Source organism: Hyla sarda, chromosome 2, assembly GCF_029499605.1.
Source record: "Hyla sarda isolate aHylSar1 chromosome 2, aHylSar1.hap1, whole genome shotgun sequence".
In the NCBI taxonomy this organism is placed as follows: Eukaryota; Metazoa; Chordata; class Amphibia; order Anura; family Hylidae; genus Hyla; species Hyla sarda.
In genome coordinates, this window is record NC_079190.1 from 231,378,359 (window position 1) to 231,450,447 (window position 72,089).

Consider the following 72,089-nt stretch of genomic DNA (forward strand, 5'->3'; position numbering starts at 1 on the left):
AGTCTTTAGTGCAGTATATTTATCCTTTCTTCATAGCGTTTTCCTCTTCCGTTGGGTTGTTGGATTTAGTCTTCAGTGCAGTATATTTATCCTTTCTTCATAGCGTTATCCTCTTCCGTTGGGTTGTTGGATTTAGTCTTCAGTGCAGTATATTTATCCTTTCTTCATAGCGTTGAGCCTATTCTTAGGACAATCGCTCAAGGTTATTAGGCACTTTTTAGTGAGGTGGTAGAAAAACTCACACACTGCCAACTACTACACGACTTTGCCTCCACTTTCTTTTCCCTTTTACAGCCCAGTGATCTTTTAACCCAAAATCTGAGTTGGACACAACATTAACTGGAAATAAATGTAAAGAAATGCATTCAGAAAAAGTACAGGGTTGCTTAATGTAATTTATTTACTATAAAATAAAGCAGCTTTTTTTGGATTTCTATGCAGTAAATGTAATGAGAATATTTGTCATCAAACCATTTCTGTCTTAACCTCTAAAAGCAAATCTGGGATTTGTAAAGAAGAAAAAAAAAAAAAAAGTTAATATTTTTTAAATTCACTCGCAAAAGGTTGCCCCCTTCTCCTTACTGCCATAATAAATAAGGAATATATTGCACAAACAAATGACAGGACAGAAGGATGAGTTGATAATTCTAAGAAATACTAACAAGGCAAGAGCCTGTACACTTTAGGTGCTGGTCCCCACTGCATGGCCCACACTGAAGCTGAGAACTAGAGATGAGCGAACTTACAGTAAATTCGATTCGTCACAAACTTCTCGGCTCGGCAGTTGATGACTTATCCTGCGTAAATTAGTTCAGCCTTCAGGTGCTCCGGTGGGCTGGAAAAGGTGGATACAGTCCTAGGAAAGAGTCTCCTAGGAATGTATCCACCTTTTCCAGCCCACCGGAGCGCCTGAAAGCTGAACTAATTTATGCAGGAAAAGTCATCAACTGCCGAGCCAAGAAGTTCGTGACGAACCGAATTTACTGTAAGTTTGCTCATCTCTACTAAGAACTAAGAGATACATTTATAGCACAGTTTAAATCTATTTGGCAGAGATTAATAAACAGATCATATTTTAAAAATTCTACCTTTGAATGAAACTATTTGAGTCAATAGTTATTTGAAATGTTACCATATAAGGAGATCCCAAAATATATACTGGATAAGGTATAAAGCATTGCAGGTGAAAAACCTAGTCTTCTATAAACCAAGTACAGTGATCCCTCAACTTACAATGGCCTCAACATACAAATAGTTTCAACATACCATGGTCTTTTCTGGACCATTATAACTTTAAACCAGACTCAACATACAATACTACGGACAGTCCAGATCTGTGAAACATGTCAATAGCTGGAAGAACCGACCAATCAGAATGGGCATTTCACTGGTAAAACCCCTGTATTACTGAAGTGTATGCACTGACTGGTGTCTGGTAGTGCCCCCTACAGTACAGGGGGTATTACATGTTCTGTACTCTTTACCTGTACCAGGGTTACCTGCTCCTCTGGACACCAGGTAAGGGAGTCTCCATGTTACTTTTTTAGGACACCATGTACTGTAGAGGACCCTGAAGAAGTGCCTGTCCTCTACATAGACCAGTGTTTCCCAAGCAGGGTGCCCCCAGCTGTTGCAAAACTACAACTCCCAGCATGCCCAGACAGCCTTTGGCTGTCCGGGCATGCTGGGAGTTGTAGTTTTGCAACAGCTGGAGGCTCCCTGCTTGGGAAACACTGACTTAGACAGTGATTTACAGCTCCCAGCAGATCTTTCTTACTTTTATATATAAGGATTTGCTTTATCTATATTAGTTATCTACTTATTTTTCTTTAATTCTCACTTTTTCCTATTTTTGGATGACATTTTGGTGCCTTTAGAACCAATTACCAGATTTCCATAGAGTTCTGGTCTCAACATACAATGGTTTCAACATACAATGGTCGTCCTGGAACCAATTAATATTGTAACTTGAGGGACCACTGTATTCTGTATAGTGTTTCCTGTCTCATTCTGCATAAGCAATCTGTACACCCAATTCAATGCAGGTTAAAATGGGCAGGTTGGAATAAAAACTGTACTGTTCAGTGTCATGTTTCCAAATCAGAATGTTAATCTATTGAAGCAGTTTACAACACAAAAAGCAGCTACTAAGCAGTCCTGCCGAGGAACATCACATCCACATGCAATTGCCTCCAGATAGCAATAAATGTCAACAGGACTGAGAATCAGATTTTTAATCAAACAGGAGAAGAAAAGGCTCTGCAGAGAAAGGGCAAACATAAAACAAATATTTAGCTATGCCTGAAGACCCTTCTATGCCAATACACACTAATGCATTTGGTCTCTCCTGTCCAGATGATGTGCCACCCAGTACAGATCAGAGGAGCATGATGGATGTGTGGCAAATGAAGTTGGAGGACAAGGTTTTGAGCTGTATGTAGTGTCCAGGTGAAGTAGCAGTCATCTCTCCACCAGTTATTCCCAGTTTTCCCAGTCTTCATCCTCGAGCTGAAAATATGTACAAGAAAAAAAAAAAATTACCTATTATATGGAACAATCATGCCAATCCAAAATTCAGTGTTAATCAATGAGTGTTGTGCAAGGCGCAAAAAAGGTAATGCTACATCTATTATAGGGATTTGTCATGATCACAGAAAAAAAATGTCTGGAACTTAAAGTGTACCTGTCATAGTGCAAACAAAAGTGATATGTTACTCAGGACCCAATCCTGATCATGTGCATATAATTTTTATGTGTCTCGGACCTATATATCCAGAGATATAAGCATTTATCTGCTGGTGAGTTACTTTTTCATTGTGCAGGCTGGAGGGGGCGTGTCAGTCTGTCTCCCTCACAGGAGCAAGCCTGTGCAGTCAGCCAATCAGTACTCTCTACTCTGTAACCCTTTCCTCTCTGGTTTTATGCTGTGTCATGTGTCAGAGGAAGATACTTGGAGCTTGCCTGCAGTAATCAGAAGACATTATGGTGAATTCATAACAGGATAAAATGTATAAATATAGGAATAGATCTTTATAAAATGAGTGCAAGGATTTTTTAGATAAAAGTACAGCATTTTTATGAATACATGTTCTATATGTTTTATCTTCTCCTAGTAAAGCTGGATGCTAATCAGCATACCTGTCACTATGTGTGTCATTCATCTTTCACAGACTCCTGAATGTCTGATCAACTTCTTTGTCATTCAGGAGTCCGAGAAAGCTTTGACTATTTCAGCATGCTGGGAGTTGTAGTTTAGTAACAACTGAAGCTGCAATGTTTGTAAATAACTGTGTTAGAGCAGTGTTGCCTCCAGCTGTTGTAAAACTACAGCTTACAGCATGTCCACACATCCTTTATCTGTAGTTTTGCATACAATCAATAGAAATCTCCTATACTGGATACCGGTATGCTTTACGGCCGGTATCCGGTATGCTGTAAAATCTAGACTAGTCTGTCAGGCTAAAAGACAGGCGACCCCTAGTGGTGGCTATTTTGAGCTTGAATTTCAGGTGAAAATGTAAACATTTTTTTACAGGTGTAGATTGTGAAATGTCATATTATAATGAGTCCTGCAATATATGAAAAGTTTTTAACAATGACAGTGCTGCTTTAAAGTAGAAGTAGCATATTTTATACTATTTTAAACAACTTAAAACAGATAAAAAGGCAAGTTTTAAAAATAAAAAAATTACTGCAAATGGACACATAAGACTTAAAGGGGTACTCCCATTGAAAACATTATTATTATTATTTTAATCAACTGGTGCCGGAAAGTTAAACAGATTTGTAAATTACTTCTATTAAAAAATCTTAATCCTTCCTGTACTTATCAGCTGTTATATGCTCCATAGGAAGTTCTTTTCTTTTTGAATTTCCTTTCTGTCTGACCACAGTGCTCTCTGCTGACACCTCTGTCCATTTTAGGAACTGTCCGGAGCAGGATAGGTTTCCTAGGGGATTTGCTCCTACTCTGGACAGTTCCTAAAATGGACAGAGGTGTCAGCCGAGAGCACTGTGGTCAGACAGAAAGGAAATTCTAAAAGAAAAGAACTTCCTGTGGAGCATACAACAGCTGATAAGTACAGGAAGGATTAAGATTTTTTAATAGAAGTAATTTACAAATCTGTTTAACCTTCTGGTGCAAGTTAATAAAAAAAAAAGTTTTCCAGGGGAGTACCCCTTTAAGCCCAGCAATTATAACATTTATATAAGCTATTAAAATGTCATATTGGAGTAAAAAAAAATATATATATATATATCTATATATGTAGGGTTTAAACTAAAAATCTTTAATCCAGTTTGTTTAAAAAAAAATTTTTTTGCATACATATATTTGACAGGGAAAAGGTGAGTGATTACATTTTTTATTAGGGGAGGGGCTTTAATATTATTAAAAACAATTTTTTTTTGTTTTACACTTGGGGGACCATTATAAGCAATCATTGAATTCCTTATGCTGATCAATGCTATTGCACAGCATTAATCAGTTAGGTGGACACTCTATTGATACAGCCTGTCATAGGCCTAGTACAGTCCCTCAAGCTGCCATGACAACAGATCAGCTTCTCGTGATCGCATCATGGTAGCTGCCACACACTTATCCCCGTTCATTCTCCTGATTACTGGGAGTCTCAACACCAAGACCCCCTACCCATGAAAACTTTTGACATGTCTCTGTGACCTGTCAAAGGTTTTTTGAAATGATATGGACAATGTAAAGCAAACTATTTTGGCCTTTAGGATATATTTTTTAGTGGTACCATCTTTAGGAAACCTATAACTCGCCACTTTCCAACAGCTGCAACTTTTTATTTTTACAATGCTGTAGCTATGGGTACAAATTTTTTTTTGTGCTACTTTTGCACCATACAGGAATTTTTAAAGAGACTTACCACTGAACCCCCCCCCCCCCCAAACCACATCAGTCGGTAAGTAGCTGAATCGGGTATTCTGAGTTACCAAGGGGTATTTAGAGTTACAACACTTATCCTCTATGCAAAGATCCCTTTATGCACACAATCTCCAGAATGGGGCCCTGAGTCTTTGTTTTGGACGGGTGGCGAGTCACGCCTGCACATTGCTGCTCTATTGATTATGGAGCTGCTGGAGATAGCCAAGTGCTGTATTCCATAGACAATTAATGGAATGGGGGTATGCATGCACCTCACTGCTCCATTCTAAAACAAGATGTTGTTCTTGACACTGACATGACTGTGCAAGTTAAATACTCTGCAATACCTCTGTATTGTAGTACATTATTGCATCAGTATTTTACTAAAGTAACCAAAGTAAAGTAACCTAGAGTAACCTATATACTCGAGTATAAGCCTACCCGAATATAAGCCGAGGCCCCTAATTTCACCCCAAAAACCCAGGGGGGGTCTGGATGATAACGAAGGCCGCAGTGGTCTTCAACCTGCGGACCTCCAGATGCTTCAAAACTACAACTCCCAGCATGCTCGGACATGTCCGGGCATGGTGGGAGTTGTAGTTTTGAAACATCTGGAGGTCCGCAGGTTGAAGACCACTGAAGGCGGAGAGTTCACTTGAGTATAAGCCAAGGGGGGGGTGTTTTCAGCACGAAAAATCGTGCTGAAAAACTCGGCTTATACTCGAGTATATACGAGTATGTCCTCATAGGCAAATCCACATGGCAGAAATCATGACTAATGCCTCAGTTGCCATGACAACCTACAGGCAAGATGCAATTCATTTAACTAATAAAAGTATCTCTCTGGGTAACCACATTATTTCAGCACATTTAAAAATATTAACAAGTGTAAAACCAGTATTTATCTGAAATCAGCCTAACCTAAAGCACTCACCTCACCAGATACTTCAACCCGGGACAGGGCCAGCTGTACCTCCTCTTCAGTCATATCAAAGTCTTTCTCCCAATCCTCACTGACATCTGTGCTAGAACCTGCAAGTAAAGAAGCCCAACTAAATTAGACTAATTAGAGGTCAGGTGATACAACTGTACAGCCAGACAGACATTATTCAGTTCGGCCATTCCTTTTGCAATGTAAGGTAAGTAAAGTAATTTCTCTTGACAGTGCTGGCACCTAATCATTAAAATAAGCCATTCCAACGGAGCAAGCATGCAGAGGCTGGCTTACTAGTGTCAGTCCTCTCAGCTGTGCAGTGTTTAACAGAAAAAAAAGGAATGCCACAATATATTGGTTTGGTATCATTGATTTGATAATACACAATGGCTAGGTATCATTCAATTGGACAGCCCCTATGAATATAAAAGTGGTGAACCAATACAAAAAAAAAGACCTCAGCATAACTCTCAAATTAATTTATTACTAAATATGTCTGAACTACTGGGAAAAGTTACGTAAAAATAAATAAAATCAGACCTTTCTGTCCATTGTTTGAAGGTGTGGATTTTCCACTGTCACTGTTAAGCTCAAACACCCGAAGATCAGAAGGTGGGTCATCCTTACGCACTGCATTGTGTGCGTTTCCTTTGGCCACTAGTTCTTCAGAGTTCTGAGGGGATTGCTGGTTTGGGTTCTCTTCTTGTAACTCTTCAGTAACTGTAGATGGACTGGCAGAGTCATGGGCTGGAGCTGTGGGACCGTGGTATGCGGGATTGTCAATTTGAGTGATGGGGGAGATGCTTTCACTGCTCTCTGAAGGGCTTGTGACACAGACAGTTTCTTTGCCATGTTGTTCTGGCTCCTCAGAACTGGTTTCCACATTGAGAGTTGGAATGGCAGAAGGTAATATCCTTAAAGTATCTTCATAACTGGAGCCACGATGTGAACCTGTTCCGACAAATTCTTCTAAGGACAAAGAAGACTATATTTAAGCACTGGTGATATTTATAGTCAGAACACTACTGCATTAATGAAGCCCTCCCCTGGGTGTCACATTAATGTAGACATAGCTTAGAATTACTCTGAAAGTGTAACAAGTTTATGTTGAACTCAGATGACAAGGTAAGCGTTTTAGTTATAACACATGTACATTGTATCTTCTCTTCCACTTTCCCTGTCAAAACTTTACTACATGAAGCTGACCTAGACACCTTGAGCTTCGTACATAAAAAAAGAAGAAAACATAACATGATTTAATAAGCAGGCTAATAGAAAGTATCCAACTGTTGCATACATTAAATGTAATATAGATATATTCAATGTGCTCACCCTCTTCTTCCTCCCATCTTGGATCTTCAGAATGTACGCTCTGCTCAGCTCTCTGCTTAAGAGCATCTCTCCGAGCTTCTTCCTGAGAACACAAATGTCATTGTCATTTCTATTAAAAAACAAACCCTGTATTACATACAAGTGATAAATACAAGTGATACAGTAAATAGATGATATCTCCACATTCACAAGAAAGATAATTGGTAATGCTACAAATAGCGAACTGAGTGCCAACTAAATCCAATTGAAAAACTGCAGAGTATGTTTCTGATGTACAATATTAGGGCTGTAGATAGCAACTAAAATAGTTGCAAAAGCAACCAGAATGTCAGCTGTGCTCACCATTTGTAAACACTGTTAGTGCTAGCTAGAAGTTGGTTACTTTTGCATTGACCAGTCAGTGTGAAAACAATGTTGCTGGCTGAACAAATTGACATGGCTCAAGGAAAGAAGAGAGAAGTTTCAGAGATATTACTGTCATGACCTGGCTCTTTATAACCTATAGGTGTTTGGTGGGAGAATGTGGAATCAGCACTAAAGCTTATACACTTTATTTCTCCTGAAATTTTCCATGATGTGGCCCTCACTTCCTGTCATTCCACATTTTAGTGTAAGCAATGTACACTTAATACACACAGGCCTTTATCATTGTAGGTGTAGCGCACTTTTCTACACCTTTTTTTGTGTGCTGGTAATGTGTAGGAGCATTTGATACATTTTGTGCAGATCACATTTTCTGAAATTTCTCTCTTCACATACACTAAAAAGCTAAGCCAAGTCTGGGCTGGTGTCGTTTTCAGTGGCTTTGCGCCTTTTCACAAAAAGGCGCAGTTCATGAAACCCATCCATATCATGCGTATTGCCAAAATCAGCAGAAGTGTGTAAACCAAAAGGTGCAAATAAACCCTGTTTGTGCCTTTTTTGCACCTTTTCTAGACACAACAAAAAACAGTCTAAAGACAATGATAAATGTCGGCCATAGTCTGCTATTAAAGGGGTACTCAGGTGGAGAAAAAAAAAAGAGTTTCAAAACAACTGGTGCCAGAAAGTTAAACAAATGAGTAAATTATTTATATTTAAAAATTGTAATCCTTCCAGTACTTATCAGCTGCTGTATGCTACAGAGGAAGATATGTAGTTCTTTCCAGTCTGACCACATTGCTCTCTATGACACCTCTGTCCATGTCAGGAACTGTCCAGAGCAGGGGAGGTTTGCTTTAGGGATTTGCTTCACTCTGGACAGTTCCTGACATGGACAGAGGTGGCAGCAGAGAGCACTGTGGTCAGACTGGAAAGAAATACACCACTTTGCTTGGAGCTCACAGCAGATAAGTACCAGAAAGATTAAGATTTTTAAATAGAAGTGCTTTACAAATTTGTTCGCCCTGCGCCCGGTCCCGGTATTTAAATCAGGGTCACGCCGTGACCCTGCATTATACCGGGTCGGTCCCGGCTATCACAGATCGTTGTGCCGCTCGGTATTAACCCTTCAGAAGCAGCGTCCAAAACGAAAGTAAAAGCTTCCCGGCAGCTCAGTCGAGCTGATCGGGACTATCGCGATAAAATCGCGATGTCCCGATCAGCTAGGACGCAAGTGGAGGCCCCCTTACCTTGCTCTGTCGCGTCCGATTGCTCCAAGCCTGAGCTACAGGCTTGAGCAATCGAGCCCCTAAAACGCTGAACTATGCAAAGCTATGGCTTTGCAGGAATCAGGGTAAAACATCAGTGTGTGCAGTGTTATAGCCCCCTATGAGAGCTATAACACTGCAAAAAAAAGTGAAAAAAAAAAAAGTTAATAAAAGTCATTTAACCCTTTCCCTAATAAAAGTTTGAATCACCCCCCTTTTCGCATAAAAAAAAAAGTGTAAATAAAAATAAACATATGTGGTATCGCCGCGTGCGTAAATGTCCGAACTATAAAAATATATTGTTAATTAAACCGCACAGTCAATGGTGTACGCGCCCAAAAATTTCCAAACTCCAAAATAGCGTATTTTTGGTCACTTTTTATATCATGAAAAAAAATGAATAAAAAGTGATCAAAAAGTCCGATCAATACAAAAATGGTACCGATAAAAACTTCAGAACACGGCGAAAAAAAGGAGATTTTTGTTTACTTACCGTAAAATCTTTTTCTCGGAGGATCCATTGGGGGACACAGACCGTGGGTGTATGCTGCTGTCTATAGGAAGTGTGACACTATGGTAATAAAAAAAGGTCGGCTCCTCCCAGCAGGATATACCTGCCTTCAGGCCCTGAGCTAATCAGTTTTAGTTCCAGAGCAATGGGAGGAGACCAACAGGTCAAGAAAAAACCCAAACTGTCCGAGAACCAGAAGAAAAAAAAATATATATATATAACCGAACACACCCTCAGACAGAGAACCAAAGGAAACCCCAAAAAAAGCGGGAGCTGTGTCCCCAAATGGATCCTCAGATAAAGAGATTTTAAGCTAAGTAAACAAAAATCTCCTTTTCTCTATCTGCTCCATTGGGGACACAGACCGTGGGACGTACCAAAGCCGTCCCTTGGGTGGGCAGATAAGCAGTCAGGCAGACGGCCGATCCACTGCCGCCTGCAACACTTTACGACCCAGACTAGCATCAGCCGATGCGAAGGTATGAACTCTGTAGAACCTCGAGAAAGTGTGCAAAGACGACCAGGTAGCCACCTTGCAAATCTGCGAGGCCGAGGCTCTATTCTGGAGAGCCCAGGATGCCCCAACAGGACGGGTAGAATGAGCCACAACCCTGAAAGGAGAAATCTTCCCCTTACAGCGATAGGCTTCCGAAATGGCGGACCGAATCCACCGAGAAATGGTGGCCTTGGAAGCAGGTTGTCCCTTACGACGACCTTCCGTAAGGACGAAAAAGGAATCACACTGACAAAACGAAGAAGTGATGGAGAGATAAGACCAAACAGCCTGAACTACATCCAGCTTGTGTAGTAAGCGCTCCTTAGGATGAGAAGGAGAAGGATAAAAAAGACGGGAAGACGATGTCCTCATTGAGATGAAAGCCGAAACCACCTTAGGCAAAAAGGAAGGATCTGGCCAGAAAACAACCTTGTCCTGGTGGATCACCAGAAACGGAGAACGGCAGGAGAGAGCTGCCAATTCAGACACCCTCCGGATGGAGGTGAGAGCAACAAGAAACGCAATTTTCCAAGAAAGGAGGCAGAGAGACACCTCTCTAAGGGGCTCAAAGGGTTCGCCCTGGAGGGCACTCAGAACCAAATTCAAGTCCCAAGGGGGAGAGGGTGACCGATGAGGAGGAACAGCATGCGCCACTCCTTGAAGGAAGGTCCGGACATGAGAATTAGAGGCCAGGGGCCGCTAGAAAAGAATAGCAAGGGCCGAAACCTGACCTTTAAAAGGGAACTGAGAGACAACCCCAGTTCCAAACCCGACTGCATAAAGGAGAGAAGACGGGGAACCGAGAAGTTTACCGGGGATAAGTCCTGAGCTTCACACCAACGAAAATAAGACCGCCAAGCACGGTGGTAAATTCTTGCGGAGGAGGGCTTACGAGCCCTGAGCATGGTGCGAATGACTTGGGAAGAGAACCCACGGGCCCTCAAAACCACGGTCTCAACCGCCACACCGTCAAATGCAGCAACTGTAAATTGAGGTGGTAAAGAGGACCCTGAGAGAGCAGGTCCGGATGGAGCAGAAGGCACAGTGGAGCATCGTCCAGGGGCCTGACTACATCGCCGTACCACGACCTTCGGGGCCAATCTGGAGCTACCAGAATGGCAGGGACGTCCTCTGTTTTGAGCTTCCTCAGCACCCTGGGAAGGAGCGGAAGGGGAGGGAACAGATAGGGTAGGGCAAACCCCGCCCAAGGAATCACTAGGGCGTCCACGGCCAGAGCCTGAAGGTCCCGGGACTTGGACACAAAAGGAAGAATCTTCCGATTGTGCCGGGACGCGAAAAGGTCCACGTCCGGAATGCCCCAGAGGTCGCAGAGTTGCGCGAAGACCTCTGGATGTAGAGATCACTCGCCGGGGTCGGGTGAGGACCGACTGAGGAAGTCCGCTTCCCAGTTGAGCACTCCCGGAATGTGAATCGCTGAAATGGCCGGAACCTTGCTTTCCGCCCAGGTGAGAATCTTGGTCACCTCGGCCATGGCTGCCGAGCTGCAAGTGCCGCCTTGTCGATTTATGTACGCCACGGCCGTGGCGTTGTCCGACTGGACGCGGACAGGACGGGACTGAAGACGGGACTCCCAATGAAGAAGACAAAAGAAGAATCGCCCGTAATTCCAATATGTTTATCGGAAGAAGGGTCTCTCGGGGAGACCAGAGTCCCTGAACCGTCCAATCCCTGAACACGCCGCCCCAGCCCGACAGGCTGGCATCCGTTGTAACTACCTGCCAGTGAAGGGGAAGAAATGACCGCCCTTGGAGAAGAAGGGGGGGAGCAGAGCCAGAGCAGAGACTGACGGACCCTGCGAGGGAGAACAATCTGACGATCGAGGGACAGAGGAGACCTGCCCCATCGAGAGAGAATCGCCAGTTGAAGGGGGCGGTAATGAAACTGGGCAAAGGGTACAGCCTCCATAGTTGCCACCATCCGACCCAGGACTTCCATACAAGTGCGGATGGGGACTGAGACCTGGGTCCGAAGGGAGCGGACCCCCGACAGAAGCGCCAGACATTTGTCCAGCGGGAGGCAAATTCGGGCAGAGGCCGTGTCGAAGCGAAGTCCCAAGAAGGTTAGAGACTGGGTAGGACAGAGGACTGACTTGTCCCGGTTGACCATCCACCCGAAGTGATCCAGAGTGTGGAGAGTGACGTCCACATTCTCCAGAGTCTGGGCTCTGGTTGGAGCCTTGATGAGAAGGTCATCCAGGTAGGGTATCACCGAGACTCCCCTCGACCGTAACAGGCCCATCACTGGCGCAAGGATCTTGGTAAAGACCCGAGGAGCCGTGGCCAGACCAAAGAGGAGGGCTACAAATTGAAAATGCCCCTCCGGAACCGCAAAGCGGAGGTACCGATGATGGCCAGGAAATATTGGAACATGGAGGTAGGCATCCTTGATGTCCACCGATGAAAGAAACTACCCTTGTTCCAGGGACGCCACCACCGAACGGAGAGATTCCATTCGGAAGTGGCGGATAAGAAGATGATGGTTGAGACGCTTGAGGTCTAGGATTGGTCGCACAGAACCGTCCTTCTTGGGAACCACAAAAAGATTGGAATAGAAACCCCGAAACCATTCCCCTGGAGGGAGAGACTGGAGAGCCTCTCGAAATTGCTTCACCAGAGAATGAGACCGGGGGGGCCCGGGATCGAAAAAAGCGATCCCTCGGAAGGGAGGCGAATTCCATTTGGTAACCGTTGGACACCACATCCCTGACCCAAGAGTGCTGAATGTTTGAGGTCCAGATGTGTTGAAAAAGTAAGAGACTACCTCCCACCCGAAAAAAAAACGCGGGTGGGGGTCTCACTTCATGCAGAAGTGGGTTTGCGGTTGCCTGATTTGGGCGCAAAACGGCCGGACCGGTTGGAGTCCGACTTCCAAGAAGGGCGCGCCCGGAACGAGGGAGCCTTCTTGTCCCGCGAAGGCGCCTGCCCGGACCCTTTGCTGGAGCCAAAAGGTCCGAAAGGACCGAAAGGAAAAGGACTTCCTTTGGGAAGTAGGGCGAGCCTTATTTTGAGGCAACAAGGAACTCTTACCTCCCGTTGCCTCAGAGATAATCTCATTAAAGCGCTTGCCAAAAAGACAGCCACCTGTAAAAGGAAGCTCAGTGAGAGACCTTTTGGAAGCGGCATGCGCATTCCAAGCTTTAAGCCACATAGAGCGGCGGAGAGCCGCTAAGTGACCCACAGCAAAGGCAGAACAACGGGCTGACTGCATGGAAGCTGCACACAGGAAGTCCCCAGCTTTAGAGCATTGGAGAGCAAAAGCAGATAGATCCTCTGGGGGGGATTCCGCTAAGATACCCTTATGGCACCACTCCGACAGGGCCTTGGACACCCATGTCAAGGCGAAGATGGGAAGAAGAGAAGAGCCAGCTGCTTCAGAGGCAAACTTCGCTAAGGATTCTACCTTCTTGTCCGTAGAATCCTTGAAGGCAGCGGCATCTGCCAGAGGCAGTGTAGTCGCCTTAGAGATCCGGGAGATTGGTGGATCCACTGAGGGAGGGGAAACCACCTTAGTGACAAAGTCCTTGTCAAATGGATAACGTTCTTGAATCGTCTTGATTCCCGGGAACCTCTTGTCTGGATGTTTCCATGCAGATTCCAGAATGTCGTCAAAGTCAGTGTGAGAGCTGAACCTTTAAGGTGCTGGCTTGGCACGATGAAAGGATACTCCTGGAGTGACATCCGAAGATCCTGGGAAGGTGTCTCTTATGGCTGTCACCAATGAGTTCACCGTTTCAACTGAGTCCGAGCGGTCCTCTGAGTCAGATGTCGGCTCGGAAGCCTCGTTCGCCAGTTCACCAGGAGAATGTGAACGAATAGAGGCAGTCCTGGAGGGGGGCCACCCTGACGAGGCACTCCTAGTACGCTTGTGAGAGCGTGAAGTATGTGGAGACGAGGAGCGGGCCCTCTCAGAGGCCCTGTGCAGGGAAGACCCCTTCAAAGCGGACACCACTTCCCGGGAGGCCTCAGCCACCGAATGGGAGACTTGGGTCAAGTCAGCCATATACTGGGTCAGGGAAGAAACCCAGGCTGGTGGAGCGGCTGAATCCACCGGAACCGAAAGGGCATCAGGGGGAACCAGGGGGTCTGGGGGAGCAGTGGAGCAGGCAGGGCAAGTGGGCTCGGTAGAGCCAGGCATCTTGATATTACAGTGCTTACAGACAAAATAAGTCACTGACGTTCCAGGTTTCTGTTAAGAGGGAGGAACAGCTCTGGGTACGGACATAATGAGAAAAGATCCAGGAACTTTCTCACCCTAGTCTGTGTCCCCTGGCAGCTGCAGTGAGGAGAACTCTGCTCCGTGCAACTAGAGTGTAAGAAACAGGCCAGCCAATAGTAGAGAGTGGCGTGCCTGAAGCAGAGGCACTAACTAATTGGCCCCTTCTATCTGAAAATCGCGTCCACAGCGCTCATTGGAGGCTACTTCGCGCCTCTGAAGAGCTCCGACAGGCCTGTGGGCGGAGCTATATACAGGCCGAGAAGAAGCTGTAATGGTGCCCGCTCCTTGTCCCGAGCGCACATGTCCGCCGCATATGCGCTCGGGGGAACAGAGGGGGAGGCCTATACGCCGGCAGAGACTGCAGGAGAAAGTGAAAGTAAGCCGGCGCAGAGAGCGCCCGGCCCGAACCAGCGCTGCGGCTGTCAGCCGCATATAAGGCGCTGCGGTCGTAGCCACAAGTAACCACACACACACAAACACACAGTGAAGTATACAATGTAAAACATAGAGTACATGCCCCCTAAGATGTCACTGCTCCCCCAGAATAAAAGTCCAGCCCCTGTATAAGCCAGCCCCATAACCTGAAAAGGTGGGCCAAAAACAGGGGGTCTCCAGAGGTTGCAAGTCCGCACCTAAGGAGAAAAAAGGGGGAAAGTACTTACCTCAGTCAGAAGAACTTACCTAATGGGGTCTTCAGTGAAGTCTTCAGTCAGCTTTAGTTACCTGCATCACGCCTGGCTGCTATGTAAGAGCGAGCAGGAAAATAGGGGGACCCGGACCCATGAGGTACCAACCCAGGCGCTGACTGTTGGCGAGGGGGGGGTTTACAGCGCATATACGCAATGTCTGTGCCCCCTTACTCGCAATGGGGAAACAGGGAACCGGAGTCCTGAGTCCCCACCTGAAAACAGGAAAGAAAAAGGAATAAAAAAACTAACACATCCCTATACTAGGAAAACAAAAAATCTGAAGACCTGGTCTGGAGAATTCCAGACCATGTCCACCTCCTTCAGACACTAAGCTTAAACTGATTAGCTCAGGGCCTGAAGGCGGGTATATCCTGCTGGGAGGAGCCGAACTTTTTTAATTACCATAGTGTCACACCTCCTTGAGACAGCAGCATACACCCACGGTCTGTGTCCCCCAATGGAGCCGATAGAGAAAATTAGCCCTCATACCGGCCCGTACGCGGTAAAATTAAAAAGTTATAGGGGTCAGAAGATGACAATTTTAAACGTATACATTTTCGTGCATGTAGTTATGATTTTTTTCAGAAGTACGACAAAATCAAACTTATATAAGTAGGGTATCATTTTAACCGTATGGACCTACAGAATAAAGATAAGGTGTAATTGTTACCATAATATGGAATTTTAGGTGCAAAATTGAAAGCGTTATGATTTTTAGAAGGTGATGAGGAAAAAATGAAAATGCAAAAACACTGAGTCCTTAAGGGGTTTATGTTGTGTTCAGGCAGCCCAAAGTCAGCTGAAATATTCTGTCCATACAAAAGTAAAAAAAAAAAACACATCCTAATACACGTTGCTAAATACCTGTTCCAACTGATATACTTTGTAGAAATATCTTTGCCAGAATTCTGAGTGTGAAACTGCCGCAGGTACCTATAAAATACATATTGAGAGTTAGAGGAAAAAACAGAACCAGTTTTTTATATACCACACAAGATATTTATGGTATATTTATACTGAGTAGTTAAGATGGAATCTGCACCAAATCTGACACATTTTGTGTTATTTCTGCCTTGAATCAGACTCCAATTGACTGTAAAGGGATTTCAGCCACTATGTTCTCACAGCATAATTTCCACACAGAATTTTCTGATCTAAATCTTGCCAGAAGAATTAACATGTCAATTTTTCTGGGGGAATTCGCAAGTAAACTCCCATTAAGTCAATTTTAGCTCCAAATTCTACTTAATTTCCACGCAAAATAAGTGCCATTTCTGCTATATTTCTTCTTTATTTTAGCATGGAGCAGAAAAACGATTTCTGATCCAATATTTCGGCGAGGAAATTTTCCCCAAAATTATAAAACAAAACATAGTCATGGGTAAACTTATTGAATAATGGAGGACTAAGGAATTTTAAAGAACCCTCGCAGTATTTAGACGACTCAGCTTTCCTCAGAAAATGGGAACCGATCCACTTGGAGTATTGTTTAAGTATGCTGACTGCAGTGCTGGAGCGGAATGAGGCAGAATATGCTTTAGTAACAGAAACCCTAGGTAGAGCCAAGGTGGAGCTGTGCACACGTATGGCTGAATCCCAACGGCAGTGGGGACATCTTATCCCCTATATTTTGGATAGGGAATAAGATGTCTAGGAGTGGAGTACCCCTTTAAGTAGAGCTTAAAAAGAGGAATCAGATGTTTATTAGACGATGTAATAAAGGATTCCAAAAATACATTTAATGGATAAACTGGGGAAAATAGGCACAAAGAGGAGAAAGACATAACTTTTATAAAAGAAAGAGAATAGAATAATCAGGGGTGTTTTAAGGCGGAAAGGGGGAACAAGTCAACGTCTACTTCTGATTAAGACTAAGTAGCAAGATAAGAAATCCAAAGTTGCTAGAATGCTTCAAATGATGTAAGGGAATCTTTAAAGGGGTACTCCGCCCCAAGACATCTTATCCCCTATACAAAGGATATGAGATAAGAACTCTGATCATGGGGGTTCCGCTGCTGGGGACCCCAGCGATCTCTGCTGTGGCACCCCACACATCCGGTGCACTGAGCAAACTTCGCTCCGTGCCAGATGAATGGCAATGTGGGGCGCAGGCTCGTGATGTCACGGTCATGCCCCCTCAATGCAGTCCATAGATTTGCATTGAGGGGGCATGGCCGTGAAGTCACAAGCAGGGCGCGGCCATGATGTCACAAGCCTCCATTGCTAAACCAGACAGGGGAGCCCCGCGATCAGGCATCTTATCCCCTATTCTTTGCATAGGGGATTAGATGTCTAGGGGTGAAGTACCCCTTTAAGGATGCTGGATAACCTCTTGTTGGTCATTATTCAATTAACTAAGGGAAGAAACAGGTTTCCAGCTGTGAGCTTGCTTACACCGCAGCTGAGGCCATCTAATAGGTTCCTCAGACTATCAATAAGATAATGTCAATGGGGGAGATTTATCAAAATCTGTCCAGAGGAAAAGTTGCCGAGTTGCCCATAGCAACCAATCAGATGGCTTCTTTCATCTTTGAAAAGGCTTCTGAAAAATAAAAATAAAAGCAATCTGATTGGTTGCTAAGGGCAACTCAGCAACATTTCCTCTGGACACGTATTAATCTTCCCAATGACCCTAGGGGTTTGATCTGTGCCTGCCTGGGATAAAGTATTATAGATATAGTTATTCATCAATGAAATTGCCCATTTGTGCTCACAAAATGTAGTACTTTGGGTAAGTGGGTCTCCCATCAGGACCAGTACTTGAAGAGTTCACCATTGTGATCACTAAAGAAACCTCCTTCCTCAAAAATCTCCTTCTCCACCAGTTCTCGATGCGAAGGAGAAAGGGTAAGAAAATCCGATTTACTCAAAATGGTGGGTAAACCTGATTCACTCTATATAGCCTAAACATCTAAAGATTTTCTCTGCCATAACTGTTAATGTCATGTTGAGTTCAGCACATGCTTTTTCAATCATGCGCCCTAAATCAACATTAGAATGCAACTTATGAGGTAAGCAGAGACGTGTATAATAGTTTAAACTGGGTAGCCCTCTGAGTGAGGTGTTCCTTTTGGGGGTACAGAATGGAATCTTGTAGCCTGCAGAGACTACTATATGTTGCAAGCATTGGAAATATCCTGAAAAGGAGTGGGAATCAGGACTGTCGCAGTTTAAAGAAAAGCTATTTTTGGCGCTTTTGATTTAGCTTTCTTTAAAAAAGACACAAGCTTGAGATTACTAAAATGTATCCCACCTTTTTTTTAGGGGTGTCAGGGCTTTAGAATTTGCTTTGGGGCAGATGGGAGTGCTTGCCGACTGTTGCCTTAGAGATAATCTTGTCTAGGTGGCTGCAAAATAGAAGACAAGCTGAGAAAGGGGAGATTTTTGTAGCGTTTGCACCAGCAGGCTAGCACTAGAGCCAGAGAGTTCTGTGAATGGCTATATAGAAAGGCAAGGAACTGCCAACACAATACTGAGGATGTCCCTTGCTAATACTACTGGAGATGATGCAATGAATTCAGCTTGAGAACAGAGAAAAAAGGGCCTGCCTAAAATGTGGCCTCAGGAATAATAAAAGATGATAAATACTCCCCTAGTTTGCTTAAATCATGTAGGCAAAAAATAAAAAAAAACATTCTTTTTGGCTCCTCTGATTCTTCCTACTTCATCACTGCTTTCCTGGTTGCATAAAGAGAGCAGACATCCTATATTGAGAACAACTTTACACAGGTGGGGGTAGGTCATACAAAGAAACAGGGAAGGGAGTTGGCTGAGCTGCCACGAGGGATGTAATCGGCCATGATGTAATCCTCTAGTTTACCAGAAGTCATCCATACAGAGACTATCTTTATCTACAAACAGGAGCAATCTCTGGACTGGTGGTCACACTGGGGATCCTATGAAACAGTTGCCAATAATGAAAAGGTTTAAAATGTATGCATGAAACTGAACTGGGATGGTAAACCTTTGACAAAACAACAAACCAATAAAATTGAGATTGTCGGCGGTTCCACTCTGATCTCAGCTAACAACCAGGAAGATTATTATTTAGGATGAGAACCTGTACAAGGATCTGCGGACAGTTCTGGGTTTATACATTCTAAATGCTTCCCCTGTATATAGGAAAAATGTATATAGAAATACCATTTTGGTGTACAGTGCACGGATGGAAGGGCTGGAAACCAGTAGTTCTGAGATTTCAGTTTTTCTTTCTTCCGAGTCCCAGGAAGTCAACCATTTGTCAAACTGTGCAAAAGGACCTGTCATTCACAGGACATGTTAAGGTTGTTAGTGGAGGATCAGAGATATAAACACTACAATTAAAGGGGTACTCCGGTGAAAACCTTTTTTCTTTTAAATCAACTGGTGCCATAAAGTTAAACAGATTTGTAAATTACTTCTATTAAAAAATCTTAATCCTTCCTGTACTTATTAGCTGCTGAATACTACAGAGGAGATTCTGATGACATCATGACCACAGTGCTCTTTGCTGACATCTCTGTCCATTTTAGCAAATATATGGTTAGGGCAGCACTGTGGCTCAGTGGTTAGCACTGTTATCTTGCAGCACTGTGGTTTGGGTTCAAATCCCACTAAGGACAACATCTACAAATAGGAGTGAGCGCTATATAAATAAAGAGTTATTATTATTATGTCAGCAGAGAGCACTGTGGTCGTGATGTCAGCAGAGAGCACAGTGTTCCAAAAATAAAAGTATTTCCTCTGTAGTATTCAGCAGCTAATAAGTACAGGAAGGATTAAGATTTTTTAATAGAAGTCATTTACAAATCTGTTTAACTTTATGGCACCAGTTGATTTAAAAGAAAAAAGGTTTTCACTGGAGTACCCCTTTAATGCTTTGTCTGTTAAAGCGACAACCTTAAAGTGTACCAGTCATATGCAAAATAAATGTATATAATGAATATAATAATGTTATATGTATTTTTATAATGAAAGTATCTGATTGGTTGTTATAGGCATCTGCTGCTCTGCAAGTTTGGATACATTTTCCATTAAGTGCCCAAATATTCAAAGGTGGCATATGAGTCCTTCCAAAACTGGAGTTTATGTGTGATGTATATATTGGATTCTAACCACACTAGTCTATAATACATGTGCACATACCCACACTATTCCAAAACTGAAGTAAGCCTTAAAGTGTACCTGTCATTTGCAGAAACGTTTTATATAATGTAAAATATAGCATCAAATGTAAATTTGTATTATACATTTGTTAAAATGGGTATACATTTGGGTGATAAAATGCCTGCAGAGACAAAATACAAGAAGTGAGGGCAGGACAAGCAGGGCTCTGTGCAGGCGCCTGGCTTGTCAATCATTCTGCTATGTGAGCTGGAAGCCTATCACAGAGCCCTGCTTGTCCTCGGTGCACAGAGCCCCGCTTGTCCTCGGTGCACAGAGCCCCGCTTGTCCTCGGTGCACAGAGCCCCGCTTGTCCTCGGTGCACAGAGCCCCGCTTGTCCTCGGTGCACAGAGCCCCGCTTGTCCTCGGTGCACAGAGCCCCGCTTGTCCTCGGTGCACAGAGCCCCGCTTGTCCTCGGTGCACAGAGCCCCGCTTGTCCTCACTGCACAGATCCCATAAACTCCAGTTGTGGAAATGCTCATGCACTTAGGGGAAAATGTTTCCAAACCTACAGAGCAGCAGAGCCTATAACAACCAACCAAATTCTTTCATATTAAAAAGTCCTCCTAAAAATGAAAGCTGGAATCTGACTAGTTGCAATGGGCAACTGCTCCACTGTCCAAGTTTTGATATATCTCTCCCCTCATTTTCCTACATAAATGAACCATCAACACTGATCATCCCATCTGCCTTTTCATGAAAGAATGCTAGGTGATTCTCTTTATATCAACTGATAGCAGTACGTTTTTACCATGAATAATGGTTATATCCCAGCACATAAGAAGTTACCACTTAGTCTTGCTACCCAGCACACTGTGTCACCAGAGCAACTTCACTTTGCCACTGCAATAGAGTGTGGTTGGCCCACATGCTGCAGTTGCAATATAGTCCCAGCCCTGGTAACACAGCCCATCCACTTTAACCAGGGAGAAAAGTACAGTACATCTGTGTCGGCACGCTCCCTGGTAGCTAAGTGCCACGGGGCAAGGGTATGTGATAACCCCTTTAAATCTATCCCCAAGTTACATTTTTGTACTGTACTAAATATTAATTTACCATCAGGTTCATTGCAGTAGGTTGCGGGATCAGATTGCAAACTGTACAAGCGTGCCTGAAAAAAAAAGGATAATACATCTGTAAATAGCAAATCATAAGCCTCCCCATAATAAGGACTGGCATGGTGATAAACTGACTGCTGTGGGTCCAACTTCTCTAAAACTTATGATCAGCTTTCCATGCAGTACATGGCAGCCATTCATATGAATGTATGTCCATTAAATATATAGACACTCAGTGGCAAACCACCCTATATGATGGCTACATGCCCTTATAGAGCATATGAACAAGGGTACAACTGCACAGTAGACTTTTATTGGATAGTTTTTAGTGTTCCCTTAACCACCTCCATCATTGCAGAGCTGCAAAAAAGAGATCTTTTTTTGTACTCACCATAAAATCTCTTTCTCGTAGCCTTCATCGGGGACACCTTACTGATGGGTATATGCTATTGCCATTAGGAGGCGCTAACACTAGAAAAAAAGTCGGCTATTCCCTGGCAGGATATACCCGCCCACTGGAAGTGAGGTAATCAGTTTCATCACAAAGCAGTAGGAGAAGCCAACAAAGACATAAGTACGAAGGACCCTAGAAACGAATCCCGGATAAAAAAAGATACTCTGGACGAAAAAATGAAGAAATGGGTGGGTGCTGTGTCCCCCAATGAAGGCTAAGAGAAAGTGATTTTATGGTGAGTACAAAAAAAATCTCCTTTTCTCGGTCGCTCTTCATTGGGGGACAACTAACTGATGGGACATACCAAAGCAGTCTCCTAGGGTGGGAAGAACAACCACCAGAGAAAGGGAATCAGTCCTGAGACCAAACTCACGTGTCCACAAGGCCTGCGAACGAGCCCCCAGGCCACAGACAAACTAGGCCCAGAAGTTGAGCTTTCGGAAGATCCCTCATCCATGGAGATGGACTAGGATGCCCAGGAAGTGACTGTCCTCTGTAGAGACCCAAGACACCCAGGCCATATAGAGAGACAAGAAAAGGGCGACCAAGAAGCCAGATGGGTCGGAACCATCCCGGAAGCAGATAGGAAACAACTCCAAGGGACACAGCAGGGGCCCGCCATGAGTACCCGGAAGGTGACAGCAGCCGGGCTGGTGCAGTCCGGATGACAAGGATGCTCTCTAACTCGAGAGGACATGAACCCCTGAAGGAAGAAAGGAGCGGAACGCCATGAAAAGGGGGCATGCTGGGTACTGGAGAGACCGACGTGGAAACTGGAGACGACTGAATCACCTGGAAGACGAGCCAGTGAAATCAAACGGACAAGAAACCAGCAGAATACCCCGAAAAGGAGCATCCCAGAACGCCGGAGCGGCCGACATGGAAATTGGAGGTTCCTGAGTCACCTGGATGACTCACACATGAAGAGTAAGGAAAACAGACACCAGCAAAAACTCTTCAGACTACAAACTTCCATGTCGAAACATGAAACAGTGAAAAAGTGCAGTACAGAAAGACCGCACCATCAATGAGATCGTGTGGGAGCCTGGGCCGGATCACTACACATGCCCGATACCTCAACCATCCCCAAGGCCCAAGGACCGGAAGAGTGTCCCGAAAGGAAGGTACGCCACAGTATCCTAGGACAGAGTCCGAGCCAAATCTAACCGGTCTTGAATCCCAGCGAAAAAATGTCCCGCTAGAATGGGAACGGAGGGGGAAAACAAAGGGGAACCCAGCCGGAACTCTCATGTTCTGGGCCCAGGAAGGTTACTCCAGAAGACTATGGTGTCAGTGGAGTACAACTGACACAGACAAAAAGGGAAGGAAGAACACACCCTTCCAGGGAGATTGCTCAGAGGGAGGAGAAGAGCACTGGTAGGACCCGAACAACAGACGGTGGCTAGACCAGCTGTCGCCGGCCATACAAGATTACATAAACTCATTTTTCGGCAGAAAAAAAATCAACAAAATAGTCCCCCTAGTGGAGGGAAAACAAGGGTGGTCGAGATGAAACTCAGGTACTGACCCTGTCAAACACCCAGATCCACGTACCCCCTGTGGAAAGGGGATAGGCAAATTCACCAGGCACTGTAGGAGCAGGGAAATGCTGTCCCATAGCCACGGAACAAAAATTGGGTGGACGTAGCCCCCAGGGCCCCAGCGACAGCCCATCGCTGTATAGAGGAGCTCCCTTGTGTCCCTAGAGGGATCGGAATCTTGTACACTGGAGCTGGGCAAAAATACAAGACGTGTTGAGAGCCATTCCGGACGATGACTAAGGCAACAGAGTAGGTGCCTGAGACGCCCTGGCAGAAAAAAACTGAAAAGTACCTGGAGGCACATGGAGGGGCTAAACTGACTGTGTCGCCCTAACAGGCCCCATGTAACAGGTGCTCAACTGTCGCATAACTGCGGAAACAAAATCACAGGAAGGAAAGGTGGCCTCTACACTACAGAACGGCCTTAACGTATGTAGGGACACAGACATGGGTACCTCACGATTGTAGTGTGGTACCATTTGGACTGCAGCCATGAAAGAAACCGCAGACATCAAAAGGACCAGAAGGAAAGGAGGTATGCCTCTAGCAGACCCACATTGCAACCCTAGAAAGGGGGAACAGAGTGATGCTGAGAAAATCCCTGGGACCTGTAGGAAAAAAAAACACCCCATCTCCTAATGGTTTCACACACCAAGACTGCTGGAGCAGACTCAAGAGATGAGGAATGTATGTGGAACATGAGACATGCAGACACAGTCTGACTATGTGGCATAGGGACCTTGGCAGCACCGGGTCCCTCATACGGAAACATACAGTGGAGTGAGATACCAGCCTTCAGACAGAGTAGCAGGTATGCAGAAAAGGACCTGATAAAGCAGGGAAGCCCACAAACCAGTATGTGGTGCATTGCATTAGGCCCACGGAGCAACATGGGGAGACTCGAAACTACACCTTGGCAGTGGGTTACCTGAACTACCATCCACAGTGGGGAAAGCGTATGGTAGTTGACCCGACATAGTAGCAAGCCATGCAGAAAACCGTCTGGCCGACTGGAATAGGATTTCTGGGCGCACAGGGTCAACTCAATGCAACCTCCCACAGAAGGCGGGGAACTGGTGTGCGGCATATCTAACCAACGAACTGGTGGTGTAGAAGACCTAACAGACGAAAATTGTCTGACTGGCATCAATCCCGTGTACCTGTAGGGACCCTCCTCCAGATCCCTCACCTAGTAGTGAAGTACAGGAAACCTGGCTAAGACCGCGGCAGCCCAAAGTCGGCTCCTGAGATCAGAGACCGAAGGCGACGGAAACCAAGCAGACAACAATCTGGCTGAAAAAGAACACCTCCAGGTGCTGGCGAAAAAGGGGGACAGTAAGATAGGCAATAACTGTGCCCCTTTGCCATAAGTGGGAGGGCGTGGAGGCCTAGGAGATATGGATAAAAACCCCGCCCCCCGGAGATAGGAGCCATGGAATGCATCCCTGTCATCCCGTATAGGGTCCTAGGACATGCTGGGGCAATTCTACATATAACGTCCACAGCAGTGGGGAACCGGAGCCCCAGCCGCAGATAAATCAGCCGGGTGACAGGCGGCAGAGGAAACCATGCAGGCCACTGTCTGGCACACTGGTATGGGTCCGTAGTAGGCAACGAGTCATTCCGTCGGACACCTCACACAGTAGAGAGGTACCGGAACTCCAGCCGCAGATACATCAGCCGTGTGAAAGGAGGTGTAGGAAACCATGCAGAGAACTGTCTGGCTTACTGGTATGGGTCCATAGTAGACAACGAGTGATTCCGTAGGACACCTCACACAGCAGTGAGGGACCGGAACTCCAGCCGCAGATACATCAGCTGTGTGATGAATGACAGGTGGCAGAGGAAACCATGCAGACCAGTGTCTGGCTTACTGGTATGGGTCCATAGTAAATAACGAGTCATTCTGTTGGACACCTCGCACCAGCAGTGGGGTACCGGAGAACCAGCCGTGGACGTGGCAGCTGTGAATGACAGGTGAGACTACTGTCTGGCATAGTGATATCAGGTCCAATCCATGCCCCGCAGGAATATTCCCATGAAGGCCTGCGTTGGATGTGGGGATCCAGAGCACTAGCCGCAGATGCAGTAGCCTGTGGAGAAGAGAATCACATAGCATGACATGCCAAGAACACCCCAAGGATAGGTGGTCGGCAGACCTGACAGATGAGGAAACCTGAGCGTCTGCCAGGAACACAAAAGAGCTTGCACATGACATGGCACTCAGGGGTAGGAGGGAACAGATTGCTAAAATATATCCCCCGGTAGGTTCCAAGGGAACGTGAAACCCTGGCAATAACCCGCCACGGCGGTCTGTATATGCGCTAATATATCCCCTGTGACAGTGAGCAATAATGCAGATATTAAACTGATGAGAACAGTGCAATACAAGTATTGGCCATAAGAGGGTGCCCAACCAAGGAATATATATATATATATATATATATTTTTTTTTTAATCATGTGTTAAAAAATATAAAAAATACAATAATGTGGCCGGAAGGGAGCGTGGGGCGCAGGGAGCAAAGTGCTGCCCGCAGAACCTGTCTCTCTGCAGGCAGATGGAAAAACCCCTGGAGCAGCAACGGCTCATAGCAGCGTGCTATAGAAGCACCTGCCAAGCCGCTGCACAGCTCAGAGGTAGGGGAAATAGCAGGCCGGATAACGAGCTCCCACCTAGCTACAGCCTCAGGAGCAAGAAGAACTTCCTAACGGAGTGCTCACAGCGGGGAAGGAGGGCTTAGCTAGAGGCACATTGAGAAGTGCATACCTCACTGAACCCTGCCCCCTAGCAGCGCGCGAGCCGGAGAGGAGGAGCTGCCTGGCCTCCCGGCCCGTGTGTTGAGTCAGGGGATCAAGGGCGGAGCTATGTGCCGCCATGATCCTCCCCCGAACTCCCGCCGGCTGAAAAGCACTCGTCCGGGAAAAAGTTCCTGGTAACCCCCTACCCAAGTCATTTGGTGTAGCCGAAGCTGCATGAATAAAATAGCAAGGGTTAACCCCCTCACTGCCCGGACCCCCCCAAAAAACAGCCCCAGAAATAGGGGCATAATACCACTGCTCGTTCAGGGAGGGGGTGTTGAATACTCATCTCTGTTGCCCCATACTCACCCAAGATGTCTTCAGCCATCTGCATCATGTCATGCTTGCCTCCTGCTGATACTAGCTAAAACTGATGACCTCACTACAGGTGGGCGGGTATATCCTGCCAGGGAGGAGCAGACTTTTTTTCCTGGTGTCAGCGCCTCCTAGTGGCAAGAGCATATACCCATCAGTTAGGTGTCCCCCAATGAAGAGCGACCGAGGAATGCCAACTTTGTAAACCGTGCAAATTTACTACCATTTAGCTGTTATTCAGAGAAAGATATGCAAGTCAGGTGGACCCATGTTAAGGATAGCAGCAGGGAAGGGTAGAGAGTTACACACCAGCTCAAAGAATGGACAGGGGAGAGCACACAAAAAAAGCACACAGAAGAGCAGTTTGCAGGGAATAATTAAAGAATTATATAGGCTGTGTATAAGAATAGAGAGAAAATACAGCAATATTAAATAAAAAAAATAAAAAGATATGGAGAAAAGGTTATTTTTGCTTTAAATAAAAAGCTATAAAAATAGCTTTTCGTATATCTCTATAATCTTTCTGGAACTAGACACTAAAGTTACCTTGCCACTCTACCAGTCATCTCTGGATACAATACCTTAGTGCTGTCATAAGGTTCCGTAGTCCCAGATGGTGTGGCCATCAATGTAATAACATCACAATCAATTGTCTTGTCAGGCGATGGAGCGAGTGTGTCAGAGATCACTCCGAGAAAATCTGAAAGACTTTTCTTTACTTTTTCTGTGGTCCCTGAGGAACCTTCCACCTGCAAGATGGACAGTGCATACATTTACCTAAATGGTTTTTGCAATAAATGGTTTACAAGTGTTATATTGAGGACTAATATTGGTGAATGCACTTTGTCATTATTACACATATATTTATACACAAGGAGCGTTATACTTCTTTTGTTTATTTTGAAATTGCTCAAGCTTCTACAGCATTTCCACCTTTAGTAGATGAACGCTATTCGTTACATATCCTTTTGTTTACTCCTAAATTCAGACAAAGAAATGCTGGTTGTGTCTGGTAACACACTGTGGTAAACTTCTGCTAAATAAAATGGACTGTTGGTATATTATTTCTGTGTGGAGGAACCCAGAAAACAACGGGTACCACAGCACCCATTTAGAATTCCATTATGAGATACTTTTACAATGCTTGTGACTCACATTTTCTTCTAACTTATTCTTAAAGTAAACCTATTAGCAGTAAAACCTATTAATAACTGCTGACAGTGGGCATTACTACTGGCATTCATATCCTACCTTTATTATTGGAGCCCATGCTTTTAAACTCTTTAAAAACGTATTGATGTCATGCAGAGTATCAAGGAGTGCCACAGGCCAAAGCACTTACCCACTTAACCTGCCCTCTAAATGCTGTGCGGTCTGATTCTGGCACATGTGTGGTGAGCCAGTGAGGCTTTTCACAAGCTGCTGAGAAACTAGGAATTGTTCATGAATTGAAGAAGGGAGCTCCCTAAAAGCATTGGATGTGTTGTACCTGTTAATTTATATTTTGGGCTTTTAACAATTAAATATATCATCACATGAGTGGAATCACGGAGTGTTGCCCAACAGACACATAGAGACACAGAAAAAAGGGAACCCAGAGTAAGAATAGAGTACAGGGATGGTAATGTGAAGAATAAGTGATAAGCATAATAAAAGTATCTCATGAAAGTAATTTGAAGGTGTGCTTTCCCCACATTTTCCACGTTCCTTGTCATTTTAGCAAACCACTGGAATTTTGTATATATGAGAATGAGTTAGTGGTGGATAGTTGTCACTCTCGAAGAGTAAGTAGTCCAATTTTCTTGTGTGCGTACAAATAACCAAATACAATGATGCCCCCAAAAGTACATTATAACTGTTCCCATGCAAGACAGTTAGAAGGTACATTATCGGATTTAGTCAAAATAAGATCTACAAGAAATAGCATCAGAATGAAAGCAGGAGAAGGTCAGCCTGCTGGCATGTAATAGGATCATATTTCAGCTAGAAAATATATAAGCCACGCTGTTAGATTGCCATTGGTTGCTCGTTTTTTGAGGCAATATAATTTTTAAGTTTTTCTTCTGCAGCCTAAGGGTACGTTCACACGAGCGGATCCCCAGCACGTATTGCGCTGCGGATCCGCCACTGAAGGACCTCTGTATTCTGCCTAGAGATGAGCAAACTTACAGTAAATTCGATTCGTCACGAACTTCTCGGCTCGGCAGTTGATGACTTTTCCTGCGTAAATGAGTTCAGCCTTCAGGTGCTCCGGTGGGCTGGAAAAGGTGGATACATTCCTAGGAAAGAGTCTCCTAGGACTGTATCTACCTTTTCCAGCCCATCGGAGCACCTGAAAGATGAACTAATTTATGCAGGAAAAGTCATCAACTGCCGAGCCGAGAAGTTTGTGAAGAATCGAATTTACTGTAAGTTCGCTCATCTCTAATTCTGCCTTTACAGGTGCCTGCTCGGAGCAGCAATACGCCGCTATGAGCAGACACACTGCGATGTGCGATTTGCCTCACGCATGCGCAGTATACAAGCATATTTTCTTATTTTTTCATTTTCTCCCTGCCATTTCTCCTTCCTTATACTTGTCTTCTATCATTATCAGCAGCATACATTACTGAATTATATATACATGTAACTCACCGCCAGCTTCTCCTTGACAACAGAAGCAGTAGCTGCAATAGTGCATGCTGTGTCATGCTGCACAACGCGTGTAAACTCTGTTAGGTCTCTCTTCATAAACTCCAAAGCCTCTGCAGACTGGACAGACAATGAAGAATCGGATTAATGTCATCATTATTGTGGACCAGTATATCAACTAATAAGGGCATCCTGCACTGTGCCATTGATCTGTTAGTCCTCTAGGAAATGTCCAGACAAATGTGAATTTCTTTGTCAGCAGAATGTGTCACTGCAACCAGTGCCGACAGTGTTTGTAACACACCCTGTTCATACTGGAAATGGGAACATCAAGTTTACAATTTATTGAAACGTTTCCAGGAGGAATGACAGAGAATGATAATCATCCCATGTGATTTCAGTAGCTTGGGGCTGTTGCAGCCAGCTATTAACCCTTTAGATCGCAGTAAAAAGATACCAAACCCCAGAATTGAGTTCATCACTGCATATCCCAGAAAAATGAAGTAAAAAGCGATCAAAAAGGCTGATCAAACTTACCCTCATACAGCCCCATATACGGAGAAATAAAAAGTTATAGGGGCAAGAAATACCAAATGAAAAAAATAAAAATAAAGCAGTAAAACATGACGTGACCCCAGCTCTCTCACTGAGGTATGCGTGTTGCCTACCAGTAGACGGCACACGCTCTATTCATTTCTATGGGAGCGCCAATTATGCCCAAGTGCTGTTCTCGCGTCTTTTCAGCACTCCCATAGAAATGTGTGCCAAGTCCATCCCGGAGATTGCAGGGGCCCCAGTGATCAGCAACTTATCCCCTAACTGATAAGATCATTTTTTCCATAGTTCTAAGTTAAGATTTTTGTTCGACTGCAAAGTAAACAAGAACCCCCCCCCCCACACACACACACACACACACAAAAAAAAATAGAAAATTTGCAAAAAAAAAAGCTTTTTTTCAGATTTCACCTCACCAACAAAAAAAAATTAATGAGCCTATGTTATGGAAAAATTTAAAATGGCTCTTAAAGGACTAGGAGGGAAAAACAAAAGTGCAAAAATGAACAATGTCCTTATGGGGTTAAAGGGGTACTCCGGTGGAAAACTTTTTTTTTTTTTTTTCCTGAACTGGTGCCAGAAAGTTAAACAGATTTGTAAATTACTTCTATTAAAAATTATTAATTCTTTCAGTACTTTTTAGCAGCTGTTTGCTACAGAGAACAATCTTTATTTCTTTTTTTTTGTCTTGTCCACAGTGCTCTCTGCTGACACCTGATGCCCGTATCAGGAAATGTCCAGAGCAGGAGAAAATCCCCATAGCAAACTTACACTACTCTGGACAGTTCCTGACACGTACAAGAGGTGTCAGCAGAGACAGAGAGGATTAAGATTTTTTTAATAGAAGTAATTTACAAATTTGTTTACCTTTCTGCCACCAGTTCATTTAAAAGTTTTCCACCGGAGTACCCCTTTAATGGGAATCTGTAGGATGGTTCCACATGAAGGAATGTTTCCCAACCAGGGTCCTTCCAGCTGTTGCAAAAATACAACTCCCAGCCTTTGGCTGTCTGGGCATGCTGGGAGTTGTAGTTTTGCAACAGCTGGAGGCACCCTGGTTGGAAAACACTAACATAGAGTAACTAATTACAGCTCAGTCTCTTCAAAGTCCTACTTTTACATTTCTAAATTTCTCCCTATAAGACGATCTAATTTTTTCATATATGTAAATGAGGAGAGTCCAGAGCCACTGCTCTGGTGGCCTGGATGCACCAAGACTAAAGTAGATATATAAAGTGTATTTTGTTATTTTAGCACCCTAGTAGGCTGTTTGATTATATAGCTCAATCCCACTTTGTTGTGCACATGTGGGTGGTCAGTTCACTGTATATATCTTTGACGACCCCTTTAATAGTTCCCCATGGGAAACCCATCCCACATGAGCACAACATCTAATGAATACAAAGCTCCAATAGGAAACTATGGTAATAGTAAAGGCCAGGGGAAATATTTAACCAGTATGTTATGATTTTTCTAGTGTTCTTGTATTTGGGCTAGATACCTCAGACAAACCCGACACTGCGTAGTCTAGAGAAATATGCCACCCTTCTTCCTCTCACCAACGCATTAAAGAGGTACTCCCTGGTAGAAACTTAATTAAGGATATTACACCGTTCCTATAGAGTACCGACCCTCCTTCACACCAATTATCCTCACATCTCTCCGCTGTGCTTCCGTGGATGCGGCTTTAGGGGAACCTTGTACCACCCTTGCTGGAGCTGCCCCGTGGTGGCTGAGTTGTGGACACGGGTGCTTGACTTGTTGACAGCTATTTTTCCCTGTAGAGTACCACGTACCCCTTCTTACTGCTTGTTTAGTCACAAACCCCTTAGAATGCAATATCGCCCATTTAAACTCTCCCAATATGTCCTGTTAGCCACTCGCATACACATCGCCGCTCGTTGGCGGACATCAGACTTACACTTCAGCATGGTGGTGGAGAGGATCAATACTATTATGCTGAATGACAAATTGTCTGCTATTAGGGAGGATCGGGTGGACCATTTTAATTTACTGTGGGATCCCTGGTTTTCCTCGACATACTGCCCGGAGATCGCCCATCAACTCTTTCTTTACTGTCCCATGGCCATACTTGTGGGGGGGTGGGGTGGGGATGGGGGGTAGTTAGGTACTTCGGAATTTATGTAATGTTGTATCTTTTACGTTAACTACTGACGGTGGTTTGGCATTGTACTTCCTCAACTGGCTGATTGAATGGCACCATACCTTTCTTCTTGCCTAACATGCATATTGTTCTTCTACTGTACTGCTATACTGCCTGTGTACCTGTTTGTAAAGTTATTGGTTAGGTCCTCGGACCTGTATTTCTTTGTACAACTGTGTTACACCTGTGCTATTTTTCATATATTCAATAAAGCTTCATTGTTGGATGATTAAAGAGGTACTCCACCCCTAAACATCTTATCCCCTATCCAAAAGGATAGAGGGAAAAGATGTCTGATTGCTGGGGTTCGGACGCTGGGACCCCCCGCGATCTCCGATGCAGCACCCCAGTCATCCGGTGCACGGAGTAAACCTGGCTCCATGCTGGATAACAGGCGACCACAGCTTCCTTGTTCAGAACGCCATGGTGCCAGCCTGGAGATCGCAGGGGTCCCGGCGGCCAGACCTCCACAATCGGACATCCTGCGGATAGGGGATAAAATGTCTAGGGGCGCAGTACCCCTTTTACCTATTCAGCTGTGCTTCCATACTTATTTATACAGAGATTAATGCCAGCATGGTATACAGAGTGCCTTCTGTGAGACTCTAGAGAAGGGATATGGAAAAAGATTTATCAAAACCTGTGCAGAGAACATGTTGACCAGTTGCCCATAGTAACCAAATTGCTTCTTTGTTTCTTAAAAGGCCTCTGATAAATAAAATAAGTTATCTAATTGGTTTTTATGGGCAACTGCACCACTCTTCCTCTGCACAGATAAATCTCCTCCTCCCAAACTACTAATCTGGCACTCTAAGCTAACAATGTAATGGATCACACAACTGTCTATCCACTGCCAACACTAGCACCTGGGGAACAGGGATGTGAAAAACCTATCGCCCGATGCCCAGGACATGTAGTTCCGGGCACCGGGCAGGTAAATTTTTCATAGCTTTAGCCCTGTATCGGGCAAGCATAGCCGGACCGACTTCCCTCTTTTTATTTTAATTATAATGCCGGTGTGAGGTGCAGGAGCGGGCACAGACTTGCATGGGACGCAAGTTTGCACCTCACACCGACACTCAGGGTGTATAAAGCGGGCTCCTGACTCAAGCCCGCTGCATACTCGCCAACCCCCGGCTGGTTTCAGTAGCCGGGGGCCGGCACTAATAGCCCAGCATGCGGTGAACAACCCCCCCCCCCCCCCCCCCCGCAGCGTGATCGCATCGATGGCGATCCACTGGGGAGGTAGCCGGAGGGCTTACCTCTGCATTCATGGCTGCCCCCATAGATCTGCATTTGATTGAGCCTGCCTTGAGCAGGTTCAACCAAATGAACACAGATCAATGGAGTTCAATAGAACTGCATTGATCTGTATGAGGAATCTAAATGATTCCTCCTAAAAAAGTGTATTTAAAAAAAAGAAAGTTTAACAAAAGTTTAAAACACCCATTAACCCCTTCCATATTAAAATCACCCCCCTTTTCCATATAAAAATATGGAAACATAATTAAAAAAAACATATTTGGTATTGGCGCATGCGTAATTGTCCGAACTATAAAAAATTTACATTTTATATCCCGTGCGGTAAATGGCGTTAACATAAAAAAAAAAAAATTTCAATCACAGAATTGCATTTTTTATGTTTATAACATCATATCCCAGAAAAAATGAAGTAAAAAAGTCTGATCAATACCAAAATCGATACAAACAGCATATTACGGCCCAAAAAATGTAAACATGACGGAAACTACACAAATTTGGTATTGGTGTAATCAGGCCGACCTAAAGTATCAAAATAATATGTAAGTTTGACCACAAGGTAAATGGCGAAAAAAAGAAAACCCCCAAATTTGCATTTTTTTTCAATTTCACCTCACAAATAATTTCCTTTTGTTTCAGAGCATAAGTCATTACAAAGTATACTTGGCCCCACAAAAAACAAGCCTCATATGGGTCTGTAGATGGAAAAATAAGAGTTATGGCTATTATAGGACGAGGAGGAAAAAACGAAAGTGCAGAAACTAATAAGACCCTATTTACAGACTATTTTGGTTGAAATTATTTCATCTACCAGGACAAGTGGATTTTCTAGAGGGACAAGTAGATTGTGTTCCTCTTTAGTCCCTTGGACAAGTAGTTTTTTATTTTTTTTTAATTTCCACACCTCTGGGGAAGGAAATATGCTGACACCAGCCATGTCTTGTTAATGGGTAGTAGCTGGAAAGGACTATGGGCACGTACAGGGGCATGCAGATGTTTACCTGTGCCCAGAGATACCGATCAGGACTAACAATAGTCGCCCCTAATGACCAGTCCAATTATGTGAGTCGTCGTGTTTAGGGCTGCAGCTAACGATTATTTTAATGATCAATTAGTTGTCGATTATTTTATCGGATTAATCGATTAATCGGGAAAAAACATCAAAATGCCAAAATAAGGGGTTCAGCTGATTCTACTTGAAGAATTATGTACAATGGCCATATTAAAAGTATTCTAGCATGTGATGTGACCAAACGGCAGCAATTTTTGACATTTATTTATTTAAGTTTACGCCGGTTGCTATACAGGGTCATTATTAATGATCCTGTACAGAAACCAGTGTAAATTTGATATTGCCGCATGGGGTAACTATCTGAACTATTAAAATAAAATGTTAATGATTTATTAACCCCTTAAGGACCGAGCCCTTTTTCACCTTAAGGACCGGAGCATTTTTTGCAATTCTGACCACTGTCACTTTAAACATTAATAACTCTGGAATGATTTTAGTTATCATTCTGATTCCGAGATTGTTTTTTCGTGACATATTCTACTTTAACTTAGTGGTAAAATTTTATGATAACTTGCATCCTTTCTTGGTGAAAAATCACCAAATTTGATGAAAAAAATGAAAATTTTGCATTTTTCTAACTTTGAAGCTCTCTGCTTGTAAGGAAAATGGATATTCAAAATATATTTTTTTTGGGTTCACATATACAATATGTCTACTTTATGTTTGCATCATAAAATTTATGAGTTTTTACTTTTGGAAGACACCAGAGGGCTTCAAAGTTCAGCAGCAATTTTCAAATTTTTCACAAAATTTTCAAACTCGCTATTTTTCATGGACCAGTTCACGTTTGAAGTGGATTTGAAGGGCCTTCATATTAGAAATACCCCATAAATGACCCCATTATAAAAACTACACCCCCCAAAGTATTCAAAATGACATTCAGTAAGTGTATTAACCCTTTAGGTGTTTCACAGGAATAGCAGCAAAGTGAAGGAGAAAATTCAAAATCTTCATTTTTTACACTCGCATGTTCTTGTAGACCCAATTTTTGAATTTTTGAAAGGGGTAAAAAGGAGAAAATTTTTACTTGTATTTGAAACCCAATTTCTCTCGAGTAAGCACATACCTCATATGTCTATGTTAATTGTTCACCGGGCGCAGTAGAGGGCTCAGAAGGGAAGGAGCGACAAATGGTTTTTGGGGGGCATGTCACCTTTAGGAAGCCCCTATGGTGCCAGGACAGCAAAAAAACACACATGGCATACCATTTTGGAAACTAGACTCCTCAGGGAACGTAACAAGGGGTAAAGTGAACCTTAATACCCCACAGGTGTTTCACGACTTTAGCATATGTAAAAAAAATTATTTTTTTTTTACCTAAAATGCTTGGTTTCCCAAAAATTTAACATTTTTAAAAAGTGTAATAGCAGAAAATACCCCCCAAAATTTGAAACCCAATTTCTCCCGATTCAGAAAACACCCCATATGGGGGTGAAAATTGCTCTGCTGGCGCACTACAGGTCTCAGAAGAGAAGGAGTCACATTTGGCTTTTTGAAAGCAAATTTTGCTCTGGGGGCATGCCGCATTTAGGAAGCCCCTATGGTGCCAGAACAGCAAAAAAAAAACACATGGCATACCATTTTGGAAACTAGACCCCTCGGGGAACGTAACAAGGGGTAATGTGAACCTTAATACCCTACAGGTGTTTCACGACTTTTGCATATGTAAAAAATGTTTTTTATTTTTTACCTAATATGCTTGGTTTCCCAAAATGTTAACATTTTTAAAAAGGGTAATAGCAGGAAATACCCCCCAAAATTTGAAGCCCAATTTCTCCCGATTCAGAAAACACCCCATATGGGGGTGAAAAGTGCTCTGCTGGCGCACTACAGGTCTCAGAAGAGAAGGAGTCACATTTGGCTTTTTGAAAGCAAATTTTGCTCTGGGGGCATGCCGCATTTAGGAAGCCCCTATGGTGCCAGAACAGCAAAAAAAAAAACACATGGCATACCATTTTGGAAACTAGACCCCTCGGGGAACGTAACAAGGGGTAATGTGAACCTTAATACCCTACAGGTGTTTCACGACTTTTGCATATGTGAACATTTTTTATTTTTTTTTTACCTAAAATGCTTGGTTTCCCAAAATTTTTACATTTTTAAAAAGGGTAATAGCAGAAAACACCCCCCAAAATTTGAAGCCCAATTTCTCCCGATTCAGAAAACACCCCATATGGGGGTGAAAAGTGCTCTGCTGGCGCACTACAGGTCTCAGAAGAGAAGGAGTCACGTTTGGCTTTTTGAAAACAAATTTTGCTCTGGGGGCATGCCGCATTTAGGAAGCCCCTATGGTCCCAGGACAGCAAAAAAAAAAACACATGGCATACCATTTTGGAAACTAGACCCCTCGGGGAACGTAACAAGGGGTTAAGTGAACCTTTATACCCCACAGGTGTTTCATGACTTTTGTATATGTAAAAAAAAAAATTTTTTTTACCTAAAATGCTTGTTTTCCCAAAAATTTTACATTTTTAAAAAGGGTAATAGCAAAAAATACCCCACAAAATTTGTAACACAATTTCTCCCGAGTACGGCGATACCCCATATGTGGCCCTAAACTGTTGCCTTGAAATATGACAGGGCTCCAAAGTGAGAGCGCCATGCGCATTTGAGGCCTAATTTAGGGATTGCATAGGGGTGGACATAGGGGTTTTCTACGCCAGTGATTCCCAAACAGGGGGCCTCCAGCTGTTGTAAAACTCCCAGCATGCCTGGACAGTCAGTGGATATCTGGCAATACTGGGAGTAGTTGTTTTGCAACAGCTGGAGGCTCCGTTCTGGAAACAGTGGCGTACCAGACGTTTTTCATTTTTATTGGGGAGGGGGGCTGTGTAGTGGTATGTGTTTATGTAGTGTCTTTTACTTTTTATTTTATTTTGTGGTAGTGTAGTGTTTTTAGGGTACAGTCACACGGGCGGGGGTTCACAGTAGTTTCTCGCTGGCAGTTTGAGCTGCGACAGAAAATTTGCCGCAGCTCAAACTTGCAGCCGGATACTTACTGTAAACCTCCGCCCATGTGAGTGTACCCTGTACGTTCACATTGGGGGGGGGGGGGGAGAAACATCCAGCTGTTGCAAAACTACAACTCCAAGCATGTACGGTCTATCAGTGCATGCTGGGAGTTGTAGTTTTGCAACAGCTGGAGACACACAGGTTGTGAAACACCGAGTTTGGTAACAAACTCAGTGTTTTGCAACCAGTGTGCCTTCAGCTGTTGCAAAAGCTACAACCCCCAGCATGTACGGACAGCGGAAGGGCATGCTGGGTCTTGTAGTTATGCAACAGCCGGAGGCATACTACATTGGCTGGGGATGCTGGGGATTGTAGTTATGCAACAGCTGGAGACACACTGGTTTACTACTTAACTCAGTGTGCCTTCAGCTGTTGCAAAACTACAACTCTCAGCAGTCACCGACAGCCAACGGGCATGCTGGGAGTTGTAATTATGCAACCACCAGATGCACCACTACAACTCCCAGCATGCACTTTAGCTGATTGTGCAAGCTTGGAGTTGTAGTTATACAACAGCTGAAGGTACACTTTTACATAGAAAGAATGTGCCTTCAGCTGTTGCAAAACTACAAGTCCCAGCATGCCCATAAGGGCATGCTGGGAGTTGTGGTGGTCTGCCTCCTGCTGTTGCATAACTACAGCTCCCAGCATGCCCTTGTTGCATGCTGGGAGCTGTTGCTAAGCAACAGCAGGAGGCTGTCACTCACCTCCTGCTGCTGCTCCACGATGCCGCCGCACAGGTCAGTCCCTCGTCGTCTCCGCCGCCGCCGCTGCTCCTGGGGCCCCGATCCCAACAGGGACGCCGGGGATCGGGGTCCCCAGCACCGGGGGTCGTCTTCCCGCACCCGCTCACGTCCTCCGGAAGAGGGGCGGAGCGGGTTGCGGGAGTGACACCCGCAGCAGGTGCCCTGATTGGTCGGCCGGTAATCCGGCCGACGAATCAGGGCGATCGTGAGGTGGCACCAGTGCCATCTCACCCCTGCTGGCAATGGCTGTTCGGGGCCGTCTCTGACGGCCCCGATCAGCCAGTAATTCCGGGTCATCGGGTCACTGGAGACCCGATTGACCCGGAATCTGCCGCAGATCGCTGGACTGAATTGTCCAGCGATCTGCGGCAATCGCCAACATGGGGGGACATAATGAACGATTTCAGCAGGCATCCGGCTCCGGCTCCCCTCCGGCTAGCGGTGGGGGCCGGAAATGCTCAGGGCGTATCCATACGCCCTCGGTCCTTAAGGACTTGGAAACGGGGGCGTATGGATACGCCCTATGTCCTTAAGGGGTTAGCATTTAATTTTAATATTTCAGACAATTAGCCATGCGACAGTATCATATGTAAAAAAAATTTTTTTTTTTTTTTACGATTTTTGTATAGCAATAGGAAAAGGTGGAGCTAATTTTTATTGGGGGCGGTTTATTTACATTTAATTTGTTTTTACTTTACACTTTTTCTATAGCACTCCTATACACATGGGGGTATTTGCAGACTGCAAAGCATTGCACCTGACCCATGTCTGTAGTACAGACACTAGGATGCAATGCTCTGCACCCCCCATGTGTATAGCAATGTATATGTACTACATACACAATGTTTTACCCATGGGGGTATGTGCAGAGCATTGCACCGTTGTGTCTGTACTACAGACACAAGGGTGAAATGCTCTGCACAAACCTCCACGGGTAAAGCGGTGTGCACTGCTTACCGATATACACATAGAGGTATATGCAGAGCATTGCACCCTTGTGTCTGTAGTAAAGACACAAGGGTGCAATGCTCTGCACGTACCCCCATGTGTATAGTAGTGTGTGTACTACATGCACAGTGCTATACATATGGTAGTATGTGCAGAGCATTGCTTCCTAGTGTCTGTACTACAGACACAGGGGTGCAATGCTCTGCACACACTGCTATACACATAGGGGTATATGCAGAGCATCGCACCCCTGTGTCTGTAGTATAGACACAGGGGTGCAATGTCTGCACATACTACCATGTGTATAGCAGTTTGCATGTAGTACACACTTACACTACTATACACATGGGGGTATGTGCAGAGCATTGCATCCTAGTGTCTGGAGTCCTCCACGGTTGGCTGAGGCTCCATAAGTGTAGAGCGTCCACAAGCGGCGGGGGAGTGGAGGAGCTCAGAGAAGCAGCCGCACACGTGATTGGTGAGCAGTGGGTAGCGGAGGGTGGGACAGGGACTAGATTAACTTAATAGAGGCTGCGGCGGTGCAGACTAGCATCTGACGGCGCGCCTGCAGCAGTGTTATCACAGCCGGAACCCGGACAACGAATCGGCCGATTATTTGATAACGGGATTCGTCGGCAACGTATCCCGTTATCGAATTTTATCGATAACGTTGATTAATCGTTGCAGCCCTAATGGTGTTATCTGTAACTTAGAACACTGGAGTACACGGGGCATGAGGGAGAATTTCTACTCAAAATCTAAGTAGAGGAAGAGTGGTGCAGTTGCCCTTAGCAACCAAGATTGCTTCTTTTATTTTTGTAAAGGCATCTGGGGGGGAAAAAAAAAAGCAGCGATCTGCACCACTTTTCCTCTACACAGGTTTTGATAAATCTCCCCACAGTAGTATCTTGCCCTCTTTATATAATATAGCTCTATATACCTACAACATTTCTTTTACCAATAAGAAAAAAAGAACGGCTACATACCTTCTCCCGCACACTACTGTAACTCTGGTGTAACCAGCTTCTCCACCAACCCCCATCCTCCCTGCCAAACAAGAAGACATCAGGATGGTCAATACTCATCACCAACATGCAGGGCAGATGTAGCAGAGCTGAGAGGGTCACTTAGCTGAGTGCAATGTGGTTTTACTACAGGACAGTAATACGGGTTAGGCCCCTTTCATACTACAGGTATCATCCCTGTAAAAAAAAAACTCCGTTATGACTCCCGGCAAAAAGTCCTGAAAACAGCCGTCCAAAAATCCCATTCATGACAATCCTTTTGCATCAGGTACGTCCGTTTTTACATCAGGTATGTCAGTTATTTTTTACGGCAAAAAAGATGGTGCATGCACTAACTTTTTCAACAACAAAAAAAAGCATCCGTTATCAGTTATTGTCAGGTTTTTAACATCCGTTTTTTTGTACTGAGCATGCTCGATACAGCTTTACGAAAAAAAGGGTTAAAAACCTGATTTAAAAAAAACGGATGTAACTGGTAATAACGGATGAACATCAGGTTTTTTTAAGAAAAAAAAAACATTAAAAAAAAGATGATGTTTCTCAGTTATCATCCATTATTACCAGTTATTGCATCTGTTTTTTTTTTCATCTGTAAAATAACGGCAGTAAAAAAGCAGGATGATACCTGTAGTGTGAAAGGGGCCTTATAGTGTTACACTGTATCGTGGTGTTTCCCAACCAGGGTGCCTCCAGCTGTTGCAAAACTACAATTCCCAGCATGCCCGGACAGCCTTTGGCTGTCCGGGCATGGTGGGAGTTGTAGTTTTGCAACAGCTGGAGGCCCCCTGGCTGGGAAACACAGCAGTATCGTAGATCTGTCCAGATGGTAGACTACATGGTGTGTCTGTGGCACAGAAATAGGGCATTTACATGACAGAAACAGGTGGGAAGACAGTATTTCTGTGAGAAAGCGATAGGTCAGATCTCTGCCAGTAAGGACATATGTGAGCTGTGGGCATTGTAAGGGCACAGGGCAGCGGGTATCATGGTGCCACAGTCTATGTATGTAGGTGCCCCCGCATAACATACAGGTGCCCGGGGATGTCGGGAAGCAAAACACCACTCTCACCCTTCCGCCATGTCGGCTGCGTGACATCACCAATATTTACCGACCTCTGACCCGGTAGTTCCGGCGACACCACAGCGGAAGTGCGTCACTGTGAGGAGAGCGCGCTCCTGTAGGTTTAAAGGGCAGTATTGTAGGGCGCCGTGTACACTTGCTGCTAACCGGCATAGGGTATCAGTATATCCTCTTCGTTTAGGGATCCACCATGAGACATGAATATTTTCCTAAGGGATCTCATTGTACACGTGTTGCGAGTTTGTGTTGTACACTGATTTCTTCATGTCCCGCCAGAACTTAAGACATATTCAGCGTTATTGCAATGCGTTTTCTAAGGCACGCGCACATCCATTGCCATTAAACCCTGGTCCAAGACTAGGGCTCCACTGCGCATTTTGTAGTCCGACTTTCTAGTATAAGGACCCATTCACACGAAGCGTTTTCTTCCCCTGTGGAAATTCTGGTACACCAGCCTTCCATTGTTTTCCATGGGAATTGTATTGCACCCTTCACACTACGGATTTTCACAGCGGATGTTCTGCCGTGGAAATTTGGGATCCCAAAAGCTCAAACCTCTTTATTCTTATCTGCTTGGAAATCCATTGCCTTCAATGGAGACTGCGAATTCTGAGTCCTCCAGCTGGCTATGAAGTCTCCGACGGGAATTTCTCTGGGCTGAGATTTAGAGATGAGCGAACTTACAGTAAATTCGATTCGTCACGAACTTCTCGGCTCGGCAGTTGCTGACTTATACTGTATAAATTAGTTCAGCTTTCAGGTGCTCCAATGGGCTGGAAAAGGTGGATACATTCCTAGGAGACTCTTTCCTAAGACTGTATCCACCTTTTCCAGCGCACTGGAAAGCTGAACTAATTTATGCAGGAAAAGTCATCAACTGCCGAGCCGAGAAGTTCGTGACGAATCGAATTTACTGTAAATTCGCTCATCTCTACTGAGATTACATAGTGTGAATGGGTCCTTAAAGGGGAACTCCCCTGGAAAACATTTTTTTATTTTTATCAATCAACTGGTGCCGTAAAGTTATACAGATTTGTAAATTACTTCCTGTGGAAGTTTATAAGTACTGGAAGGATTACGATTTTTAAATAGAAGTAATTTACAAATCTGTTTAACTTTCTGGCACCAGTCGATTTAAAAAATAAAAAAATAAAATGTTTTCCAGTGGAGTACCCCTTTAAGTATGAAGCTACAGCTGTAGTCCACAGGAATACCTAGAGCTGCATGCAGATGAGCCTTAGGCTATGTTCACCTTTGTATGTGTACAGTATGTGCTGGGGAAGCTTTAGATATATAAGATAAACATGTCCGTTGACCATTTGGATAGGGGATAAATTATCTTTCACTACACTACTCCTTTAAGTGACATTTTTTGCAGACACTTTGGATTTAAAGAAAACAAAAAAAAAACTTGTGCCTGGTACATCCAATCATGAAACAAACGGCCAATTTTTTTGCCAACATTTTGGATTTTGTGCATTGTGCATTTTTTGGTAAATATGACCCCTTATATTTATTCTGTAGGTCCATACGGTTAATATGATACCCTACTTATATAGGTTTGATATTGTCGTACTTCTGGAAAAAATCATAACTACATGCAGGAAAATTTATACGTTTAAAATTGTCATCTTCTGACCCCTTTTTTATTTTTCCGTGTACGGGCCCCAACCAGGGTGGTATGAGGGCTATTTTTTGCGCCGTGATCTGAAGTTTGTATCGGTACCATTTTTATATTGATCGGACTTTTTCATCGCTTTTTATTAATTTTTTCATGATATAAAAAGTGACCAAAAATACACTATTTTGGACTTAGAATTTTTTATCACGTACGCCATTGACCATGCGGTTTAATTAACGATATATTTTTACATTTCCGCACGCGGCGATATCACATGTTTATTTTTATTTACACAGTTTTTTTTTTTTTTTATGTGAAAAGGGGGGTGATTCTTACTTTTATTAGGGAAGGGTTTAAATGATCTTTATTAACTTTTTTTTTATGTTTTTTTTTCCAGTGTTATAGCTCCCCCTGGTGGCTATTTCACTGCACATACCGATCTCATACACAGATCACTGCCATGCATTAACATGGCAAAGATCAGTGTAATCGGCGGTCGATTGCTCAAGCGTAGATTTCAGGCTTGGAACAATCAATCGCTCATCGGACACGACGGAGGCAGGTGAGGGGACCTCCACTCGCATTCTAGCTGATCGGGACATTGTGATTTCACCGCGATGGTCCCGATCAGCCCGACAGAGCTGCCGGGAAGCTTTTACTTTCATTTTAGACGGGACGATCAACTTTGAACGCCGCGTCTAAAGGGTTAATAGCGCGTGGGCCCGGCTGTCATTAGCCGCTGGGACCGACCCGATATGACGCGGGGTCAGGGCGTGACCCCGCGTTTTATACTGGGAGCAGGGCGTACAGGTACGCCCTACGTCCTTAAGAGGTTAAAAACAAAACATGGCAATATGTTTGAGGATGAAGGAGCTGAGCACGGGTCATAGCGGGTGGTCCCGGCAGCTATCTACCACCAGTACACGTGGCTAATGCCAGACATCACCAATCACGGTGATGCCCGGCATTAACCCCTTAGACGCCAAGATCAAAGTTGATTGCGGCATCTAAATGCTAAAAAACACTTCCTGGCTGCTCAGCAGTGCTGATTGGGACCACCTCGGTAAAACTGGGAGGGGCATTATCTGCCTCCTCGCCATCCGATTGGTAATCCTAAGCTCCAGTCAGCCATGGCAGGCTGGAGCAATGGAGCATCGATAACACTGATCAGTTTAAATCACCCCCATTTTCCCGTTTGAAAAGAAAAAAAATATATGTAAACAAAAATAAACGTGGTATTGCCATGTACGTAAATGTCCGAACTATAAAAATGTAATGTTACTTTAACCGCACAGTCAATTGCGTATACGTAAAAGAATACCTAAGTCCCGAATTTCGTATTTTTGGTCACTTTTTATACGCTAAAAAATTTATAAAAAGTGATCAAAAACTCTTCATTTAGTTCTATAAGACTTCCCTCTAGTCTTTCGGTTCTTAGGTTAACTGTTAGGCTAGTCCCAAAAGTTACTAAATGACTTTCTTTTTTTTTCAATTTAGCCCCACAAAAAAATTTTTTGGTTTCTCCATAGATTTTGTGGTGAAATAATTGATGTCATTACAAAGTAAAATTGGTGGTGCAAAAAACAAGCCCTATTGACTGTTACCTTGCTGGCATACGCTTCTATGATGTTTGATGTTTCTACTCTCGGTGCCCAGGCCGGCCCAGAAAACGGCCGCCCTTAGGCCCTAAATCCGACCCCCCTCCCCTTTCCCTCCTGCCCCCCCCCCCATCCCATTCTTTCTCCTATCTTGCCTCTCCCCCCCCCCCCTTTTCCCCCTATTCTCTTTCTTCCTTCCTCCCCTATCTCCCTAGTACTACCATTCAAGCCCTCCTAATAAGGAGGTCTTCTTATTTGGATACACGATCAAAGTTCTTTCTAGTTCATATTTGTCTGTTTTTGCCTTTGGGCAGTCACTGTTATGTCATCATATCTTTACTGATGTGTTTCTTTGTAAGTGTCCTTATTCAAAAACCAATAAAAACTTAATTGACAAAAAACAAGCCCTCATATGGACTGTAGGTGGGAAATTTAAAGCGTTATGATTTTTAGAGGAGGAAAAACCAAAAGTGCAAAACTTGGCCTGGTCCTCAAGGGCTCAAATGCTGAAAATACTGTCCAAAACCAGTGTGTAAACATGGCCTCAAGGGTCTTTTACAAAACAACCAGCACTGTGGAAACTTAAGAGATGTGCTTTTGCTTGCAACCTTTTTTTTTTACATATAAGAAATGTTAAACATCTAATTTTACCACAATGAATGTCATTTTGAGCCATTGTATAGCTCTAGTCCTAGGAGGATTTTTTTTTTGACTGTGTTGCCAAATAATCCAGAATTATAGGGGTAGTCCAGCCATGGCAGCACATTGTAATCAGGACATGCCATCAAGTGCTGAAAAGTGGACATCTGACTGCTGGGATCCCCATAGGAAGTTCTTTTCTTTTTGAATTTCTTTTCTGTCTGACCACAGTGATCTCTGCTGACACCTCTGTCCATGTCAGGAACTGTCCAGAGCAGCATGTTTGCTATGGGGTTTTACTCCTGCTCTGGACAGTTCCTGACATGGACAGAGGTGTCAGCAGAGAGCACTGTGGTCACACGGAAAAGAGCAACTTAATTTCCTCTGTAGTATACAGCAGCTGATAAGTACTGGAATGATTAATATTTTTAAATAGAAGGAATTTACAAATCTGTTTAACGTTCTGGTACCAGCAATCTGATTGGTTGCTATGGGCAACTGAACAACTTTTCCTTTGCACAGGTTTTGATGAATCTCCCCCAACATCCCCACATTTCAGCAGGAAGATGTGAAAGTGCAAGACGGCATGGGGAGATGAAAAGTACTAAAAAATAAAAACACTCACTCAAGAAATCTTTGCATTAGAAGCCTTTACCATACATTATATTGTAAACTTAAAAAAAAAAGTTATTGCCTGCACCAATGCATGTTGTATCATGGTGTTATCACACATAGTGACTATGGGTCTTTAATATATGCAGGGCATAGGCAAGAACCCTAAGAGCATGTTCACACAGGGGGAAAAAAGACATGTTTTTTTTTTTGACACTTTTTTATGCATCAAAAACATCATGGTTTTACTTAGTCAACTTCCCATTGATTACAGTGGGGAAGGTTAAAAAAAAAAAAGTGATGTCACTTTTCTGTGAAATTCTGCATTAAAATCAGTACCAAAATCGACATGGAGGTTTTTTTTTCCAGATTGTTTTGTTTTTGCCCATGGAAACATATGCTAAAAAGTTTTTATGCAATGGACAAAAATATACAAATATTTATGCGGTTTTATGAAACTGAAATAGACACTTTATACATTTTTTTCCTCTAGTTTATTTACAAAAATACTAAATTTACAAAAAATATACAGCACAGCAACGTCTGTATAGAAAGACATATTCATATTCAGTAATATGCGCTATGGAAAATAAAAGAACAGCTAACTGAGTAGTCATTTGGATTGTCTTTAGCATATATACAGGATATTGAGGTCCATACCAGACCTGAGCAGACAAGATTTACATACAAATATATCAAAGTATTAGTATTTGCCAGGTCTTGAGACTGGCAAGTTGGAGGCAGTCCTTGACAGCTGGTGTGAGTATTGCTGACACATGGTACAGGGGCATAACAGTCCTGAAATTTGTTGAGGAGCAGGGTTGTGATGGACATCTGGGGTCATTAATCCCATGTAACTGCTGACGTCTGAAGATGGCATAGTGCGTAAGACATGGGGTAGGGGATTTACATGCTGGGGATGCAAAGACCTTGTACAGCCAGGTAGATGGTGGGCACCATATACATCATTCACAAGTTTCTTCATCTCCTCCAGAGAGCTGGATAACATGAGGATATAATTGCGAGCAAGCATCAGGGTTGAAATCTTAGAAAGCTTACGTACTGATGGTCCATGAGAGTATGGCATGACCTCTCGCAGCCCATCCATTGCTTGGTTAAGGTCGTGCATTCGTTGACGTTCACGACTATTCACCTTTAAGCGAAGTTCATGCATGTCTTCTTGACACTCTCTTCTGCCGGCTTTCATTTTGCCTCGAGATGGCATTCTTTGTCCTTGGCACAGTTTCTGGAACATTTGGCCAGGCTTCATGTTGAGGATGTCTTTTCTCTCCAGCTCTGGTGAAGAAGACCTGCTGGACTGACTATCTGAATCCATTAGCAGCAGCAATTAGTCAGTAATGCCGGGGTCAGTGGCTTGAAGGAGGCTAGGTCAGATGCAATATGAATTGCTAATGTCTGTTCTTCAGATAAGCCCCTTAGTCGCTAACCCTCTGGTTGTACTAGGGACCCTGCAGTGCCTGTGTCATTTATACACTACAGTGCACAATGGATACAAAGAATAAGAATAGGAGGTGGAACTCCTTCACAAGAAGGCACTAACTTCAGTGGTTAACATTTAGCTTGGCTTTTATATATTAACCTCGACACTGACATTTCCTTTCAATCTCATTTAATCTTTCATTGGATTTACTATTACAAGGTAATATTTATTGAGTGGATAAAAATATATATCAATTTGAGTAAATACTTAGAAACAATTTTCTTGTGTTCTTTAGCCTACATTCACATTGTACTTGGTTTGTTTGTTTGATGCTGGTTTATGTCAGTTTACAGGCAAAAAAGGTATGTTTGACTTTAATGGGCCAAACATAGTCTACATGTGTTTTCAGGCTATTTCCCATGCATTTTCCTGTGCATATCCTACTACATTTTTGAATCCCGCCCTCCCAAGAAAAGCTTATGTTCTGGAAATAGACCAAATATAGACCATTAAAGTCAATGGGCTTGCTGCAGATAGGCCACAATATATGTCAGCATCTATTTTTGCAGATATCCCATTGTGAACCAGTGATGTACAGACCAAACACTTTATGTTAACCCAGCCATAGGGTACGTTCACAGGAACACGTTACCCATGAGTATCCGCTGCAGCTTTGAGTTTCCCTCTGCGGATTTTCCACTGTGGAATCTCCCTAGCTGAAAATCTGCAGCAGATTACATTGACCTCAATGGGGTCTGCTGCGGATTTTCTTTTGTGGAAATTCCGCCATGGAAAACTTGCGGATAACCAGGACCATGTGAAAATACCTTTATAATGGTTTATGATGTAACAGGGAGTGAACCTCTGGGAAAGGCTCTTACCTTTAGAGGTGCTTCCAAGAATAGAACATTGATATCAATATGTATAACATTAATCCACATTATCATTAGGATAAGCCATGAATCTATAGTCAGTGGGCCTCCCACCCCCAGATTCCACATCATGGAGTGCCCCTTTACTTCAATACCAGCACAGCAATGTCCTGATTGTGGCTTTGCCTGGTACTGCAGCTCAGCCCATGCAAGTGATAGGCCATTATGAGATCATTTTAATATCCTGGAAGATTATAATATATGATCATAACCACAGACCAAGCACAAATGTAACAAGATAACAGTGTACTTTAGTTATTCTTGTAGAATTTTGCACTGGTAATACCCGTGGCCTATGTGGGGATTTATCAAAACTTGCATGTCAGTTTTCAGGCTTACTAAAAGTTACCCATTTTTTAAGCCAGTTTTCTGGTGTAAGGTTTGATGAATTCCTCCTATTACCTTTTTTTACTTCCAGTACTTGCAGATAGAAAGAAATATAGACTTACTCCCTTTATTAGACCAATTCAGTAATACTATAAAGTCCGTCAAACAATAACATTGACACTTTTCACGGCTGATTTCACTAAAAAGGAAAGGTTAAACGTGACTATTCAGAGAAACTACTATTGAGTCTCATCTCATCAAAGTACCATTGAGTCTTCTCCTTATAGTGTCTCCTAGAAAGTGTGTCCGTCAATGAAAGGAGGAAGGCATTTCACGGTTACTTCAGGCAGAAATATTTGTATTCATTCATTCCTGTGGATGCTACTTTACTAGGGAAATATAGTCAGACACTTTTATGGTATGGCTCAAGGGAAGTGTCTAATGATGATTTGATTTACAAGGCTGTAGTACCGCACACAGTAGAGGCATGGCATTCCTTCATCTGAAGTGTATTAAGGGCTTGTACTGTTGTGTCCATGTGCAGCCGAGCAGAAACTTTCTTAATAAGGAAGTAATTCTACTCCCATCGGAAAGAGAGGCATTGTAGCACAGAATAAAGGCAAAAACTGTCTGCCTACTGAAGGTGGCAATCCTGATGACATGGATATCAGCTGAATATGGCCATTTCAGTGGATCAGCCGACCATTTAGAGCTCATTCACACTACAGAATCTCCGGACAGAAACATTTGGAGTGGAAATTCTAGTGCTAGAACCGCTCGGAAATGCACCATCTCCATAGACAGCAATGCATTTGAATGCATTCCACCGAAAGGATGAACATGTTCGGCGGAGTCAGGGGACGAGAATTGTGAATGGTGCAGCAAAATCCCATTGAAAACAATGGGAGGCTGCTGCACCATGTTTTTTACAGCAATACTCCAGAGTGGAATTCTGCCCAGAAAATACATAGTGTGAATGGGACTTAATGTGACTGGTGTGTTTCCCAATGGCAGACATTAAAGGGATGGGCATCTTAAATTAATCATTTTGTTACCACAGGAAATCACCACACCAGCGGTATCTGACAGTGACTAGTTGATAAATTTCCTCTAATATCTTTTTATTACTTCCAGATAGAAATAAATATAGACTAACTCCCTATGCGCTCATACACATTCCGAGTGTGAATGGGATGGGGGTCAGTAAAATAGCTGTTGGTTGATCACTAGATCACTATCTCTAAATAAAATGTAATAAAATTAACAGATTGTTAAATCTTCAAAACCTTTTCTTATATAGTTACATATGTAAAATATTCCCAACCTGAGGTGTAAAGACAAATCCAGAAAAAATCCCATCAGTGTACAGAGTATTCACATCATTATAGTCCCACAATTTCCCATATATAGTCAGGGTGAATTTCTCAAACATGTACTCCAATATTCCCGTTTCAAAACGTCAAAAAGGTTTTTGTGCAAAACAAGGTTTTTACAGTATGGGATTCTGAGGATTCTTAGAAACTGGATAGTATAAGATAAAGTAGTGATCATTGAGGCAGTTTTCTGGACTTTCTTCTACTAATCCCGCTATACATTAAGATATAGTCACATGCAGCAGATTGGGTGCAAACATTTCCCCAACTGTCACCCATTCATCTTAATGGGGCTTTTAGAAAACCAGTTGCTTGCCACCAGCACAACCCAGGGTGAATGGAACCATACAAGGGGTACTCTGGTGAAAAACATTATTTTTTTTATTCAACTGGTGCCAAAAAGTTAAACAGGTTTATAAATTACTTCTATTTAAAAATCTTAACCTTCCAGTACTTATCAGCTGCTGTATGCTCCAAAGGAAGTTGGATAGTTATTTTCTGCCTGACCACAGTGCTCTCTACTGACACCTCTGTCCATGTCAGGAACTGTCCAGAGCAGGAGAGGTTTTCTATGGGGAATTTCTCCTGCTCTGGACAGCTCCTTAAGTGCCCAGGAGTGTTTCCCAGTACTACAAGAGCCCAGGTAGGTCCAGCCATGTCCTATTTATCACTGCCCTGCGTGCATCCACCTACCCTATTTGGCTGACGGACACTTAATCAACAGGACATGGACTGGACCTACCTGGGCTCTTTTAGTGTTGGGAAACACTCCTGGGCACTTAAAGGGCTACCCCACTGGAAAACATTTTATTTTAAATTAACTGGTGCCAGAAAGTTAAACAGATTTGTATATTAAAGGGTACCTCTCATCAAAAAAACTTTTGATATATTATAGATTAATGTATGCAGAATAACTTTACAATTGCATGTTATTAAAAAATATGCTTCTTTCTATTTAGCTTTCCACTTTGAAGAAATGACCACTAGGGTCTCCCTACCAGTCCTGGCAGCAAGCATTTCAGACTCATGCTGGAGTCCTAAACACTACAAGTTGCCAGTCTGCTTTGTTCACAAAGGAGAACACTCAGAGCTGACAGCCTGCTTTGTTCACAGCCTGTTTGGTTGTGAACAAAGCAGGCTGGCAGCTCTGAGTGTTTAGGACTCCAGCATGAGTCAGAAATGCTTGCTGACAGGACTGATCGGGAAAAATACAATAGAAAGAAGCATATTTTTCATTAACATGCTATTGGAAAGTTATTCAACATTCATTAATCTAAAATATATCAAAAGTTTATTTGATGAGAGGTACCCTTTAAGAAAGCAGGTAGATGCCAGCGATTAAGAAACTTCACCTTTATTGGAACCACGTAAAATCATCGACATGGAGAGAATTCAGTAAGACAAACATTTAAAATGCCAGGAGTCAGCGCCAAGCATGACGCTTTTCAGGTCATGTGACCTTTCATCAGATGCATGGTGGGAAGCAGAAGGGTGGGGGAATAAATCCCAGTCTCCTAATGGAACAGGTGAGTAAGATTTCTATCCTACGAACCAGGGATTAACCCTATCCGTTCCAAAAATAGAGACACCCGTCTGCTATACATAACAGGTACAAAATCATAAATCATTGAACACCTATAACCATAGTTACAAGATAAGTGCAAATAATATATATGAAACCTGTATATTTTTTAGGGAGACTCAAAGTGTATATTTAGAGGAAAAAGGTTGCCAAAACACTAATAATTATAAATAATAATACAATAGATAATAATATATATAAAGCATCAATGGCAACCTAAAAGTAGTTAGTAGTGAAGAATGACGTCCGATTTTAAATTTAACCCATGTGGTTGAAATGTGCGCAAAGAGTAAATCCAAAAGATTTCCCTATTGCGTAATGATTTGATGCGGTTTCCACCTCTGTCATGTGAACAAACTATCTCAATACCTGAGAAAGAAAAATGGGCTACATTACCATCGTGAACATTTTTAAAATGTTTAGAGACATTTGATGCGTTAGTGTAAGAACCGCTGCCAATAGCTCTAAGATGTTCCTGGATGCGTTTTTTCAAGGTTCTTTTAGTGCTGCCGATATAGGATACATTGCAGCTATTACAATCTATTTTGTATATTATGTGAGTAGATTCGCAATTGATAAATTGTTTAATCGGCACAGAATTCGAATCAGGTATTGAAATCGTAGAAGTCTTGGCAGAAGGTGCACACACGACGCATCTAGGTAAACCGCATTTGAAAAACCCATTTAGTTTAATCCATGAATGAGAACCGGCAGTGGAAGCAAGTGGCAAGGCACTCGGAGATAAAAGATTACCTAGATTAGGGGCCCGTCTGCTCGAGAAATTTATGCCATTTTTTAAATATTTATTAAGGATGGTGTCCTGACATAAGATAGGTAAGAATTTATTAATAATAGATTTAATACTATTAAATTCTAGACTGTAAGTAGTGGTAAAGGTAGGCTTCGATACCGTATTCGAAAATGTTTGATTAGGTTTAGGTATAAGGAGGCTATCTCTAGATTTTTGTAAAACTTTCCGTTTGGCTCTGTTCAGACACCAGGGCTGGTAACCTCTCTTTTTGGAACGGATAGGGTTAATCCCTGGTTCGTAGGATAGAAATCTTACTCACCTGTACCATTAGGAGACTGGGATTTATTCCCCCACCCTTCTGCTTCCCACCATGCATCTGATGAAAGGTCACATGACCTGAAACGCGTCATGCTTGGCGCTGACTCCTGGAATTTTAAATGTTTGTCTTACTGAATTCTCTCCATGTCAATGATTTTACGTGGTTCCAATAAAGGTGAAGTTTCTTAATCGCTGGCATCTACCTGCTTTCTTCATATCCTTGGAGGATTATATTGCCGTGCTGTGGCCGGGTGAGCTGACTATCTTCCTACTTTGCGAGATTTGTATATTACTTCTATTAAAAAATATTTATCCTTCTAGTACTTATCAGCTGCTGTACTCTACAGAAGAAGTTCTTTTCTTTTTGGATTTATTTTCTGACTGACCACAGTGCTCTCTGCTGACACCTATGTCCATGTCGGGAACTGTCCAGAGCAAGAGAGGTTTGCTATTGGGATTTGCTCCTGCTCTGGACAGTTTCTGACATGGACAGAGGTGTCAGCAGAGAGCACTGTGGTCAGACAGAAAAGAAATTCAAAAAGAAAATAACTTCCTCTGGAGCATACAGCAGCAGCAGGAGTAATTTACACATCTATAAAAAAGAGGAAGGTACCATAAGCCTCTAGACTAATACCATAAATGGTACATGATGAATTAATTAAATGAAACTGTGCTTCACTTTTGATAATGATAATGTGTATGGAGGTTGTATTACTATTATTATTAACATCAATTTTATAAAAATAAAATTTCATTATCAAAAGTGAAGCACAGTTCCATTTAATTCATTCATCATGTACCATTTATGGTATTAGTCTAGAGGCTTATGGTACCTTCCTCTTTTTTATAGTTTTACTCTTTGTACTTTTTTAGGTGTAAGTACTTTTTTTCCCCTTAGCCTCGACTAATAATTTTGTGAGCTGCACAATATCCATTTTTTCCTTAATTTACAAATCTGTTTAACTTTCTGGCACCAGTTGATTTAAAAAATAAAAATTCCAGCAGAGTACCCCTTTAAGCCTCATTTCCATCTTTGGCTGATGAAATGGACTATAGAGATTTTTTAAAAAGTATGCTCGGAAACCTGATGAAAAGTCTTATGTAGCCTGTATAGACTGCAGACATGGCCACTTGAAAGGGTTTTCCCTCTTTATTACATTATGGCATATCATTATGGCATGGAAGTTGGGAGAAAGAACTGTTTTATTTTTTATTAACTCTTTATTTATCACATTTAACTTTAAGGGGGAATCCCAGCTTCTCATTGCAAAATTAAAAATCGAGGTTACATTCTAAATATAAATTTTTTTTGTTAGCAGTGACTTAACTTATCCATACATAGTACACGCCAGTGACTTGTGACTCCACAGGCCTTTACTTGTGTGCCGAACTTTGGGACTCTAGCTCAGGAAGGCTAGCCTATTTATTTGATTTTAGCTCATAATTTAAGGAAATGTACAATGGTAATCCATTGTAGAAGATGGTGTGCAGATCTGTATAAAAAAACATAGCAGAGCTCCTCATGGTATAATATGTTCAGAAGATTGTACACGGTAGAGCGAGTAAAGAGTCTCTTGCAGGTGGCCGCTCACCTGTTAGCATTGTGTAGAAAAAACACAACTTATCAAACTCTCAGTGAAGTTAAAGTCGTCTGCATACGCCATAACACATATGAGGAAGGGGTGTTTTTATACCCAGAAACGTGTTATGTAGGTGGTTTTGTATGTATCAATAAATGTGAGACATGTGCCATGCCATTAGGAATAAGACTGGTAATACGGTTGGCCTAAAAAATTAGTGTGAGAGAGTCTAAATTTACACAGACTTTTACAAGCCTAAGCGAGTACATGCATCAGTTTCCAACCTTCACTGTAATAAGATACGGATTCGTAGTCATATGCACAGCGATTACGAAACAGCATATGCAATTGGGAATTCACCTGCATCTTGCATATGTTACCATTAACACAGGATATCACAGTGCACAGTGAGTGCAGTCTCAGATGTCATAAGCAGCTTTCTAACGTCCGGGAGAAAAGTACACATGTTTTGGTTTTGTTTTTGGAAAAATGGACAAAACAATGACCAAGTGTTAAATGTATGCAGTTTTACTTTTTTTTTACTTTTGTCTTTTTAAAAGAAAAAAAAAGAGGCATTATTGAACATGTTTCTAAAGTTGTTCTGATTGTGTGCTGTACAATAGTTTAACTTCAGTAAATAGGTTTTGTTCACCGAGAACTCAAGTATTAGACATATTTCCCCCTGTCCACAGGATAGGGGATAAGATGTCTGATCGCAGGGGGTCCAACTGCCTGGACCACTGCGATCTCTGGCCCGGCACTCCGGCATTCTAAACATTCAGAATGCCGCTTGGCTTTGGAGCGGCCGTGGTTGACATGCTGCCTCCATTCATGTCTATGGGAGAGACGGATATACAGCGTTCACGTATCTTCGGATCTCCCATACAGATATAAAGAGGAGGCATGTTAACTACAGCATCGGGCTGTGATCAACAATAATCTGGGGGAGATCGCTCCCAGGGGCTGGGACCCCCATGATCAGACACTTATCCCCTATTTTGTGGATAGGGGCTAAGATGTCTAGTACCGGAGTTCCCCTTTAATTCTAACATATTGGTCTACAGTAGGGTTTCTCAAGCATTTTCTTCTGGAGGCTCATCCAACAGACCAAAATGATGCCTGGGCCTCACCAGACAAACCATTGGGATGTAGTGGTCTTACAATTTGTGGTGAAAACTTTGAATATCATTAAAATTATTTACTAATGTTGGCAAACAAGAGATTGCTGCAGCCAAAGAAAGTACTGTTCAGCTTATAGTCACGTACGTGATAACTGCCTCCAGTTCTATTGTAGTGGCATATCCCTGTTGGAGAATATGATACATGTAATCAGCAACAACAGGATTTAGCTAATTTTCCTATTAGAAAAATGTCTTAAAATCTTTGTAAACATCATTGAATTTTGTATCTCCATACATGTGTGTGTGTGTGTGTTTGGCTTCCTTTAATATCATGGCACGTGATTGTATTGTAGAAATACAGGCAGACGGGAAAGGTTTGCACATCTCTATATTCAAGATTGGCCATTCAAGGAGGAGGAGAAGATATTATTACTCTTTTCTAGCTTCTGCACTCAAGTAATGGCCTTTTATTTCTACCGTCCTTTACTGATCTAAAGAAGATAAAGAAGCGTATGTGGGGGGTATTGTTTTCTAGTTTACCCCTGTGTCCTAAGCAGAGCCATAAAATTAGCATCTCTGTGATTGCCGATTATGGCTTTTTCAAGCCCCCTTTCTCAAGCTTTTGCTTCTTGAGTTTTATGGCCCCTATGAATAGAGAAAGGATATACCTTAAGGCTCATGCACACTGGTGAGTTCAAATGATGCTCAGAAAAAATAACACAGGGTTGTCTCTGGAAGACGTGTTCGCTCAGGACCTGCCTCTATTAGCCAGAGAGCTGCTCTGTGCAAGCCATCCCTGTATTACATGGAAGCCATTCATGTGAATAGCCACCATGTAAGCCTCTGTTATATCTCTGTTGTGGCTTCTGTTTATGATGGAAACCATAAAGCAATGGGGTATCAGTCAGTCACATGATAGACACCAATGGCACTCAACAGACCCATTGACTTATGGTATCTGTCAGGTGCTGCTGAGGTGTTCATTGTTTTGCTCAAATAAAACAGCACCGTACGCAGCACAATTTATTTTTATTTATTGATTTTTTTGTTTCTTCTGTCAAATGTGATAAAGGCTCCGACAAATATCAGCCTAATACATTTCCTTGCTGGGAGTGGGATCTTGGGCAATCATCTGATCACACAAGTAGCCACAGACTGTCAACTCCATAACTGCAAGTGTCTAAATACCCGAATGTGCTACCTACAATTCTGGTCACTAGATTAATCCAAAACACTATACCCCATTATAGTCGGATTATCAGCTCAATCTAAAATACATAATCTTAGACATTTATGGCATATATACAATACAGGTCCCTCCAATTGAGCCCATACATCTGTGGCTACCTCTTTGGTAGTCTCCCTGTCTGTAGATTTGTCATAAATAACATGGGAAAAAAACTTTAAGGCTGGAAACCCAAAAAAATAAATGCCTAAACAAAGCTATACTCTCTGCAGCCAGCTGGGAGCCAAGAGAAATAAAAATGAAATGCCATGCCCATATGGCATTTTTATTTTTGGTGTTTTTTCACCCTGCAACTTTTCAAAAGTGCAGCATATTCTGGGTATGGCACTTTTTTCTCAAGGAATTTTGTTGTTTTTCCTTCCCATATTGCCATAGACTTTTATAAAAAGCCATGTAAGTTGGTGTTTTTTCTCTCAGTTCCCCCCCCCCCCCCAAATCCTTCATTAGTCACATAATGAATTATTCACTAATGAGAAAAATGTGGGGGATAAACACCAAATTAAAAACGCCTATGCTAATACATGCCATTTAACCCCTTAAGGACCAGGCCATTTTACACCTTAAGGACCGGAGCGTTTTTTGCACATCTGACCACTGTCACTTTAAACATTAATAACTCTGGAATGCTTTTACTTATCATTCTGATTCCGAGATAGTTTTTTCGTGACATATTATTCTTTAACATAGTGGAAAATTTGTGTGGTACCTTGCATCCTTTCTTGGTGAAAAATCCCCAAAAATGAAAATTTAGCATTTTTCTAACTTTGAAGCTCTCTGCTTGTAAGGAAAATGGATATTCGAAATAAAAAAAAATTTTGTTCACATATACAATATGTCTACTTTATGTTTGCATCATAAAATGTATGAGTTTTTACTTTTGGAAGACACCAGAGGGCTTCAAAATTCAGCAGCAATTTTTACATTTTTCACAAAATTTTCAAACTCACTATATTTCAGGGACCAGTTCAGGTTTGAAGTGGATTTGAAGGGTCTTCATATTAGAAATACCCCATAAATGACCCCATTATAAAAACTGCACCCCCCAAAGTATTCAAAATGACATTCAGTAAGTGTTTTAACCCTTTAGGTGTTTCACAGGAATAGCAGCAAAGTGAAGGAGAAAATTCTAAATCTTCATTTTTTACACTCGCATGTTCTTGTAGACCCAATTTTTGAATTTTTACAAGGGGTAAAAAGGAGAAAATTTTTACTTGTATTTGAAACCCAATTTCTCTCGAGTAAGCACATACCTCATATGTCTATGTTAATTGTTCATCGGGCGCAGTAGAGGGCTCAGAAGGGAAGGAGCGACAAATGGTTTTTGGGGGGCATGTCACCTTTAGGAAGCCCCTATGGTGCCAGAACAGCAAAAAAAGACACATGGCATACCATTTTGGAAACTAGACCCCTCGGGGAACATAACAAGGGGTAAAGTGAACCTTAATACCCCACAGGTGATTCACGACTTTTGCATATGTAAAAAAAATAATAATAATTTTACCTAAAATGCTTGGTTCCCCAAAATTTTACATTTTAAAAAAGGGTAATAGCAGAAAATACCCCCCAAAATTTGAAGCAAAATTTCTCCCAATTCAGAAAACACCCCATATGGGGGGTGAAAAGTGCTCTGCTGGCGCACTACAGGTCTCAGAAGAGAAGGAGTCACATTTGGCTTTTTGAAAGCAAATTTTGCTCTGGGGGCATGCCGCATATAGGAAGCCCCTATGGTGCCAGAACAGCAAAAAAAAGCCCACATGGCATACTATTTTGGAAACTAGACCCCTTGGGGAACGTAACAAGGGGTAATGTGAACATTTATACCCCACAGGTGTTTCACGACTTTTGCATATGTAAAAAAAAAATATTTTTTTTTACCTAAAATGCTTGATTTCCCAAAAATTTTACATTTTTAAAAAGGGTAATAGCAGAAAATACCCCCCAAAATTTGTAACACAATTTCTCCCGAGTACGGCGATACCCCATATGTGACCCTAAACTGTTGCCTTGAAATACGACAGGGCTCCAAAGCGAAAGAGCTCCATGCGCATTTGAGGCCTAAATTAGGGACTTGCATAGGGGTGGACATAGGGGTATTCTACGCCAGTGATTCCCAAACAGGGTGCCTCCAGCTGTTGTAAAACTCCCAGCATGCCTGGACAGTCATTGGCTATCTGACAATACTGGGAGTAGTTGTTTTGCAACAGCTGGAGGCTCCGTTTTGGAAACAGTGACGTACCAGACGTTTGTTATTTTTATTGGGGAGGGGAGGAGGGCTGTGTGGGGGTATGTGTATATGTAGTGTTTTTTACTTTTTATTTTATTGAGTGTTAGTGTAGTGTAGTGTTTTTAGAGTACAGTTGCACGGGCAGGGGTTCACAGTAGTTTCTCACCGGCAGTTTGAGCTGTGGCAGAAAATTTGCCGCAGCTCAAACTTGCAGCCGGATACTTACTGTAAGCCTCCGCCCATGTGAGTGTACCCTGTACATTCACATTGGGGAGGGGGGGGAACATCCAGCTGTTGCAAAACTACAACTCCCAGCATGTACGGTCTATAAGTGCATGCTGGGAGTTGTAGTTTTGTAACAGCTGGAGACACACTGGTTGTGAAACACCGAGTTTGGTAACAAACTCAGTGTTTTGCAACCAGTGTGCCTTCAGATGTTGCAAAAGCTACAACCCCCAGCATGTACAGACAGTGGAAGGGCATGCTGGGACTTGTAGTTATGCAACAGCTGGAGGCATACTACTTTGGCTGGGGATTGTAGTTATGCAACAGCTGGAGACACACTGGTTTGCTACTTAACTCAGTGTTTCACAACCAGCGTGCCTTCAGCTGTTGCAAAACTACAACTCTCAGCAGTCACCGACAGCCAACGGGCATGCTGTGAGTTGTAGTTATGCAACCAGCAGATGCACCACTTTAGCTGATTGTGCCAGCTGGGAGTTGTAGTTATACAACAGCTGAAGGTACACTTTTCCATAGAAAAAATGTGCCTCCAGCTGTTGCAAAACTATAAGTCCCAGCATGCCCATAAGGGAATGCTGGGAGTTGTGGTGGTCTGCCTCCTGCTGTTGCATAACTATAGCTCCCAGCATGCCCTTTTTGCATGCTGGGAGCTGTTGCTAAGCAACAGCAGGAGGCTGTCACTCACGTCCAACTGCTGATCCACGCTGCAGGTCAGTCCCTCGCCGCCGCTCCTGGGGCCCCAATCTCAACAGGGCTATGGCTGTTCGGGGCTGTCAGAGACGGCCCCGATCAGCCAGTAATTTCGGGTCACTGGAGACCCGATTGACACGGAATCCGCCGCAGATCGCTGGGCTGAATTGTTCAGCGTTCTGCGGCCATCGCTGACATGGAGGGTCATCATGACCCCCCTGGGCGATATGCCGCGATGCCTGATGATCGATATCAGCAGGTATCGGGCACCGGCTCCGCTCCAGCTGGCTGCGGGGGGCCGGGAATGGACAGGACGTACACCTACGTCCTCGGTCCTTAAGGACTCGGAAATGGGGGCGTAGGAGTACGTCCATTGTCCTTAAGGGGTTAAACAAAAAAGCCACAAAAACGACGTCAGGGAGGAGAAAAATAAGGGGGCAGTTTTTGTGGCATATATGCCTTCCTGAAATGGGTGCCTGCAGTGGGGGACAGTATGTTCCATATCTCACCTTCAGAGGTATCCTGGAACGACATGACCTTACGGGAAACTTTCTATACTGGATTGTTCAAACAAAATTTGCTGGATTACATTGTTGTCTAAAGAATAGTTTTTTATGTCTACTGTAGTAGATTTTCACTTTGGAGAGAACTCCAAAGAGGGAATATAGCCTTTGATTTTCTCTTTGGCTTCCACTTTAATTTCTCTTCACAGGGAGAATCCCATGGAGCACATGTAGCTGGATAGCACTTCCTTGACTAAGAGAAAAAGGACCAAGTGTATGACCCTGGGGTTATGCCTATATTCAGTGGTGTAACTAGAATGAATAGGGCCCCATAACAAAATACAAAATATGATAGACGCTCCCCACACACACAACTAATGAAAGGAAACTGAAAGAGCAGCATAAGTAGCAATAATAAATAATATGTGGAAAGTAGTGTCATATATCAGAGAACCCACATGCTGGTGCCAGACACCAACTTGTTATTGCTCAAAAAGGTACAATGTTCTTGTACCTAAAAGTGTCCCGTGAAACTCAGCAGATGCTATGGCTGCTAGGACTATAGTTACATCCATGACCACCTTTGTTTCTGGTCAACCTGGAAGTTGGAAAACTATGTGAGGGGAGAAATCAACTTTAGACTTTACTCTTTCTTCCTCCAGTGTCAAATTTTTAACAGTTTGGGTCACCATGTCTCTGCAATATTGGTTTCAGGAGCAGTATCAAGTTGTGGCTGTAAGAAGTCGGCATGGTGGTCTGGCCGAAAGAAGAAAAGGGATAATTAACCACTCCATTGAGCAAAGTTGACACGCGAGTCCAAATGTTTTCTCAATGAGTGTGCTATCACACATAGGACCTTTGTAGTGCATATGTAAAGATGTGTATTTTTTTTTTTTTGCAACACCTGAATGCAAAACGTCTTTTCACAAAGTTTTTTGCCCACTACTATGAATTAAAAATCTTCTCTAGATTTTAAAAAGATTAGAATAGACTGGGGGCACTTATGAATGAGTAAAGCCCTAAAGATCTGTTCCAACTAGGTTTTCTGGGCCATTTTTTGCATATAAAATAACCCAAAAATAGCCATTTTACATCTCACCAAGAGCTCCAAAACTAACTATTGTTTGCACACAAAAACGTGCACGAGGATGCAGTCCTTCACAAGCCCTTCATCAACAGGGGAGAGGCCCCCCAACAAACCAAACCCCTTGCCTCGGACCAAAGCCACCTGCAAGTTTCCAGGTACGATGTCCCCTTTCACAGAAGCTACTCAGGGACCGAAAGTGTTCCTGGCGAACAACTAGGCGTTAACCAAGTTGCCACTGAGGAACCAGTAAATCCGGTTCAGCATTCCTGCCGCAGGAATGCCAGGGGGCATGGCCGGATCTATATACATTCCTCTGCAGATCAGCAGCCAAAAGGCCTGAATGCTAGAGGTGAGTGCTCAGAAGAGTGAGAGAAAAAGTTTGTGCTGCGTACCATCAGTCAAGTGGGGTCGCTACTCCCAAGTGAGTTCCAGCCCCCTGGGGTCACCACTCCCAGGGCACTTTTGCACCTCGGCCTTCACTCTACCCGAACCTTAGGGCGAGATCCAGAGCATACAGGTTGCTACAGGGCCCGCCGCCTGGCCATAGAGCCGGTCCTGGTACACCTGCACCATTCTGTGTGGTTCCCGTATCCTGCCTTGGTGGTCTTCCACACCTCCAACTAACAGGAAGGTACTACACTTGCTCTTAGCCAAAAGGCCGAGAAGCCTGTTTTATCTGATGTACCAGCAATGAGATTGGTTTGAAAAAGTTATTCTGTAATGCAGCCTACATTTTCCATAGATTCTTTAGTTATCTGCAGTTTTGATGTGTTTCCTTATTAAAATTACACCACAACCGTGTCTCTGTGCAAAGACAAAATACAGGAAGTGTGGGTGGACAAGCAGGGCTCTGTGCACTGAGGCTCCAGAATATGCTCATGGCCAAGACCGGACAGGGACTAACAATAGGCCTAGGGAATTTTAGACTAAGCAGCCCTTTTTTATTTTTTATTTTTTTTTAAACCAAATTTTAAAAAATGACAAATATAACATACGGATTTTGTGTTGTCTGTTATATTTAGCATGTCAGTCATTGGCATTATGTAAAGTAATAATAAAAAAATTAAAGCACAATGCAATACATAAAGTGCAATATATTTACTAAAAGATTAGAAAAATAAATAACAATACAACACAACATTTTACTGTTTTTGGCATATGCTTTTCGAATTCAAAAGCAAAAAAAAAAAAATGCTATGGATTCAGTAATTTTCGTAGAAGTTCACTGGTTTCTGAAACTCTGTCAATAATGTCATCAGAATCAAGATTCATTAGATTCCTTTTCTGTTGCCATCAGCCATCAGGAGCTTAAATGCTCCTGAGATATAGAACTTTTTAATAAACTTCTTAATAAACTCCACCGTGGAGAAACTTCTTTTACAGGCGACTTGAGTGAAAGAAAGTGTAAGAAGAAATTTGTAGGCTAAACCAATGACCTTGACAACAGTTAACAATTGATAGAGCTGTAGAATCTTGTAGCAGCAAAAAGCAGTTTTTACATGCCATGCAAGACTTGTTCACCAGTTCTGTTTCTGTGCTTTCCTGGTGTTCAATGTTTACATCTTCTGTAATCCTATATTCGAATCAAAATAAGTAAGAATGGTTTCATATTTGAGCAGGGCTTCTCATACGACTTTGTTTTAAAGGGGTTCTCCGGTGGAAAACTTTTTTTTTTTTTTAAATGAACTGGTGCCAGAAAGTTAAACAGGTTTGCAAATCATGTCTATTTAAAAATCTTAATCCTTTCAGTACTTATTAGCAGCTGTATGCTACAGAGGAAATTATTTTCTTTCTGAATTTCTTTTTTGTCTTGTCCACTGTTACGCCGAGCGCTCCGGGTCCCTGCTCCTCCCCGGAGCGCACGCGGCGTTCCTCTCTGCAGCGCTCCGGTCAGACCCGCTGACCGGGAGCGCTGCACTGACACTGCCGGCGGGGATGCGATTCGCATAGCGGGACGCGCCCGCTCGCGAATCGCATCCCAAGTCACTTACCAGACTCGTTCCCCGTTTGTGCTGTCCCGGCGCGCGCGGCCCCGCTCCCTAGGGCGCGCGCGCGCCGGCTCTTTAAGATTTAAAGGGCCAGTTCACCAATGATTGGTGCCTGGCCCAATCTGTCTGATTAGCCTCCACCTGCTCCCTGTCTATATAACCTCACTTCCCCTGCACTTCCTTGCCGGATCTTGTTGCCTTTGTGCCTTGAGAAAGCTATTACTGTGTTTGCCATTACTGTGTTCCTTATCTCCTGCTATTGCTATTGACTACGAACCTTGCCGCCTGCCCCGACCTTCTGCTACGTCTGACCTTGCCTCTGCCTAGTCCTTCTGTCCCACGCCTTCTCAGCAGTCAGCGAGGTTGAGCCGTTGCCGGTGGATACGACCTGGTTGCTACCGCCGCAACAAGACCATCCCGCTTTGCGGCGGACTCTGGTGAAAACCAGTAGCAACCTAGAACCGGTCCACCGACACGGTCCACGCCAATCCCTCGCTGACACAGAGGATCCACATCCAGCTAGCCGAATCATAACAGTAGATCCGGCCATGGATCCCGCTGAGGTGCCACTGCCAAGTCTCGCTGACATATCCACGGTGGTCGCCCAGCAATCCCGACTGATCGCCCAACAAGGTCACCAGCTGTCGCACTTGACCACCATGCTACAGCAACTTCAGTCACAGCTACAGCAGCTGCTACAGCAGCAACCATCTCCTCCGCCGGCTCCTGCACCTCCTCCGCCATGAGCGGCCGCTCCTAACCTCCGCTTGTCCCTGCCGGACAAATTTGATGGGGACTCTAGACTCTGCCGTGGTTTCCTGTCACAATGTTCCCTACATTTGGAGATGTTGTCGCACCAATTTCCTACAGAACGGTCGAAGGTGGCTTTCGTGGTTAGTCTCCTGTCTGGGAAGGCCCTGTCATGGGCCACACCGCTCTGGGACCGCGATGATCCTGTCACCGCCACTGTACAGTCCTTCTTCACTGAGGTTCGCAGTGTCTTCGAGGAACCAGCCCGAGCTTCTTCTGCCGAAACTGCCTTGCTGAACCTGGTTCAGGGAAATTCTTCTGTAGGCGAATACGCCATCCAATTTCGTACCCTCGCCTCTGAATTATCTTGGAACAACGAGGCTCTCTGCGTGACCTTTAAAAAAGGCCTATCCAGTAACATCAAAGATGTGCTGGCCGCACGAGAAATTCCTGCCAACCTGCATGAACTTATCCATTTGGCCACCCGCATTGACATGCGTTTTTCTGAAAGACACCAGGAGCTCCGTCAGGAAAAAGACCTTGATCTCTGGGCACCTCTCTCACAGTATCCTTTGCAATCTACCCCTGTGCCTCCCGCCGAGGAGGCTATGCAAGTGGATCGGTCTCGCCTGACCCATGAAGAGAGGACTCGCCGTATGGATAAAAATTTATGTCTGTACTGCGCTAGTACCGAACATTTCTTGGTGGATTGCCCTATTCGTCCTCCACGTCTGGGAAACGCACGCACCCAGCTCACGTGGGTGTGGCGTCTCTTGGTACGAAGTCTGCTTCTCCATGTCTCTCTGTGCCCATGCGTATTTCTCCTTCTGCCAACTCCTCCTTCTCAGCCGTGGCCGTCTTGGACTCTGGTTCTTCTGGAAATTTTATTCTGGCCTCTGGTTAATAGGTTCTGCATCCCGGTGACCTGTCTCGTCAAGCCGCTCTACATTTCTTCGGTCAACAGAGTGAAGTTGGACTGCACTGTGCGTTACCGCACAAAGCCCTTGCTTATGAGCATTGGACTGCATCACGAGAAAATTAAATTTTTTGTCCTGCCCAACTGCACCTCTGAAGTCCTCCTCGGTCTGCCATGGCTCCAGCATCATTCTCCCACCCTTGACTGGACCACCGGGGAGATCAACTTGTGGGGTCCTGCTTGCCACAAGAAATGTCTCACGTCTGCTCCCAGTCCCGTCTGTCGGGCCTCAATGTCTCCTCCTTTGCCTTCTCATAGCCCCTGTCCTGGTAACACTCTGCCCCGTGCCAAGCTTCACCCTCTGCCCCCCCTCCCCATTCCCACTCCTTCTGAACTGCCTGCCGTTGATGAGCATACCTAGGACTTCACTGTCCTCCAGAAGGAGACTCTACAATCGCTCCCAATGTCCTCGTCCCATGTGGAGCGACATCCGGACAAAAAGAGGGGGAGACCTAAGGGGGGGGGGGTACTGTTACGCCGAGCGCTCCGGGTCCCTGCTCCTCCCCGGAGCGCTCGCGGCGTTCCTCTCTCTGCAGCGCCCCGGTCAGACCCGCTGACCGGGAGCGCTGCAATGACACTGCCGGCAGGGATGCGATTCGTATAGCGAGACGTGCCCGCTCGCGAATCGCATCCCAAGTCACTTACCAAACTCGTTCCCCGTTTGTGCTGTCCCGGCGCGCGCGGCCCCGCTCCCGACGGCTCTTTAAGATTTAAAGGGCCAGTGCACCAATGATTGGTGCCTGGCCCAATCTGTCTGATTAGCCTCCACCTGCTCCCTGTCTATATAACCTCACTTCCCCTGCACTTCCTTGCCGGATCTTGTTGCCTTTGTGCCTTGAGAATGCTATTACTGTGTTTGCCATTACTGTGTTCCTTACCTCCTGCTATTGCTATTGACTACGAACCTTGCCGTCTGCCACGACCTTCTGCTACGTCTGACCTTGCCTCTGCCTAGTCCTTCTGTCCCACGCCTTCTCAGCAGTCACCGTTGCCGGTGGATACGACCTGGTTTCTACCGCCGCAGCAAGACCATCCCGCTTTGCGGCGGGCTCTGGTGAAAACCAGTAGCAACCTAGAACCGGTCCACCGACACGGTCCACGCCAATCCCTCGCTGACACAGAGGATCCACATCCATCTAGCCGAATCATAACATCCACAGTGCTCTCTGGCCATTTGCCCCTAGTCCTTGACAGAGCCACTGAATGTGGTGAAACGTCGGACGGGCTTTTACGACAGCGATTTTAATTTTTCCACCAACACTCAATCAATATCAATAGTTAGATTAAATAGTGGACTGCAGCCACTATTATCTTCCAATACGTCAATACGTAGTGAGCACAGCCTTGCAGTTACAAATATAATGAGAGTGTTCTTGGTGGAAATGGTTTTAATCTTTAATTTGAGACATTAGAAGTTATGTTTTACTTACCGTATTTATTGGAGTATACCACGCACCGGCCTATAACATGCACCCTCATTTTACCAAGGATATTTGGGTAAAAAAAGTTTTTACCCAAATATCCTTGGTAAAATGAGGGTGCATGTGTGCGCATGCGTATACCCCGATACACCCCCAGGAAAGGCAGGGGGAGAGAGGCCGTCGCTGCCGGCTTCTCTCCCCCTGCCTTTCCTGGGGTCTAGAGCCCTGCTGCCAGCCCTTCTCTCCCCCTGGCTATCTGCGCCGCTGCCCGTTCTCTCCCCCTGACTATCGGTGCCGACGCCCCCATTGCCGGCGCCGATAGCTAGGGGGAGAGAAGCGGCGCCGGCAATGGGGCAGCGGCGCCCATAGCCAGGGGGAGAGAAGGGGCAGCGGCACCCATTTCCGGCGCTGCTGCCCCGTTGCCTCCCCCATCCCTGGTTGTATAATTACCTGTTGCCGGGGTCAGGTCCGCTCTGCTTCAGGCCTCCGGTGTGCATCCCATGCGTCATTGCTATGCACTGCACGGCGCGATGCAATGATGAGTGACGTCATTGCGTCTTGCAGCGCATAGCAACGATGCAGGGGACACACACCGGAGGCCTGAAGCAGCGCGGACCCGACCCCGGCAACAGGTAATTATACAACAGGGGATGGGGGAGGCAACGGGGCAGCGGTGCCGGCAATGGGTGCCGCTGCCCCTTCTCTCCCCCTGTCTGTCGGCGCCGCTGCCCCATTGCCGGCGCCGCTTCTCTCCCCCTGGCTATCGGTGCCGGCAATGGGGCACACCACTGTGTGGTCAGTGTCCTGAGCTTCACACCATTCTACAACAAAGTTACACTTCTATGTAATAGAGGAGGCAAAAGCAATTGTCATACCTCAAAATCTGCAGCTCTGGCCTGCGGCGGTTGTTGGAGCACGCTGCATTAGTACGGCGTAGCGTATAAACACAGTGACTCCTCACATAGAATGGGGAGTACAGCTCTGGAGTATAATGCAGGATATAACTCAGGATCAGTACAGGATAAGTAATGTAATGTATACTGCTCAAGAAAAATAAAGGGAACACTAAGATTACACATCCTAGATCTGAATGAATAAACTAATCATATGAAATACTTTTGTCTTTGCATGAATGTGAATCACAGCCGAATAAACACCTTAGTAGGTTCTCCTCAATATTTGATATATACTATAAGGTATGGAATGAAGTTAAACGTATTTGTAAAATTAAACACACTTTTGGATGCACAAAGATTTGGGGTAATTATAAGTTCACTGAGTTTAATAGTGGTTTGGAAAAACAGGTTTGGATACAAGGGGGAATTGAGTTTGTTTAACAACTCTATTGTCAAGGGGAGTTGAGATCACTTGAAGCACTGAGACGGAAATTTGGTATTGGAGAGAAGAAGGAATTCTTCTATTTACAATTGAGGGAAGCGGATAGACACACAAGAGATGGAGATAAATTGGTAATAGGAACACATAATCTTTTTGAATATATTATGCAAGCACAGAGCACAATGAAGTCTTTGAGGAGTACCTACAAGGGTCTAATTCAGGAAACATCAATTATATTTCAGGCCCATTGGGAAATTATATTGGCCCATTGGGAAATACTACATGGGAAGAAATCCTGAAAAATGTGGTTGTGGGTTCATCTAATAAGTATCTACAGTTTAAGGTAATATATAGATTATACTACTCCCCTTTTTTTCTTGAATCAATTTGATGTAGACTAGATTCTAGTTGTCCAAAATGTCAGGAAAAGGAAGCTAATTTTTTGTACTTAATATGGAATTGTAGAAAGGTGAGAGCTTTCTGGATAAATATAAAGGAGTGTCTGGGGAAATTTTTTTATAAAATAATGACGCTAGATATCAGATCAGCCATCTTAGGTGATATGAATGATTTCGGGAGTCTGAAGGGAATTTTGTTGACGGTAGTAACTTTGGCTAAGTACTTGATAATACGAAAATGGTTTGACCAAAATGCTCCATACATAGAGCAGTGTGTATCGTTAGTGGAGAGGATTAAACGTAATGAAAAATGTAGAATAGGGTTGTCGAAAGAATAAAGAGAGTTTGATAGGATTTGGGGCAAATGGTAGTACTGTGGGGTATATGGAGCACTTGGAATATTTTTTTGACTAGTAATCTGCTAATGTGCCAATGGACCTTGTTGGTTGTGTTTTTTTTTTTTTTTTTTTTGCTCCACACGGGGTTAGGGAGGTGGGGGTTAAGGTTTTCTGTATGCTGTATGTGGAAGTTTTTTTCTCTTGATAAGAATGCATAAATGTTAAAACTGAAAAATAAATAAACAAAAAAATAAATAGTTGAATGTGCTGACAACAAAATCACACAAAAATGATCAATGGAAATCAAATTTATCAACCCATGGAGGTCTGGATATGGAGTTGCACTCAAAATCAAAGTGGAAAACCACACTACAGGCTGATCCAACTTTGATGTAATGTCCTTAAGCAAGTCAAAATGACACTCAGTAGTGTGTGTGGCCTCCATGTGCCTGTATGACCTCCCTACAATGCCTGGGCATTCTCTTGAAGAGGTGACGGATGGTCTCCTGAGGACTGTCCTCCCATACCTGGACTAAAGCATCCGCCAACTCCTGGACAGTCTGTGGTGCAACGTGGCGTTGGTGGATGGAGCGATATATGATGTCCCAGATGTGTTCAATCCGATTCTGGTTTGGGGAACGGTCGGGCCAGTCCATAGCATCAATGCCTTCCTCTTGCAGGAACTGCTGACACACTCCAGCCACATGAGGTCTTGCATTAGGAGGAACCCAGGGCCAACAGCACCAGCATATGGTCTCACAAGGGGTCTGAGGATCTCATCTCGGTACCTAATGGCAGTTAGGCTACCTCTGGCAAGCACATGGAGGGCTGTGTGGCCCCCCAAAGAAATGCCACCCCACACCATTACTGACCCACCACCAAACCAGTCATGCTGGAGGATGTTGCAGGCAGCAGAACGTTCTCCACGGCGTCTCGAGACTCTGTCACGTGCTCAGTGTGAACCTGCTTTTATCTGTGAAGAGCACAGGGTGCCAGTGGCGAATTTGCCAATCTTGGTGTTCTCTGGCAAATGCCAAATGTCCTGCACGGTGTTGGGCTGTAAGCACCTACCTGTGGATGTTGGACCCTCATACCCCCCTCATGGAGTCTGTTTCTGACTGTTTGAGTGGACACATGCACATTTGTGGCCTGCTGAAGGTCATTTTGCAGGGCTCTGGCAGTGCTCCCCCTTGCACAAAGGCGGAGGTAGTGGTCCTACTGCTGGGTTGTTGCCCTTCTACGGCCTCCTCCAGGTCTCCTGATGTACTGGCCTGTCTCCTGGTAGTGCCTCCTGGTAGTGCCTCAGCAAACCTTCTTGCCACAGCTTGCATTGATGTGCCATCATGGATGAGCTGCACTACCTTAGCCACATGTGTGGGTTGTAGACTCCGTCTCATGCTACCACTACAGTGAAAGCACCGCCAGCATTCAAAAATGAATAAAACAACAGCCAGGAAGCATAGGAACTGAGAAGTGGTCTGTGGCCACCACCTGCAGAACCACACCTTTATTGGGGTGTCTTGCTAATTACCTATAATTTCCAGCTGTTGTCTGTTCCATTTGCACAACAGCATGTGAAATTTATTGTCAATCAGTGTTGCTTCCTGAGTGGACAGTGGGATTTCACAGAAGTGTGATTGACTTGGAGTTACATTGTGTTGTTTAAGTGTTCCCTTTATTTTTTGAGCAGTGTATGTACACAGTGACTGAACCAGCAGAATAGTGAGTACAGCTCCCGAGTATAATACAGGATATAACTCAGGATTAGTACAAGATAAGTAATGTAATGTATGTACACAGGGACCTCACCAGCAGAATACTGAGTACAGCTCTGGAGTGGGAGCCAATCAGTTGTGGGTGTGGTTCTGCTTCAGTTCAGCTGTGTGTGTCTGCTGTGCCTCCTGAGCTCCAGGGAATTACCACCTGTTCCACCTGGGACCTGCTTTCTCCTCCCCAGGGAGGGAGTGAGTTTCCAGGGATGAGTGAGGGAGGCGAGGCCCAGGCTTCTGCCTCCCGGAGTAGGCCGCAGGGAGGCAGGAGAGGCCAGCAAGCGGCCTGTACATCAGAAGATTTGGGGGTTCGGCGATCCACCCGGAGTCGCAGCAATGTCACTCCAACACCCCCCACAGAGGCAAGAGGCCGAAAGGTTTCTGGAAACGAGGATCCCAATTTGGGAAAGCTGGGTGCTGCCAGCAGAAAGCCAAAGTCATCTGGAGGAAGGCAGAGTACTCACGGAGGTGAAGCTGACCTCAGTGAGGAAGGCTGGGGAATGCTGAGGACCAGGGAGTCTATTTCCACCTATACTACCCGGGTCATAAGTCACCTCTGTGAGTATGAAGACGCCAGCCAAGCTGTGAGGAGGCTTCAGGAGGAACTTCGCCATGTCCGCTCTAGGCTGGAGGTTACCCCAAAGAAGAAGAAGCTTGAAGTCCAGGCACAGATAAAAGGTCTGATGGCTGAAATAAATGCTTTGGAGGAAAGAAAGGAGGAATTGCTGGAGATGAGTGGACCATTTAAAGAAAAGCTGAAAAATCAAGAGCGTTTCAGAGAAATGGATGAAAAGAAACAGAGAAGGTTGATGGGGCTGCAACCTGAGAGCCAGGTGGATGATGAGGAGGAGATAAAGGGAGAACAACAGCCAGATCCACCTGGTGGCCTGTCGCAACAGCAGCAGGCCCCGTACAGTGGGCCCCCTGCACAGCAGCCAGCAGTATCACCTGCCGACTCAGGGGAAGACAGTGACAACAGCTACCAGGGAGGGGCGCTAATGGCCCAGATACGTATGCTGGAATCCCCAGTGTGTCCTCAGAATCTGGTGTTCGGAGATGAGCTGCCAGATGAGGCACCTGGGGGTAAGAAAAAGAAGAAGACCAAGCCAAAGCAGCAAGAAGTGGTGAGTTACATCTACACCCCCCTCCCTGTAAACCCTGGCCACAGGGTCAGCTCATTGTGCAAGCCCCGTTACCCAGCCCAGCCCGTGTTCTGTGGTGGACTCGGTGCAAAGGAGCGGGGAGAGTACAGGCACTAAAAGGGCGCAAAACTCCATGCCTGTTTGCAGTAGCAGGGATGGAGTAGAGAAGGCACCGGCCGCAAGGCCGGACAGTGAGGGCAGCCCAGCAGTGGGCATAGGGGCAGACTCCGGGGCTGTAGTTCGCTCCCCTGTGGGAGGGGGGGGGGGTGACTCAGTGCCTGAGTTAGTCGCGGTGACTACAGATGTAACAGACGCTCCCAAAAGAAAAGAAAAAATCTTATTTTGTATTGGCGCCGCTGATCCCATTGGTCAGCGGCGCCCTGAAAAGACTGGAGAAATTGCTGATGAGGCGGAGGGCACTAATAAGAACAGGGCTGGGGCCTCCTCTAGACTGGGTAAGCATGCTGCCCGGTCCCTTAAAGGGCCAGCGGAGATTGTCCCAGCTCTAGTGCCCCGTGATGCCGAGGCACAACGGACTGAAAATGTATCTTCATCAACATCACCATCATCATTTGCCGATTTACCTGTTGCTGGTCCAGCCAGTGTGAGTGATGGGGTAAATGGGGTTGGGGGATGTATGACTGGGGAGTGGATGGAGATTGATGTTACTGGGGAAGGTGTTTTTGGGGGAGGTGGTGACCATGTTATTGGAGTTGGTGCTAATGTTGTCATTGGGGGTGGTGGGGATGTTGTTATCGGCAGTGGTGTAGGTGTAGGGTCTGGTCCGGTTGCCCCCCCCAGTGGTGACAGACCATAGGAGTTATGCCAATGTCACTGCTGGGGGAAGTAGAATACTTTCCTCGTCTCCTGACTCTAGGGACGGCTTATTGCAGCGACGTCTCCTGGAAGCTCTGAAAAAGGGGGAAAGGTCGATTAATGTAGAGGGTAGAGCAGTTGATCTGTCCTTCTGGATAGAGAGACACGGTCTCTCTGCCTTCTGAGAGGAAAGAGGGGGCGATACTGTGTGGTCCCTCCCAACAGCCGGGGCAGGTAGTAACCGTAGGAATGTGGTCCGTCTTTGGTGGCAGGGTGAAGATACGTGTCCTTCAAGGACCAAAGTGGTTGAGCTCTTGCTAAAGATGGGCTTCAAGGCAGTTGATATCTTTGCCTTGATACATCCCTACGGTACTCCTGAATTCGATATCAGTTTTGTTCGGCCAGAGGGGCTTGAGCTTTTCTGGTCGAATTATGAATTGGTAAAGAATGAGCCCGGCTGGCGAGACTTTGCACTACAGGCATTGTCTCGTCAAAACGAAATCAAGAGAGTGACCGTTTTGACCCGTAACGAATCACTCTCTTGTGTTGACATCATCACCTTATTAGGACGGTATGGCGAGGTAATGGGGGTCCCGCAGAAGAACAGGGACGAGTTTGGCATCTGTTCAGGAGCCTGGACGTTTTTGGTAAAACTTAAACGTTCAGGAAATACAGTTACCCATATTCCATCCTCTGCCTTTCTCGGTAGGGATCGTATCCAGATTTTCTACCGGGGTCAGC

General features: G+C 44.2%; 2 protein-coding genes across 3 annotated transcripts; both read right to left on the bottom strand.

Annotated features, from left to right (window-relative positions):
• Nucleotides 1-2,087: 2,087 nt before the first annotated feature.
• Nucleotides 2,088-40,587, bottom strand: BSDC1 (BSD domain containing 1). Of its 2 annotated transcripts, none has more exons than XM_056556545.1 (11): nt 40,513-40,587; nt 39,405-39,465; nt 28,665-28,781; nt 26,612-26,779; nt 20,918-20,972; nt 18,861-18,976; nt 15,582-15,650; nt 7,158-7,239; nt 6,366-6,794; nt 5,826-5,923; nt 2,088-2,508 (listed from the first exon to the last, which is right to left on the bottom strand). In XM_056556545.1, the coding sequence occupies exons 1-11, from the start codon at nt 40,521-40,523 to the stop codon at nt 2,476-2,478; spliced, it is 1,239 nt and encodes a 412-aa protein (XP_056412520.1). In that variant the 5' UTR covers nt 40,524-40,587; the 3' UTR covers nt 2,088-2,475. The 2 variants fall into 2 exon arrangements, with proteins under 2 accessions (XP_056412520.1, XP_056412521.1); XM_056556546.1 differs by lacking the exon at nt 40,513-40,587 and adding an exon at nt 40,473-40,506.
• A 4,902-nt stretch (nt 40,588-45,489) lies between these two features.
• On the bottom strand, nt 45,490-47,164 carry LOC130355828 (oligodendrocyte transcription factor 3-like). Its single transcript, XM_056556547.1, has one exon. The coding sequence runs from the start codon at nt 46,328-46,330 to the stop codon at nt 45,698-45,700; it is 633 nt and encodes a 210-aa protein (XP_056412522.1). The 5' UTR covers nt 46,331-47,164; the 3' UTR covers nt 45,490-45,697.
• Nucleotides 47,165-72,089: the final 24,925 nt, after the last annotated feature.

Coding starts and splice junctions, on each gene's coding strand:
- BSDC1 (XM_056556545.1), bottom strand. Junction 28,782..39,404: donor ACAGTAGTGTGCGGGAGAAG/GTATGTAGCCGT, acceptor TTGTCTGTCCAG/TCTGCAGAGGCTTTGGAGTT. Junction 2,509..5,825: donor GGGTTGAAGTATCTGGTGAG/GTGAGTGCTTTA, acceptor ACATATTTTCAG/CTCGAGGATGAAGACTGGGA.
- LOC130355828 (XM_056556547.1), bottom strand. CDS start 46,330: ATGGATTCAGATAGTCAGTCCAGCAGGTCTTCTTCACCAGAGCTGGAG.